Raw genomic sequence first — 72,089 nt, forward strand, 5'->3', positions numbered from 1 at the left:
CATATTTTCATAACCTATTTGCGTAATCTATTTTACCTCGGATTTACATAACCTATTTACGGCTTATTTACAATTTTCCGTAACCTATGCGCACCGTTGCCTTTAATTTTCCATAACCTATTAACATCGTTACCTCTTGTTTTTGCTAACCTATTAACACCGTTACTTCTAATTTTACATAACCTATTAACATCGTTACCTCTAATTTTCCATAAACTATTAACATCTTTACCTCTAATTTTTATAACCTATTAACATCGTTACCTCTTGTTTTCAATAACCTATTAACAGCGTTACCTCTAATTTTCCATAAACTATTAACAACTTTACCTCTTATTTTCCATAACCTATTATCATCGTTATCTATAATTTTCCATTACCTGTTAACATGTTTACCTCTAGTTTTCCACTATAGTTTCCTTATGGAAGCTGACCCATAACCTATTAACATCTTTACCTCCTACGATTTTTTATCGATTAACCCGATGCAGGGTTTTATTTTCATTCTCTTATTTTTGCCAATACTAAGCCTAATATCTATCCGTCCGCGCTCTACTCAGCGATTAAGCCAAACTTCGCCCGCATGAGTCCAGGGTGGTTGGGAAAAACCTGAATGGTTTAATATAGTTTAGTTGGGTTCCTTGGTCAACACCGCAGGTTTTCACTGGAATCAAGGACAGTCTTACACGACCAAACATTAATAGTTGCATCGTTTCTCGCTTCTTGCGCAACTGTTTCAGTCCTGTAACACTTGATACCTAAGTTTCTTAAATCCAGCAGGTTTCTAACTGCACCCCTATGTTTTCAGTACGCACAACTCAGGACTGCTTAATCGCCATCAAACGGGTTAGCACATGTAACTCACTGGACGTATCTCACAACATATGTTCGCATTACCGTAACTTTTAAACTATATTTTTATTAGGGTATTTATTCGTATATATATATATATATATAGTTTTGAGGATGGAATCGTATATATATATATATATATATATAGTTTTGAGGATGGAATTTTTCTTTATAAAATATTTGATAAAAGAAACGCTTTCCCCTTTAAAATAGTACGTATGCCCCATAAGGATAGCACCTGTCCCGTTTTTGTGTTTTATGGAACCATTATGTCAGAGTTTTTGAGAATAGCTCGCGTTACTCTAAAATTAACAGATTTTATACCAGCAGTTTCTAGCTTAGTAATAAGGATGATAAAACAAGGTGGAGATAAAAATAAAATATTTAAACAGTTAAATAAAGCATTTGTTCGTTATCCTGATGCTTTTGAATCGTTTAAGATAAACCAGATTATATTGATAAAGGAAATCCAAAACTATATTAGCAATGTATAAATGTATTTATAATTACATATAATAAATTTATATAGTTAAAAAAAAAAAAAAAAAATGTATATATGTAAAAATACAATATTTTTAACCTTTATATATCTAATTTTAAATAAATAAGAATGTAAATATACAAACTACTAACTATAGTGGGGGTGATAAGTAGTTAAATGGATTAATTAAAATCTTATAAATACAAGACTGATAAATTAAAAAATTAAAAAATGTATCCATTTCAAATGGATAGTACCAGTCAAGGATCCGTCACTTGACACTCAGCTCAACAGGTGAGGGGCCGGGGACCGGCCCAGCACCTGTTGGACTGAGGTACACCCTCCCAGGCCTTGCCACCGGGCTTTCCGGTGGGGCAAGTTTATTGCTTGTTGCCTGAGGCGCCCCGACCGGGGAATGCCGACGGGGTTACTCAGGCAATTTTTAAAATTGCAGGAGTGCCCCTCCTTTAGGGGAGCCTGCTGGGTTACCACTTTCCGGCCTTGTGCCACATTTTGCTGAGTGGACAGCAAATAAATATAATCCATTTCAAATGGATAGTACCAGTCAAGGATCCGTCACTTGACACTCAGCCCAACAGGTGAGGGGCCGGAGACCGGCCCAGAACCTGTTGGACTGAGGTACACCGCCTGGGTAATACCTAGGAGGTCCACCCTCCCAGGCCTTGCCACCGGGCTTTCCGGTGGGGCAAGTTTATTGCTTGTTGCCTGAGGCGCCCCGACCGGGGAATGCCGACAGGGTTACTCAGGCAATTTTTAAAATTGCAGGAGTGCCCCTCCTTTAGGGGAGCCTGCTAGGTTACCACTTTCCGGCCTTGTGCCACATTTTGCTGAGTGGACAGCAAATAAATATAATCCATTTCAAATGGATAGTACCAGTCAAGGATCCGTCACTTGACACTCAGCCCAATAGGTGAGGGGCCGGAGACCGGCCCAGCACCTGTTGGACTGAGGTACACCGCCTGGGTAATACCTAGGAGGTCCACCCTCCCAGGCCTTGCCACTGGGCTTTCCGGTGGGGCAAGTTTATTGCTTGCTGCCTGAGGCGCCCCGACCGGGGAATGCCGACGGGGTTACTCAGGCAATTTTTAAAATTGCAGGAGTGCCCCTCCTTTAGGGGAGCCTGCTTGGTTACCACTTTCCGGCCTTGTGCCACATTTTGCTGAGTGGACAGCAAATAAATATAATCCATTTTAAATGTGGAAATTGATGAATCGCACAGGTAAGAAATTCATTTTTATACTATGAAAAGATTAGTAATTACAATTAAGAATAGGAAATTGGGAAAAAAATTTTTGTAACTTGTCTTCTTCCTAAGATTAAGGGTGGTGGTGTTTGATCAACACTGCTGGGGAGCCATGATGTAATACACTGTTTTGTTTTTAAATCCCCGAAACAGTGTTTCATGGTAAACAACTGATGATCCCTTAAAAAATATAAAAATTGGTATTATAGTAAATTTGAGAGTTGATGCAGTGATTGCAGGTGATTAAATGACTTACTGACTAGATGTTTTTTTTTTTAATGAATGATAACAAATAATTTTTTGTGTGGTTTCAAATGTTAAAAACTTCAAAGACTATATATTGAGTATTTGAATATGTATGGCTAGGTTTCCTTCCTCTTATTTGGATACTTTTCTGGTACCAAAGGTACTAAAGTTTTTTTTCTGATAAAATACAAAAATAATTATCAAATAACTTTTTAAATATGGTCACTAAAACTAGATTGCAAGCTAGGTCTGGGCAGTCCTCAGAACTAGTGAGTTCCCCTAGGGCTTACCACCCAAGGAGGTCGGAGATGTCTCGACAGGGTCAAGCCGTTGTCATTAGTAATATAGAAGTAGGAACTCCTTCTTTCGAAGTGGCAAATGGGACTTGTTCGGCCGAAAATAATTTTAAGGTTGCTCCTTGTGGAGCACCCTTATGTAAAACTTGTAATATTCTCATAACATCTAAAGAATATAAGTCAAATGTGACTAATAAAATTTACTATGTTGTAAATCATTCTAAAGAAGATTTGTCATGTAGGTCCCAAAATTTGGTCTACCTGTTGTCCTGTAAAAACTGTAATTTACAATACGTAGGAGAAACTGTAATGCCTCTAAATAAACGCATGAATTTGCATAGGACTAGCACTAAGGGATGTATTCATGTTGTTAAACATTTTAAAGAAACCTGTAGTCAGTCGTCTTTTTCCGTGCAAATAATTGAAAAATTTAAATGTAATGGATATAATAGTCTAGGTAATGTAGATAACGATATCCTAAGGATGCGTCAGGATAAGGAAGACGATATAATTAAAAAAATGCGAGTAATTTACCCATATGGGTTGAATAGTAAAGTTAAAAAAAATAACCTACAAGATTCTGAAATTATAGGTAGATTATATCCAGCATTGCCTCGCTACGGTATTAGAGATAGAACTCATGTTAATAGAAATAATAGAAAATCAGTTATTTCATGTGAGGATTTTTTTAGTAAAATTAAAGATATAATTATTAATAAAATTTATGAGTCGTTCAATTATATAAGAAAATTGCTTAATCAAACAAAAAAGAAAGCTTTGAAGGAAATAGCATCTAAAATATTATTACAACCTGATATGATATATAAGAAGGACTATTTCATTCAATGGTATGAATATATTCTAGATATAATTGACACTAAATTATATAAGCCACCAGGGAACGATATAAAAAAGAAACCTAAAAATGTTTGTGTAGTTTTGTATGAAAATAAAGGTTTTGATGATGTAAATTTACCTAAAATATTTAATAAACAAAAAAATATTCAATTACTACCAAATGAGTTCCAGAAAAAAGATCAAAAACCAATAGTTACATATAAACCAGGGCCAACAATACGCAATAAGATTTTTAATTATAAGAAAACGGTAGAACATATAAATATAAAAGATAATAATATAAATATTCCAGAATGTGAATGTAATTCCTCTCCGTTCTGTAATAATGAGATAAAACATGTAATTACAGGAGATTTAAATATAGTAAATAATTCGAAATTAAGAAAACTACTTAGTAAGGGTCCAAATTATAGAGAACCTAAATGCCTAAATTACACTAAATGCGTTAAAGAAGTTACTAAAGCACTAGAAGGTTTTATTATGTCTATGGTAAAGAAATATAAATTAGCACAGTCTACGTTTGATGCATGGAAAAATAGTATAATTGAATGCGTAAATAAAAAGGTTAAACATATAAAACAATTTAAACGCCCTAGAAAAACCAATCCTCTTTTAAAAAATTCAGAAATACGGGAGGAACTTAAAATACTTCAAGAAAAGTTCGTAATAGTTCCGATTGATAAAGCGGCAAACAATTAGCCTTTATATGTAAAAAATATTATATACAACGGTTATTGATAGAAGTAGGACTTATAGGAAACGATTCGGATACTTATAAAGTAAGTAATAGTAATTTAGATAGTATTATTTTGAATAATAGTATTATTAATGAAAAAGTAGGATTAAAGTTAGAAGATAAACACAAAAATCTTCCATGTATGTATTGGATACCTAAAATGCATAAAAATCCAGTTGGGGCTAGATTTATTGTAGGTTCAAAGACGTGCATCACTAAACCTCTAAGTAAAGCTATATCTAAAATATTTAAATTAATTATAAATCAAATAAATAATTTTCACCTGAAAAGTAAATTCTATAGTAATATAAATCTATTTTGGGTAGTAAATAATTCCAAACCAGTGAAAGAAAAATTAGATAAAATAAATTCCAGAATAAAAGCAAAATCTATAGCTACTTATGATTTTAGTACGCTATATACTAAAATTCCGCACGAAAAACTTATAAAAGAGTTAAATGATACTGTAGATTTGGCATTTCAAGGTGGAAAAGGTAAATATATAGACTTCTCAAACTCTAATACTTTCTGGTGTAAAAATAAAAATAGCAAAACTAGTATTTCTAAAGGTATTTTAAAAATGCTTGGAAGTCATCTTATTAAAGAATGCTATTTTCAAATAGGAAATAAAATATTACTCCAAACGATAGGTATCCCAATGGGATTGGATCCGGCACCATTTTGGGCAAATTTGTATTTACATAGACTCGAGTATATATATATGTCATCATTATTAAAAACAGATATATCTAAAACATATAACTTTCATGGGTGTAGGAGATTTATAGATGACCTTATATGCATAAACGATAATGATGAATTCGAAAAAAATAAACATCTTATATATCCAAACGAACTAAAATTAAATTGTGAACATAGAGGACAACAGGCTACATTTCTGGATTTAGATATAAAAATTGAAGATGGAATTTTTCTTTATAAAATATTTGATAAAAGAAACGCTTTCCCCTTTAAAATAGTACGTATGCCCCATAAGGATAGCACCTGCCCCGTTTTTGTGTTTTATGGAACCATTATGTCAGAGTTTTTGAGAATAGCTCGCGTTACTCTAAAATTAACAGATTTTATACCACCAGTTTCTAGCTTAGTAATAAGGATGATAAAACAAGGTGGAGATAAAAATAAAATATTTAAACAGTTAAATAAAGAATTTGTTCGTTATCCTGATGCTTTTGAATCGTTTAAGATAAACCAGATTATATTGATAAAGGAAATCCAAAACTATATTAGCAATGTATAAATGTATTTATAATTACATATAATAAATTTATATAGTTAAAAAAAAAAAAAAAAAAAAAAAAAAATGTATATATGTAAAAATAAAATATTTTTAACCTTTATATATCTAATTTTAAATAAATAAGAATGTAAATATACAAACTACTAATTATAGTGGGGGTGATAAGTAGTTAAATGGATTAATTAAAATCTTATAAATACAAGACTGATAAATTAAAAAATTAAAAAATGTATCCATTTTAAATGGATAGTACCAGTCAAGGATCCGTCACTTGACACTCAGCCCAACAGGTGAGGGGCCGGAGACCGGCCCAGCACCTGTTGGACTGAGGTACACCGCCTGGGTAATACCTAGGAGGTCCACCCTCCCAGGCCTTGCCACCGGGCTTTCCGGTGGGGCAAGTTTATTGCTTGTTGCCTGAGGCGCCCCGACCGGGGAATGCCGACGGGGTTACTCAGGCAATTTTTAAAATTGCAGGAGTGCCCCTCCTTTAGGGGAGTCTGCTTGGTTACCACTTTCCGGCCTTGTGCCACATTTTGCTGAGTGGACAGCAAATAAATATAATCCATTTTAAATGTGGAAATTGATGAATCGCACAGGTAAGAAATTCATTTTTATACTATGAAAAGGTTAGTAATTACAATTAAGAATAGGAAATTGGGAAAAAAAATTTTGTAACTTGTCTTCTTCCTAAGATTAAGGGTGGTGGTGTTTGATCAACACTGCTGGGGAGCCATGATGTAATACACTGTTTTGTTTTTAAATCCCCGAAACAGTGTTTCATGGTAAACAACTGATGATCCCTTAAAAAATATAAAAATTGGTATTATAGTAAATTTGAGAGTTGATGCAGTGATTGCAGGTGATTAAATGACTTACTGACTAGATGTTTTTTTTTTAATGAATGATAAAAAATAATTTTTTGTGTGGTTTCAAATGTTAAAAACTTCAAAGACTATATATATATATATGTATATATATATATATATATATATATATATATATATATATATATATATATACATCATAATCACATATGATACGTTGACATACAGCGTTTCATTTGATAAACAAAATAAACAACGTTATTCTAGGTCAGTAGAAAAAGGGATTACCCTTGCTATATGGTCTCTCCGCATACCTCAGTATTGTTTCTAGTAATGTCCTGTAACACTTGATACCTAAGTTTCTCAAATCCAGGGAGTTTCTAACCGCACCTCTATATTTTCAGTACGCACAACTCCGGACTGCTTAATCGTCATCAACCGGATTAGCACATGTAACTCACGGGACGTATCTCTGTGAATAATTCTTCATTATTATAGATTAGTTACTTATTGATTGGATAATTCTGCCTCTGTCTCACCTAATACGTTTTATATAAATTCATCAGGTTCTCTAATGGTTATTTCGAATATATTTGTCCCCTTCTTTTCGTAACTTTTTTAATTATAATTTAGTTACATAATTTTTAGATATGCTCATCACTACAGTACCGCAGACGTTTAAACAATTATTCAAATTAAACTTCTCTAACGATACTTCTTCTCTGAATATTCCCGTCTCGACATAGCGAGAGACGCTACGTATTTCGTTATACGGGACTTCTTCACAATACTGCCATTACATTAGAGAAGACACGTCGTGTTTCGTTAAACAGAATTTCCCCAACGCTTTCTTTTCTGAACATCTTTGTCTCTACCTAGCGGAAGAAGTTACGCATTTAATCACACGGCATTTCTTCAGCGATACATATTCCATGAATGTATTTCTATATGTGACTCGCAATGAAGAGTTAATAGTCTCAGCAGTCTCATATGGACGCCGTGCCCATTTTATAGATCACTGCCATCTTGATTTTCTTCTAGCCTTTCTAAGCTCTTAGATAATTAGGTTATATGCCTCAACGGTGTCGTAATATTTGCAACTTAACTCACAATTCAGAGGAATATGCCCGAGTATAAAGATACTCGGGCATATTCCTCTGCATTCTTAGTACTAGTAAACAGGCTGGCCACCCTCATTGAATTCGTTGGTTTCTCTTTGATATTGGCGGATCAATATCCAACAGGCTTCACCCACTCACTAAGGTCAACGACTAGTGGGTTGGCGTGATTATCGCCGCACATGCCTTATGTACTGGTTAAACGGCCGCTAAGCCTTATCGCGCTAATTGATTCTATTTCGTTATACTTTGTTCAATATCCCACAGGTTATGAAACACGTACTACGGGCATTAGTGGAGTGACTTTCTAGTTATCACCTCATCTCTACCAAGTACCAGTTGAAATGCTGATTAGCCTTATCGAACGCATCGCTTCGGCTTTGCTATTCTCCGACCAATATCCTACAGGGTTCAGTCACTCACCAGGTAACTGATGGCGTGAATATGTGATTATCACTCTACAATTTTACATAAGAGGATGGACATTTTTTTCTCACTCTCAGGGTTCCGGTCATCTATACGCCCCACCGAGTGCTCTAGCGTGAAGCGTCTATCTCCGGCATAAAATAGGGGATTTCTTCCCTTATCTTAATGTTTTACTCTTTGATTCCAATTCTTAATAGTCGCTTCTATTGTTTACCTTGTCTTACGAATGACAATCTGAACTTCCGACATTTCTTCAACGTCTAACACTTATTAACAATCTCCAACCTTACGGCGAGCAGAGTGACTTTGGTACGGTGGTGGCAGCAGGAATGTTTAAAAATGTAACTTCACCCAAGGAACTCAGTGTCCCACATGTTTTTAGCCTCCACCTATGTGTTTTACCGCCGTTAGATTTTTCTTGTTCATAATCTCTCACTGGAGCTCTGCCACATCCATCTCCCTGGGATACATCGGATATCAGAATGAAAGATAGCAATCCGGAACTCGATCCATCCCATGCCCATACCGACAGCTGCACGATAATACAGAACTCTTGTCCGAAGTAGCCGACCTCGGCCAAGGCGAATGGACACATAAACCTAAGGCCCGCCATCACCACAAATCGGTTCGGTCGGATGCTATGTCATTAACATGTATACACTCACAGTTGGAACCATCGAAGCTCAATTAAATTCTGTAAATAAAAATAATTAATCTTCGTGGTTCGGTTACACTTAGTCTATAAGTAATTCTTCTTTCAGATAGCAGATTTCGCTACAATTCAGATTATGAAATCCGGGCAACACCGAAAGAAAAAGATCTGGTTTCTAACTGCCTTGTTTGATTGACAGAGGTGAGTGGAGACAAATCCTGCGCTCGTCGGCGGCTGTTGGCAGCAGATTCCTATTCTTCCTTCTTTCGGTTTCAGCTGCCGTATTCGTATTTTTTTCTGTTTTTCTTCTTTTTTTACACTGTTATGCAAACAGGTTCTACGGACACTGCCGCGATTAGAATAATCTTTTTTATTTCAGATTCTATTAAAAACAATCTCAGCGCGCAAACAATTTTTTCTTTCGAAATTTTGATTAAAGTTTTTCACTCTTTAATTTTTTTTTTAATTTTGAAAACAAGAAATAAAAACTTGAAATTCACAATTTCTCTTCAAACGACATTAGCAACCCAAAATGTTTCTGTGAGTAGCAATATGAATTTTTGATTTTTCTAAAAATATCAATTGAACTCTTAAGTTAATTTGCAGAGCATCCAGTTTAAATCCAAGTAGTCTTCTAATTCATCACCAGGGGCAGGGCGGCTCAGGTAGGATTGTCAAAATTCGACATTAAAAATGGTGATTAAATAGTTTTTCTATCTTTAGAAGCATATAACAATATGAATAATGTAATTTTTACCCTAATTTTCTTTCAATAAAATAGCAAATACCAAATTTTAATATAATAAAAGGTGTTATCGAAAAATATACAATATTTTTTTACGGTTTTCTAAAAGAAAGATTTCACAATATTCAGGGAACTTAAATTTAATCTAAAAATAATAAATGTATATTTTCAAAAATCACTTACCTATATAAAATACTAATCAACCGATGCTTCCATTCTTAATTCATGAGAATTTGCCCATATTTATATTTTATATCCCTTGTATTTTTTACATAAAATAAGTATGTAAAAAACTACTTAAAAGAGCACCGTTGCGTAAGTATTGTTACGGTGTTACGAAGCACCGAAGCGGTGTTCCTTCCTGTTTTGGAATACGGATGGATAGAAGGACGTAAAACAACACATACATGTTATTTGTCTAGCCTTGTGCGTGAAGAAATATGTCATCATAGGTGAAAAATAATCAACTTAACTCATCAGTGTTTGCCTTAAAGAAAAACGCATAGATTTTTGTCTTTTCTCAAAGAAATACATTAGTTTTTACTTTATTATGTTTTATTATTTCTTTATGGAGTGACTATTTTTAATTTCTAAAAATATAAAAAAATTGAACGAAATAGAAAAATAATTATGATAATTCTACAAAATTTTCTGGACAATATAACATGATTATAAGTGTTCACTTAAAAACAAACCAAAATAATTCAACGTTGCGTTTAACAAAAAAGGGTTTAAACTTTGGACTTTAAATATAAATTTGCAAGTAACTGTTTTTTTTTGTTTTAAATTAGCTTGTTTTATTTATTGATCTTTTATCTTCAATTTGTGATATATACATTTTAGGCGAGAAAATTAATTATTTTCATTTAAATAGACACTTTAAAATGAGGGGGGTAAATGTGAAAAAAGCTTGTTCAGAATATTAGATTCAGTTTATTGGAAAGAGCATAAAATTTCACATCTTTCATATCTTAAAAATGGAACCATTAGAAAAATTTTCACATATTTTTAAAGATTAATAATTGTAAAAAAAGTTTACCCGTAAAATACAATTGATTTAAATACGTAAAAAACATGGCCGCATGAACGCGCGCAGGCACTTTATACAAACTGTTTTTTTTAATAAAAAAATATTTCTATTATTTTTACACAACTTTAATAGTCTATTTTGGAAGTATATTCCATAAAGAAAATGAAGAACTTGCTTTAAAAAAAAGAAATTACGATTTTTTTTTATATTTTGTTCGCAGTTTTGTGGTAGGGGTGCAACGCCCTCAATTCTGACACACCTAATCTATAATAAACATTTAAATCATTTAGTTCTATTTGTTTCTATCTTCCTAATCCAGATGGGGCAATTGGTCAACCCTCTAATTATAATTCACAAGAAACAATAAAATACACCGACAAATTTTGCCTTTTTTTCTTTCAAAATCTGAATAATTAATTAATCAAATTTACGGAGCGTTGACATTAAATACACATTCAAACATAATTTAACTATTTTCCAAGTTATTCTCGAACACAATTTTAAAATCAAATAATTCATTGAAATGGTTTACTTTTTATTCTTACACATACTTTTAAAATCAAGAATAATCATTACAAACAATTATAGTTTAGTATCGAATACAATTTTCAATCGAGACAATCATTTGCCAAAGTATCCTTATCAATAACAGAATATGAATTTAACATCTTGCTTTTAAATGTTTAAGGAATAATTATGAACCACCCTCTTAAAAATCAGAAATGTTCATTAACACTGCTTACGGTTTATTATCAAACACAATTTAAAATCAACATTTTCATATAAAATGCTTCCAACTTATTATTAAACTTCAGGCCAATTTTAAAACAAACTATTCACCTTAAACTCTGGAAGATTATTGCACACACTTAAAACTGCAGAATGCTTAAACACAATGTGTTACTCCCTCATCATGTGCTCTTATATGCACCCCCATCTTATATGCACCCCCAGTCAATATCCTATTATCTATGCACGGGCAGATAACACAAGGTCCTCATCTCTTCTACTCCGAGTCTTAGTATGTGTTGACTCATGATGCAGCATGTCATCTCATTATCTTCTCCTATTCTACATCGAGGTCAGGTCTTCTCCCCACGGTGAAGATGTCTCGCAACCCTTTTCAGAGCCTAATCATGTGGTTGAGCCTCCTACAGATCTAGCGGATTGACCGTGGTTAATTCTACTATTGTGTTAACGTCTACCAACACCTTCTGAAGTCAGGAGAGGCCATCACTGCTAACCTCGTAATTCTTATTGCCTGTTTAGTTATTTTCTTTCCAACCCGCTGCCTTTGTCTGCATGACTCTCTCATGGTGTCGAATTCTGATCTCTCAATGGGGAATTCCTCCACCGTGACGATCGTAATTGCTCCCATGACGATCAGTAATTTTCCCTCGGTATTGTCTTCATATAATGTTACTTTAGATAATCAACCGCTGCGTATTCACTCAATAAACCCGCCTTTCATTAGCCCGTGCTAACTTTGATCAGATTCTCTCTGAAAACTGACGACGTACTCTGGTTTCGTCGGAGCACTCATCTCTAATCTATTAAATAATCATTTATCAATAATTACCCGCCCCGAAATCGACTGCTTTAACTTCTCATGTCTCTCTGTTTCCATTGAGTAATCTTTAATACCGAAAGGCCTTGTCGACTTATTTGTGCCAACAACCCAGAAAACGAGAGAAAGAAATCTTTTAAATTTCAACGGTTTGCTTTAGTATACAATAATAATTAATACAAAAATATTACTAAACACTTCATGCCTTTCGCTCATTTAAAATTCTACATGTTCTACAACGAGTCCGTTCGAAATGCAATTCACACAATTCGGTCATTCACCAAAAAAAGTTTAATAAATTCCTTTCTCCCTTATCGCGTACCACTATACTTACGACCAATTCTCTAGTCGCCGACTTCTTGTTTGGAGGGCTATTTCTCTCTATTGCCCTTCGTCTTCAACCTTATGGTTTTCTTCTAATTTAAACAATGCAGCAGATAAAACAATTTACGGCAAATAAACCCTCTCGCTGTTTTTTATTTTTTATTTTAACAAAATATTTTTTTCGTATTCACACAAGATGATCAGGAAAAAAGTGACCCAAGTCTAAAATAAAAAGAACAACTCACCGACCTTACGTTATCACGATATTTAATCACGGAATCTTGCGACACTGTCCACCCATAGTGTCTGTACTTGATACGTCTCTGCAAAATCAACATTTCTGTGTAGAAGTCATCTAGAGGCGAGCAATAAATTTAGATAAATTTCAAACACAAAACGTTGGTGTGTCGTCGGTTTCCCTTGTGTTTTCTTTAGGATATTTCCAGGGCTATTTTTTTCTTTATTCGTTTAGTATCGATGTTTTTCTGGGTCGTATTTTTTGTGGACACTAAAATAACCTTCCGTGTGAAGGTCCGTCCTCCTTCAACCAGGTGAAACACGAAGAAGGCCGCAGTGCCTAGATTACAAGAGCAGTCCTAGGTGGTTCATCTCTTCTATTTGCTTTTTCTGCTGAAAAAGACCGTTCAACCTGTTTGTTTATCTTTCTTCTAAGTTCACCTGCATGCCGGTGGTTGTAGTTTTTGTATGAAATGTATTATTCACAAAAGGATAAAAATAAATGAAAATAATATGTATCTACATTTGTTTACAGATGATCAAAAAGTGAAAGAATTATAATGCCGATGTGTCTTTTTCTGGTAGTTACAATAGTCAACTGGATCATAGTCATATTTTTAATAACCGATTTCATTCTTCCAGTCGTTCAAATGACGCGTGCATATCGAACGGCAGGGTGTGAAACCGGTAGGCAGTTGTCAGGAGTTAAAATTCGCTGCCATACTCTACAAATATTACACTGCAAAACACCCTACAGAGTCTCTGCAAACTCTGATTTTTCCTGCTTTGCACTGATTTTAGTATCGAAGGTTTGATTACTTCGGCGCATCCTGAGTGTCCTAGGTAACCAATCCTCGCCGAATCCGCCATACCTTCGTACGTCTTGATGGATAATCAGCTATTTCAATACCGCGCCAAATCAGGTAACTCTCCACAGAACAATGGTTTTCACCGACAATTGTTTCACGCACCGGCGAGCACGTCGTTGACCCACCCAGGTCAAAGGGCTAGTCTAAATGTCGTGTACACATCTGCAAATAATCACTTTCAGGCTAATATAGTTTAATAAATTCGACATAAATTTTTTCCATTAGAGGAGCGATATAAATTCCATCGGTAACCACGCACATCGTTTTCCTAACCGGCAGAGTCACTCGCGACTTTCCTGGAACCGCCCTGAAAAAAAACAAAACATATTTCTCTTTCGCGGGTCCGTTTCTGGATCAACTTTCAACCATAGCTCTAATTTAGGTTTCCCTAACGAACTCTCTAGAATTATCTCCTCTTACTGGTGATGTTTGAGTCACAAGGGTGCGTTTTATGCAAAGGGAATGCTTTATAAAATACTTTTTAATAGATGAATTACGTTTGACTCGGTTAATGAGATTATTCACTACGGCCATTTAATATCTATCGGGACATTAACTTTAATAATTGAGAAAATATGATTCTTTGCTGGCAATTATATTCTAGAGTAAGAAAATAAATCTATCGGTGTCAACTTTAATTGCTATATCCAAGAAGGGAACATTATTTGTATTTATTTCATGTGCGTATTTGGGTACATAATTATTTTTTGTGCGGTTTTTATTTTTGTTAGTTCCTCTTACTATTCTGTTCACGACTATGACAAATGTGATTTTACACTCGAACAGAACGTTAGAATATTGACCCACGTTTAAAAAGTGATTGCAAGAAAAAGGGGAAAAAATCATCCTTGGTCTTCAACGAAACATGGGTATTCATATATATATGTGTATGTGTGGGTGTGTTGGGGGTTTTGTATTCGTGTATAATTTTATATATATATATATGTTATGTTTCTCTGTATATATATATATATATATATATATATATATATATATATATATATATATATATATATATATATATGCATATTATGCTTGAGTATATAATATGTACATGTGTACGCACCTTTGTTGTACGGACGTATGTATAAACATTTACTAATATATATTTTTCCTAATTTTCTTGTCTTTATTGTACGTACATATATTTAGCCATATATGTGTGCTTTAGTTTTTCTTAGCATTGTGTGTTTCTGCTATGTATAGTAATTCAGTCCTTTTTCCATGCAAAGCATGGCTGAATGTCTGACCAAGTTTCTTTTCTGATAAATCTACTTGGCACAGCTGTTGTATTTAAATTTAAATTTGTTTTTAATTTATGTTCAGTTTATTCTAAATTTGTTGACACGCCTAGCGTTGATTAATAACCCCCAAGCAACCATACGATAGCCTGAATCTGAAGAAAATGTATTGATCTATTTCCCTCGTGTTATTTTATTTCCCCCTTTCTATTCTCCTTATTGTCACTTGTTCAGATTTTCTCTTCTTCGTTTCTCATTAAAATAAAAAAAAAAAGTTTCGTAGGTAAGTATGAGGATCAAACCCGAACCCTTGAGGCAAAGTTGGAAATTAAAGTGTGAAAAAAAAATGTGCGATGTTAATCATTGCCTCACCACGAGATGCTAAACGAAACACGTTTGAATTTATTTAATTACTTGGATTTAGCAGGTGCTTGTTTTTAATGTTTCTCTATTTTAAAAGAAATTTCAGTTATGTTTTTATTATTTACCCAGACTTTAAACGATAGCCTAATTTTAATGGCTCTTTTTTAATTGTATTGCTATATACTATTTTATATTATTTCTTATTTCAAATCCATTCTACATTTCTTTAAAATTGTTTTGGAGATTAATTTTGGACCTGGAATAAATTAATCTAAAAATGTGTTTTTTTTTTTTTAAATTAATATCTAATCTGATATCTGCATTTTCGCATGTCAATGTGCCGAACGTTTGATCTTATGCGTCAGTTTCGCGTATTCATGTTTTTGTTATTTTTATTTATTTATTTTTTACATATGCTTCACCACTTATCAAGGCTGATAGGCCACTGAAGGATAAGGGTTAAAGAGTGTAGAGTAGTCAAAAGGACAATATACTAATCAATAGTAATGGAAGTTCGGTAAATTTTTTACCTTAAGTGAAACGGCTGATCAGAAACCTGTTCACGTTGGACTTGAAGACAACCATATTATAGACAGCTGGAAAGCAGGAAAACGGAAGACAATTCCACAGGCATATATAGATATGTTAGAAAGTGTAAGTTTATATTTGAAATACCGTACTTTAAGTAATTGCGCCAATTCCGCGGTAATCGCGCCAACTATCTAAAAGTGTTCGTTTGGCAACAACGCATATAAAGGTGGCTTTTTCTTAATTGGCGCAATAACTCCCCGATTTAGCACCATTACCCCAAAGTACGGTATATATATTTACGAAAGAGAGCATATAAGCTGTTCTTCATATTGCGTCCCTTGCTTGTATAGACCCAACGTTTGCATTACGGAAATAGAACACGAGGAACGAATTAGGCATAAGAAAGATGAACTTCAAAAAAGTTAACAAGAATAGCATAATTTCCGAGCTGAGGTTTCGATTCTGGGATATATAATATAGACAGATGTACGCGATGTGCACTACTAGTACTGCTGCTTATATACCGCTATTTCAATACTGCCTATTGTGAGTGTTATCTCACACTTTTTGTAGTACTTGAGGAGTCCATAATGTAAGTAGGTGTCGGACTCACAACATATGTGTTCCAAATACCGTAACTTTTAAACTATATTTTTGTTAGGGTATTTATTCGTATATATATATATATATACGAATAAATACCCTAACAAAAATATAGTTTAAAAGTTACGGTATATATATATATATATATATATATATATATATATATATAGTCTTTGAAGTTTTTTAACATTTAAAACTACACAAAAAATTACTTTTTATCATTCGTAAAAAAAAACACTTCGCCAGTAAGTCATTTAATCATGTATATATATATATATATATAAATATATATAAATATATATATATATATATATATATATATATATATATATATATATATATATATAGTAAGTTATAAAATGTATATGGCGATTAAGCTACACTGAATATTCCGCGTTTCATCCACTCTAGGATTCCTCAGGCTTATGCAAATAAGCCTAAAGCATCCTAGAGTGGATGAAACGCGGAATATTCAGTGTAGCTTAATCGCCATATGCATTTTATAACTTAGTAACTAGCTCTACCTACGTATTGAGCACTTTTTAAGTAAATACTTAAAGTTTATGCATAAATCTATACTTTCGTATAATAATTTTATGTGAGTAAATTAAGTTGGTATATATATATATATATATATATATATATATATATATGTGTATGTGTGTGTGTATCGTATACAGCATAATCACGTTGACATACAGGTTTTCATTTCAAAATAAACAACGTTAGGCTAGGTCAGTACACAAATGGATTACCCTTGCTGTATGGTCTCTCCGTATACCTTAATATTGTTTCTAGTAATGTTGGACTTCTCCATACCACTGCTGATTCACAAAAAGAATGGTAAAGGATTGCGAAAACACTTTAAATGCTATTGTGACATAATCTACATGCTAGGGAAGAAAACTTGCATATTTATCCATATCTTTAAGGCATTATCGTTCATATTCCGGTTTTCTCATCTCCATATAAAAAAAATTGGCTGCAGAAATTCCCCTTTAGGAATTATTTCGTAGCTTTCAAAACACGGGTGCCACCTAAAATTATAGTATTCCCGCATAAGTTGCATATCCTTTCCCCATCGATACGTGTAAATATCTTCCGATTTGGTCGCTACTGTAAATTTCTATTTCAGGTCTATCCGTTGTTACTTTCTCATGCAAGTAATATTTACAGGGAGTCGCACAAAAAATTATTCTAAATAACCCGCCATCATTCCGATACATTATACACAAGGGTTAAAATCTACATAGCTAATGACGACCGCTCTTATTTTGTCCGAACATTACCGATCGTTATGCTTTCTCCACGCCTATAAAGATAATGATTGACTCCTTGCTCTTGCGGCGTAAACATTACGCAGCGATCTGATTGACCAACTTTATGCATTCCTTAATTCCAGAACGGCGATTCACGTAAAATTTTATTCAAATATAACCTAATCTTATGTCTACACTTTGTTGGGTACACGCAACGCGTACGTCTTGCTATGGTAGTCCCGGGGAGACCAGTCGCCAGAAACACCACATAAAAGTATTACTATAATAAAACAGTGGCTTCCTTTAAAAAATACCGAAAAGACACGAATAAGTCGAGCATTGTTCAAATGTTAAATCGCTTAATCGACATGTTGCTGTTGTTTTTTGTTTAAAAATATGTTTAATTAGTTATTTTCTGATAGGAGGATCCGTTTATTTTATAATATTTGCTGAGAAAAAACTTACCGTGTAAATTTCCTATATATAACAAATTCCTATACATCCACCAAACTATTAACTGTATCAATAAAAAATATTAATCTTGTTCTTATAAAAATAGTCTTATGCCTGCATTCGACAAACCAACTGTTGGTGCGAATTCTCTTAGAGTAAAAAAAAAATATCCAATTTTTCCTAAATAAATACGGTATTTCACCTGAGAATGCACCGATAAATAAACAAAAACAGGTGCTCAGGACATCATGTTTGGTGTGCATATCGGAGTGTTTATATATATTTCAGTTGAAATACGATGGGAATGCATTTATAACCGAGGCTGAGACATTTATATTCTTGGGATATTATTAAAATCCGGAGCGGAGAAACATGATGGGACGGTTTTTGTAAACACAGAGGGGGAGAATCATTACTTAACGATAGTGGTAGGGGACATATACTGCTTTGAGGGATATATACAAAATTCAATCACAGTTGATAGACAAAAACAATTTACCTTTCAGTTATAATAAAGACAACACAAGTCTACGGAGTTAATGATAATTCTTAATTCATACTAGGTGGTTGATTGATGACGGAAAATTACAAGCCTTTACAATTACATGGACTTGTTTCCCCTCGCACCAAAGGGAATCCGGTCTTCTTTACTGCTCTCTCTGACCCTCTCCTCTGTTTGGAACTTACCTGATATAAACCCATCAACATATATTGAAATTCATTTCATTTATGACGTCAGTAGCGTGGCAAAACAATGCGAGTAATTCACGTGTTCAAACCACACGCATGTATGATCACGCCGAGCAATAAGGAAAATTCTAAATGAATTGTTTAATTTAACACCTAATTATTTCAAAATCTAGCCTCTTTTGTCACGCATTATTTTCAACGTTGTATTGTCCATTGTTTTAACTGACATTTTTAATATTCAGTTATAGATGAAAGAAATGAACAATCGCTACATTCCTAAATTGAATATCTCTGTTATCTTGTAACTCTTGCTGACAGCGTTCGATTCCATCCTTTTCCAAATATCATATTTGAACTTATCTATTTCATTACTGGGTACTGTCACGTTTTACATAACATATAGAAACAATGGCTTTATAATTAATTACGTTCTTATTTTAGCACGGTAACCAAAGTTGATACGTACCAAAATATACATACTCTATAGATAAAGAAAAACCAAAGTACTAAAAATGATGAATAAAAATTCGTGTTTATGTAGTTATGTTTCCGCGCTCTTTTTTAAAATAGTATTTTTACTTAAACTTGTAGTTTTATGATATCTTGTTGGGTGAGCTTACATTATACGTACAAAACAGCCTCTTTAACCCATTCAATTCCAGTGAAAATAAAAGCTTATTAAAAAATGTGGGTTTTTTTACAACTGTACCTATCATACTATTTTTCTCCAATATATACCGCACTTTAATCTAACCATCTATGACAATTAAAAAAATTAGATAGCCAGGTGCTTATGTTACTGCGCCACTTTTGAAATAGTATTTTAACTTACCTTCACGTTCATCATTCCTTTTTTATTAAAATGTTAATGGAAAGTACGGCCTCCCTACTCATTTTATTTAATCACGGTAACATAAGTGCGTAAGTAACACAAAATATTAATTTTACATCTGAAAATAAATCAACAAAGTACCAAACAGTATTCATCTTTTACTGAAAACAAAACCAAGTATAAAAATACCTCTCTTTAAAAAAAAGGAAGAACTTTTGCTTATTAAAAAAATGAGCATTTTTTATACGACAGTACCCATCGTACTACAAATAACGCTGATATCTAGAAGTTTAAAGTCTCTTTCGGAATAAACACCCATAACATATCCATGTTAAAAACGGCTCTGGAGGTTGGAGAATTTATTCCGAAAGCACATCTTTACATGGTAAAGTTGGGGATGTTTATACTACGATTATAACGATCCTGAAAATCGGGAAAATGCAACATAAATCATAAAAGTAAATAAACATTAGAAAATGCAACATTTCTGGCAAATATACATACATATATATATATATATATATATATATATATATATATATATATATATATATATATATATATATATTATGACAGCCCCTTTAAGAAATTCGTTTCTTATCGTTGAGCACTTTCCGTTGAATTAAAAAAAAGTCGGTCAATTTAGCTCTTATGCGTAGATCATCGTATAACGATTTGATCACTGTCTGTCTGACGTAATGAACATTTAAATTAAAATGTTTAAAATTCAACGCTACTTCACACGGTTAATTGTAGCCGAATGGATACGGCCTCCGCTAATCGAGCCAGAGATGTCCCGTGTCGCGGGGTTCGAATCGTTCGACTGGTAGTAATCGTGACACCCTGCACTGAAGAATCCCGAAAGGATGAAACACTAGTGTCTGTAGGTATTTAATTATTTTAGTAAAAAAAATAATTATGACAGCCCCTTTAAGAAATTCGTTTCTTATCGTTGAGCACTTTCCGTTGAATTAAAAAAAGTCGGTCAATTTAGCTCTTATGCGTAGATCATCGTATAACGATTTGATCACTGTCTGTCTGACGTAATGAACATTTAAATTAAAATGTTTAAAATTCAACGCTATTTCACACGGTTAATAGTAGCCGAATGGATACGGCCTCCGCTAATCGAGCCAGAGATGTCTCGTGTCGCGGGGTTCGAATCGTTCGATTGGTAGTAATCGTGACACCCTGCACTGAAGAATCCCGAAAGGATGAAACACTAGTGTCTGTAGGTATTTAATTATTATAGTAAAAAAATAATTATCTATCTATATATATATATATATATGTATATGCTTAATAAATTTTCAGTAGTTTGTTTATCTTTTATATTGTTATGTTTATATATTTATTTTCGGTTTGTTTCTTTGGAAAATCGTCAGCGTCTACTTCTTTCCTTTTCTTAATCCGAACCATAATTGACGGAAAATCCTGAGGATTAATGTCATATGCTCCTAAAGAACCAACCTTTTTCTTTTAACTAATATGGAACCAAGGTAACATAACTTTTGTTGCAATTATTTCTTTTTTTTTTGCTTAATTTTTTATGCTTTCTGAATAGCTGGGTGTGAGATTAAAAAACAGAATAAAACAATTGATAGTTTAATTATTTTATTTTCATGAACACATATATTTAGCAATTCATAATTATTATTTAATATTTTATACACTTAACTGTCTTACACAACTACTCGGTAAATGCCGACACACGGGTCCGGCTTGTAATAAATAATAAGATAATAAATATAAGAAGATTAGGACGTTAGTCACTCAAAAGAATAAAGTATCACTTGATACCACGCTTCTAAACTCAATGGCTTCATTCTAATATGATGAATTGCTAATGATAATTATATTCTTTATCTAACTCTGACAAATGGTTTATGTTTTTTTTTAAACTAGATCGTTATAAAAGAACAATCAGCATGTATTTCTACTTGTATATTACTTCTAACACTACTTTATAAAATAAAATTCATGGTATCTTGTATTTTGTTTATGAGAAGGAAATACGAAATCTCTTAAAAACAATGTGCACTTGTTCGTATCAATTACACTCATCTAAAAAGTAAACCAGACACTGAATTCACCTAATCTATTTTCTAAACCACCGACATTATTGTCCGCCTCGAAGATTTATATTATTCAACGAATTGGGTTTGCAATTTTAATTCTAATGATTTTGAAGAAGCTCTTATAAACACACGTAAAAATTGTAAATTATTCAACCGCATGCTTACTTTCTCCTGTACTTGTTTTAATAGTAAGCAGAAAAATAAACGAAACAATATGAAAACATTTGTCCATTTAAAGATGGCGTAATGTCTAAAACTGAGATAAAAAATAGTAAATTTTGTGTTTATTTATATTTTCGACGCTAAAATATATATTTTCATGATATTGTATTAAATCCCAACTAAAAATACAACTGATATATAAAACTTAGAAATGATTTATTTCAGACAAATAACATAGAAACTGTGTCAGTTCAGGCGAAAAAAAAACAATAGCAATTAAAAAAAAATTAATATACCTATTACATGTTGCCATTAATTTTCGCTTGCTAAGAACGGGTCCAAAAGTAATAAATTGATTACAAACAATAAAATTATTTGGAAATAACAGTAATAATTAACATGACTATCGAGGAATTGTTGACTCACCCATTTGGATATCAAATATGAAAATAAATTCACCTCTATTTAAATACCTTTTCCTCATTTTAAATTAAAAAGTAAGTAAATTGAAACATAGTCATTTTTCTCTTAATGAAAGTCGTCATCATGTCATGCGTTTGCGGACAATAAGAATATTCAATTTTTTTGTTATATAAGACGATGTTTTTCATTCAGTCATGACGAATAAAAGGCCTATTTTTCCCGAACTGAAAGAATAAGACAATTGCATTGGGGCAATGTTATGTGCTAAATACCAATATTTAACCAAATGCAACTAGAAAAATATCTGACTTTTTCTAATTGTAGATGTGTTCTGAATATTCGAGTCCTTTAACAAACATTCAACACAATCGATCTTCAGTCGATAAAAAAAAAAACATCGTTTTGGAAACCTCTGTATTGATAATCTTTTTATTAGCTTTTTAAAAAAATTCCAAGCATAAATCATTGCCGGTTATTCCAAGAAAACAAAAATGACGTAACCAGACTGTTTAAAAAGCTGAATTGAGATGTTATCAAGTAACATAATAGAGCACACAGATAGTGCAGAACGGATGCTTGAGTACAGTAAGCTTTGCTGTAAGCCTTCAACATAATTGTGGAGAAGGAAGATGATTATTTTGCTTCATATTTGTATTGTTCAGTTTCAATAGTAATTTATTATAATTATGGATTAGACGTGAAAATTTTCCCCGGAGAAGTATCTTATAATCGCACAATTAAATCATTCTAAAATTCGCACGTGTATATTTTGAATAACAAGTACATTCTGGTGGAAATAATATGTGACAGAAAATACTGTCAACTTATATATGATTGTTTACAATAAAAGAGTTTTTCTCGTTGATGAGTGCACTTTTGATTATCATATTAGTCATTTGACTCATCCCATTTCAGAAGGTTCATATGTAACACTAATCTGCTTATGATATACATTTATGACATGCATATACGTTTTTAAATAATCGATATCATCTATGTGTGCCAGTATAGTGCTTATTATTCTTCTTTTAAATAGAGCATGAAAAAAATCGTATGATTCGGGTTTATACTGTTGTTAACTGTTTAGAAACATGCTGTCAAAAACGTATCCTGCTCAACTGAAGGTTGACGGAATATATATGCATCATACGGAAGCAAAATAACCTTAACTCTTCTGTGAACAGCTGAAATGTTTTCTATGAAATCAGATAACCCGATCCCTTCTAGATTTAAATTATTTAACAAATACATTTAATACTTTCGAATTGAAATAATTTAAAGTAATCTCTTACTAATTACACGCAAAATAGTTCTCAATTTTGCAACATGGTTATTTCTTTCTTTTTCGAAGGCTACGTTTTATTTTTAAGAGTAAACAACGCAATAACGCGATGATAAAAAGAATTGGCAATTAACAAAAACCATGCATAGCATTAGATCGAGATAAAGGAAGCTTTGTGAAATGTTCAAGTGTTTATGCCACAATCCTAGGGAATTTGCGACATAAAGTAAACGGAGGCTGTAGATACTTAATATGCATGAAAATGTCCGTTCGTTTATTGATTCTAAGCGAAGTAATACTTATGTGCTTAAAAATACATTTTCATAAAATCATATTAAATCACAAGGAAAAGAGTAAACAGCCATGAGATCACAAATGAATAATGTATTCGAGACAACTCCGCCGGATTGAATCAAAAGAAATTACAAAAATCAATACGGATATTCATCGTTCGTATGGGCGTTTCATCCGGTATAACCGGCTTTAGAGTTAAAATGATTTGAAGCAACGTATTTTCGTGCCTAAAATATTAAAGACTTCCAACAATGTGTAAAAAATAATAATCATGTTCAGTATTCCAATGTACCATAGATCAGTTTTTAACATCTAATTACAGATCAATTAGTCGCCAATGTGCCAAAAGCAAATTGGTTTAATTCGTAATAAAACTGAAAAATAGTAAACAACTCTGATAATAAGAAAATACAACACACAAATGATTGGCAATCTGTGCCCTTTCGTTCTTGCGAAATCTAAAGCTGATATACAGAATGACTCTAGAGCAATGTCTTTTGAATATAAGGATTAAATGGTTTAGTTTGGAATAGGTGCATAATTTATCATCTGTGCCAGTGCGTAGACCATGCTGATAGTCTTATAAGGTTTTGGAATATATTATCTGACATGTTACCAAATGCAATATTTTAAAAATGAGTACATACCTGTTTTTTGAGAGAACTGGTCGAGAGCAAATCGTGAGGCTCACTTATATGAATGGATTCCCGGAAAGTATTTCTGCGGATCTACAGCAGTTACCAAATTTAAAGAATTGCGGATTAGCGAACAAATTTCAGACGCCACGGATTCCGAAAGACCACACGGATTCCGAAAGTGACAGCAATTGCGAAACGAGAACTGACAAAGAACATAGAGAGGTTGATAGACGACCGAGGATAAGGAAACCGTTTACGGGTGAATGCTATTTTGTGTAAGGGACCTAGTATGGAAAGATACAGTAAGCACGATGTATGATAACTTGTTATTGATGTGGCGAAGCAAGGCACCAGGCAAATTACTCCCCACATAGAAAGAAAAATGGAGCAACCGATGAGTCGGCGGTTACAACCTTACGGCGGAAATAGAGCGTTAGTAAATGATATCCGACTGAGAACCACACTAATTCTATCAGGTCTTTCGAGTGAGTGGAGACACACAAGAAGATGGACAGAAGCTTGTATGCAGAGATATTAGTGCAGTAAAATTAGAACTACGTGAATGACTGCTGAGGGCCGAGGTAATTGCGCTGCAAAAAATGGTCGACAGTGCCGATATTATAGTGGAGCTGATATTATCTATCAACTTGGAGAATTTATTGTCGATGAAAATGGTAACGTTGAGATAAAAGGAGAAGATTGTGCTACAAGCGTACACCTAAACTGAGAGAGAAAAAAAATAACAATTTAAATATGAGGTGGTAAATAGGGCTTTTGGTCCAACATTTTATGTGCTTATGGGGAAAATAGAGAAGATTTACGGCAGAAACCTGCTAGGGTCTTTCCGTAGTGCGGGCCGAGAAGGAAAAACGAAAAGATTCAAGATGGTGTCCGTGTTTTTTTTAATGTCCACGGTCTCGAACTGTTCTCAAAAAATCGCGTCTCACACGCGATTTTGAAGTATTCTGGCACCATAAAAGGAGGTTGCTGGGGGAGTGAGCGGAAAAGTTTAACCTGTGTAGAGCGATCTTTGTTGTGCGACTCGTCGGACATATTGATACAATCTGTGTATATTGAACTTTGTTGTGAGACTCCTCGGAATGAATCACGTAATACATGTTTAACATTTTGCGGTAATTCAGAACCCGAATGCACACGTAAGCAACATTCGGGCAACCGTCCCCCAACCAACCAGGCCAGACGTCGCAGTTCAGCAATAAACTGGTCGACTCTCGACGAATTTGTCGAGTGACCAACTAGTCATATGAATTAAATGCATCAGTAGCATACGCGGTTATAAGGCTTGTTTTATATGTCCTGCATCGGCTTTCTGCTCCATACTAAGTTGCCTGTATATGGCCAGAGCTCCACCTCAACTCTCAATGGTAGGCCGCGCTTAACATTTTCCATGATGCAAATCTCACACATAAGCTCCACATTTTCAATCCACTCGATAATGGACATATCGGTGGCAGCAACACTAATTTCCGGAATTAAGTGGACATCAAACATCTTGGTTTCCACGACCGAAAGTTGATATAAAAGGCCGACATAGTTTCTACAGTATTTGAATCGCGTCAAATTTGTTGTTCCGTCTTTTCTGATTTAATTGCAATAGTTTCATTTCGACACGCGTGCTCCCAACACAATGTCTTCCCACTCGCCTGCGTTTCTTTTTCTTCCTCTTTTATACCCGTTCAATAAACTCCGTCGCCTCTAATTTTCATATCTCACATGTTATGTAGCATAACCATTATACATATAAATGCGACGTCGGCATTTTAACTTTTCTCAGAGGAAAAAAACAACAGCATGAAACTTGTGCTATTCGGGTAAGTTTCGGTTTTCCCCAAGCGAGATTTTCCATTAGGAGAAAGATTCGAGCAAAAAAAAAAATACATGTCAGGTAATTGAAACATAGTTTTTGAGCATGGACCAGTAGAAGAAGTCTAATCGACAATGAAGCGGCATTCCGTTCTGAGAAATTTCAGAAAAGTCAAATAAATGGAATTGTAGGCATCATTATTAAGCAGCAGAACGAAACTATCTTTTTTATATAAAAATGTTATAGAACTAAAAACGCATTGTAAAAAGGGAAGGGATATCACCTGTCGAAGCAGGATTTTGGTTAATCATGGCCCAAAAAGCTGGACATCCTGAGAGGATAGTACATCATTTGGCGCTCTTTAAGTTCCAGTGGCGACAATCTACAGTAAAATAATTAACAGAACTATCTGACGTTCCAATTTTAACAAAAATTGAAGAGGAGCTATTTCTTCCACAGCTTAGGCCCGGTACATAACATAATAAAAAAAAGTACGATTACTGTACACAGTTCTTGACATTATGTTGATGGGGTAGACTAAGAGATGAGTAAGATGAGGAAACCATAGCGATGACTTGGTCAGTCGGAAAGAATGAAAAAAATAAAGGCAGTTGTTCTATTTATACGACTACTAGTTTGTCATGGTAGTATCGTAATGTGCATATGTAATACTCTCGTTAGAAAAAAACAGGTACGAGTTTCGACAGACTGTGAAGTTAAGATATATTCGTTGAAGAAACAAGTCTTGTGAGCAGAGAGTCGCACATTGAACTCAAGAGTTTAGAGAGCAGAGTGGCAAACTTTAATGTTCAACTTTGGACAGCAGATCAAGGAATAGTCATGTTGGATTTATTGACATCACACCGACAAGTAGGAAAAGTAACACGTGAGTGTTTTTTTGTTTACAATGTAACAAAAAAAATAAACAAAAACACATATTAGAGGGAGTTAAGCAAGCAAGTCTATATCGTAAGATTTAAAGTTATGTAATATCGAGAAATATCATCAAAATCATTGTATTTCTCGTGCTAATAGATTTATGTAAGTAATAATTTGTGACGAAAGTTATGCTCGCATTCCTAAAGAATAACGTTTGCGCCCAACTCTGTTTTTTACAATTCATCATTGATTTCCTAAATCACAATCCGAGTTCATTCCTTGACACATACAACATAACGATATATGGCAATGTGATAGAGTCCAATTCTGACAAGGAACTCTGGCTCTATTTACCCGAACTTCAGCAGGTAAGATAATTGGGCAATAGATAATCAGTTAAGTTTAACACATTGAAAACCAAGCACTTATTTTTTATCATGAACTCTTCCACCTTGACTTAGCCCCAACTGATATGAATGTCTCCATACATAATTGTAATCAGTTCCACTATAATTCCAGAATAATGTACATTGATTTATGCAAATGATAAAATACGGAATCGAAACCAGTTATACTTAAATCATGTGGAGGAAAATAAGTTCAGATCATAAATATATCCCTCAACGGCAGATATTGAACACTGAAGGTTCTTCAGTTGAAATATGATTAGAATGCTTTATGCCTGTCAAGAAGATGCACACATACCCACTCGCCCCCATATATATATATATACACACACACACATATATATATATACACACACACACACATATATATATATATACATATATCATACATATAAACGAAATAAACTATTACCATTTATATGTATAACAATATTTTCAACATATGCTGCGGTTATATCTGAATTCATCGCAGGGAAGTACTTTGTTAATAAATTTTCCAGACGGAACAGATTTTATAATATTTGCTCTTCCATATGAAAGGAATAAAATTTGAAAACAAAAATGTGTTTCTTTTCATGCGGACAATATATTCAGAATTTGATGCCCTTACGTTTCCCTTTTATCTGAATCAATTAAACTCAGAAGTTTAATTCCAGTACACTTTTAATAAATAAATATTTTAAGAAATAACTTAGCTTGTAAGCTATAAAATATTTTTCTTTACAAGCATATTGACACACCTGGAAAGGTGCCACTCGAAATTTATCAGGTTTTGACAGAGAGAGAGTTTTTTAACCTAGAAACGGACGCTCTTTTCCCTGTGTCTGCAACCGCTTCCCAGAGAAGAGACGTTGCGGACTAAGATCGTTTTATCATAGTATAGTCACCTCTTGCATAACTTTAACAAAAAGAACTTGTGCGGCTACCACCCTTGTCAACAGGCTCCCGCCCTTTCTATCTGTGACTAAATCCCAACACAAATTTCATGAAAAAATGTCTTTGCCTTGAAATGTTTCCCTGCGTACCCCATTAAAGCTGGCTAGCTTCCAAGCCGACTATAATGTATAAATATTTAAGTTCAATACAAAAAAGGTCTTGTAAAACGTTTTGTTAAAATAATGAAATTCTACCTTATTTCTACCACTAAAGATACACAACGCTGTTGTCATTGCGACCACCGGAAACTAGTTTATTCTTATCGTTGAATTGCCTATGCAACTCAATAATCGATGAATATAAATGAAATAAAAATAATAGTTTAAAACATTTCAATTGCTTATCCATAATGATGTATTCTTTAAATTACCCATTGTTAATTTAAAATTACACTAATGCAAGCAGTAATGACCACATTACGAAATTCGAAAGCTAAATACAACTGAACGAATCATGGAGCATGTCCAGTGACACATCAGAAGACAGAATTGCAGACGTCTCTTATTATGAAACGGGTTTGTCTTTCACATCTAGAACTGAGTGAAATACAACAAAATACAAATGATAAAAGGGGCCAAGAAAAACCACACGCTGGAATCCCACGCATAAAATCTCTAGATGTATAAAACCTGCAAGACTCGGACACGAAAAATGCAAACCGAGAAACAACATAATTAAACAAGAATGAACAAGCTGAAGTAGAAAACATGAAGCAAATTATGAAGAAATGCTGCCCTCCTTAAAGAGCTAAGAATGAAAAAAAATAGAATATTAAACAGAGAAGGCGAACAAGCTTTAAATACACTTCGACAGACACGTTTACAGACGAAAAACAATTTAATTTGTCACGGTAGTATGTATTATGTTTTAAAAGGGGGAAAAACGGGGGAAAAATGAACTCATAAAGCCAGGATAAGAAGTGAGTCTGTGTTATATTTTCATTTAAATTGTTTTGTTCTTACTGTTTTAAATATGTTTGTTTAAATTGTTATGTTCTTACAAATGAAAAAATACATATGCAAATTCAGTTTCTTGCCACGTGATGTTGCACGTTGCCCCTTTTCTTTAAAAGACTGAGTCCTTTCTCTCTTACTTTAGTAGCTGTGAATTTTGTCCATTAAAGCCTTGGAAAGAAGTGTTGTTGTGCGTCTTCATTTACTTACAATGCTACGATTTATTGAACACAGTTTCATTTCCCTCATAGAGAAGATCATTCGTTTGGACAAATTTTACGTATCCCCGGAAGACCTTCAGACTAGCAAGCTTTGGAGATTGTGATATTGTAACTTTAATTACTATTTATAAAATATTGCTTTTTTTAAATCCTGATAAGTTCGAAGTTCTTTGTTTAAACATCGGCCCCACCGTTGCTGACGTTATCGAGGGTCGTTCAGGATTTGAACACGGTCTCGAATTACTGACAGGTGTTTACGACAAGTCTCTACGCGTTATACATGCTATGCATCTGATTTTCATGGGTCTGCAACAAGAAAACGAGTATTTCGACCAATATCTTCAGGCCTTGAAATGATTGCCGCTAACTGTTACTTTAAAGACGTTACTGCTAATACTTACGCGAATGACTCTGTCCGTGATGACATTTTTACGTGGTCTCCGCTCCTCAGTAATACGTGCTAGACTACTTAAAACTGATACGCTAATTCTCCAAGAGGCTATGTGCTAGGGCTTTAGAACAAGCTCACTTTCGTGCTGAATCATACGCTTCCCCGATTGAGGCAGCCGCTGCTACTAGTACTACTTCTATTAAAACTAACAATGTGTATACTGATCCTGCTTAGGAGGTCACTATTAGTAAAATTTCTGACTCTAATGATTTTCCTATGGAGTGTGACGCTGTACAGTTTTCTGCTGCCCTTTCTCCTCATGGCAAGTGTTACAACTGTGGACGGAGACGTCTCTTTAAGGATGATCGCCACCATTGTCTTGCACGCGATAAGGTATGTCGAAACTCTGGTAAACTCGGTCATTTCTCCAAAGATTGTCGTTCTACTATGCCGACATCTTCACGTTCTACTCCTGCTATTATGGTAACCCATGCTTGCCGGGCCTAATAGAAACAAAACACTAGGGACCTCATGTGGACATAACGGCATAATGATAATGGGTATGCCGAATGTCTGAAAGACTTGAAAGAAGGGTCACAGAAAAACAAGAAAAGGACAGAAAAAGAACATGCGCATGAAAACACTCACGACAAACCTAAACACATTCGCAAATGGAGAGCACCCGGCCACGGAAGAATACAGGAGTCCTAGTATTAAACATTCACAGCACGACATAAAACACTGTTTCTGAACATGAAAGTAGATAGTTATAGAGCAGATTTACCAGAATTATTAACCCAAGGTAGAACCATGCTGGGGCAAAAACACTTGGAAAAAGGAACATAGATAATAGAATGACAGAAAATGTACAAAATACTAAGCAAGATGACGAATATAATAGAAAATGTAATGAAAAAAATAGAGATTTGAAGTGTAAGCCGATGGACAATATACCACGGGGATGATGATAAAATAGGAAAGTTCCAATATGTTCCCTATTACAACTATTGTTAATCATAGCAATGCTGCCCCTAATCAATATCCTAATACAATTCCATGCCAGATACAAATCACTAATATAAAGGAAATAATGAACCACCTCATATACATGGATGAATTTAACTGTTGGAAAAACAAAGATAGAACTGGAGATGCAAATAAACACAGTCAGAAACTTCAGCCACATTATCCGAATGGTATTCGGTATGAAAAAAATGTGCACTGCTGACTATGAGGAAACAATCGAAGGTATAGAACTACCCAACTAAAATTACTGAGATAAGTACACTAGCTGAACATGATAGCTACAAATATCTGGGAGTTCTAGAAGCAGGCACAATCCGAGCAATATAAATAAGAGAGAAACTTGGAATGACATATCTTAGATGAACAAGAAAACTTCTGGAAACTAATCTATGCCGTAGAAAATAGTAAAAGGAATACACACATAGGGCGTAACTAGTAAAGGCTCTTGCCCGTATAGGTTGGCCAGAAAAGAACTGACGTACCGTAACATGAAGATCAGAAAACCTATGATAATACACAGTGCACTAAATCTAAATCATGATAGTAAGCTTCTCTGTGTTAAACGAAAAGACGAAGGTAGAGGCTTATTTGTAAAGAATACTGCGTTAATAACACGAAAAATAATTAAAATGCATTATACAGAATATCGAAAGAATAATACTTTCAGAGAGAGATGCCGAAAGAAACAAACAAGCCAGAAAACTATAGAACAAGAAATATATGGGAAAAAAAGCAGCTACACGGATGATTTATAAGTATTACAGATATTGCGACTAAAAAAATCACCTGATAATAGCCACAAAAGAGAAAGTAGTGGAGGGAAAGAGAATGGAAATACGATTTGACTTCATTAGACTATGATAGTCGGGGAGATATCGGTCTCATTTCAAACTAGATCTGAAGTAATCTAATATCCTCGCCAGCGCGGTTTCTCTATTTCAAGACTTTCAAGATGTTTTTTTCTATCTATACGGGATGCATATTCATTTTCTATCTATTTTATTGATAATCTATATTTATGTATTCATTTTATTCCTGTTTTTATTCGATCTTTTATTTATCGTCTTTACTTATTGCTTATTTATTTTAATATAATATGCATATTCATGATAAAACTAATAATCAGTGAACCAATATCTATGTGATTAAATGATGGAAACTATATTTTTCATGTTTACGCGTTTGATGTCTTGTTTCTATATATATATAAAGCTACTTTCGTTGGTTGCCATTCTTTCATTTTTGTTGTTTACGTATTCGTCCGAATAAGGATATTTACTATTTTTATATGCTTCATCATAGGGAACGGTTCTCCAGATCGTTTACATTGAAATATTTATATACTCGCAAGCATATGTTTATATTGGGGAAAGGTCTGATTAGAGTACTTAGTTATTGTTTAAAATCAAACTGTGTTTGTTTTCTTTATATAACGCTTCTTTACGATAATGAAGTATACATTCGAACTTTATTTATAAAGATGTTAGCCACATAGATTATTTACGCTTGCCGTTTTGAGTGCTTGTAATTATGCAAAGCACACTCCTTTTTCCAGTTATTGGTATATTGTGTTTTAGAACGTTTAGTTAAGTTTTACGCGGTAGTAAAGTTATTTATGTTAGCCTATTATTCAACGTTTTTCGCTAAGCACAGATATTTACTAAAGGTGTGCCGGTTTTTAGGTTTGGTTGGTTTGGTTGGTTTGGTTGTCTTTGTTTTACGGCACATCAGCCCTTTTCAGGTTATTTAATGCCGAATCCAAATATTTGGAAGATTTTTTTTTTTAGTAGAATATATTTGTTGTTTTCTATCTCTATTTAACATATATTTGGGACCCTAAGAGGTACTACCACTCCGGGTCAGAGTGGACCTGGGAGCAATGGCAATTAAAGGGTGGCTCTACACTCCCCAACGCCCGCAAACTGGGGCCTCACCACTGGATATAGTTTAAGGTCATATCCAGGACCAGCCGGTTTTTAGTAAGGGTTATTATTAGTTAATCGTGTATCGGGGCCATTTTGTATCCTTGCGACTCTCCCTTCGGTTTAGTTACTAATCAATAAAGATATTGGCTATGAAATGATTTCCGTACAAGTATAACTACCATGAAGGAAATAGCATTGTTTTTACATATTAATTAAAGCCTAGCCCTAAAATGGTTGGAGTCCATAGCCGATACTATTTAAGGATGTAATTACACTGAACAGCCATGTTTTCTTTGTGAATGCTGTCTAGATTTCTACAAGTGATTTATGGTATTTTTGCACTGCAGAATCAAGAAATAGCATCCATTTCTCTATATCAGGTCAGGTGTGTGTGCTAAATTGAAACTAATCAGACCGTGTAATAACATTGATTACATATATGTGACATTATAATTGATTTTTCTCAATACACATTATCCTGCCTCATCCTAAGCAAAGTTTTTAAGAAAGAAAATGTTTGTTCAAAAATATACATTGAATACTTAATAAATCAAATAAATACTTGATGTTTTAACCATCCGTCGGCTGTGAACATTTTAAAATATTCTTATTTTTTTTCTAGGGGCTTATTCAATTTATTTTTAAGCTGGGAAAGCCATAATTAGATGGACGATTATATTTCCTTATGCTAACACAAAGGGAGACGGAAACAACCATACGCATTGTGTTGCCAATAAAAAAAAAACTTTCTAAATTGTAGTGCGTATATTATTATTAACGTAGCGTCTTTAAAGAAAAAAATATTTTAGCAATGATGTCGCACTATTCGGCTATCTATTACGAACATTATGTTATCTATTAAAATAAAATACTGCTTTATTCAGTTAAATTACATATAAATATATACGCATATATATATATATATATATATATATATATGTGTGTGTGTGTGTGTGTTTGTACATGTGTGCCTCTTTTTCTATCTCTCTCCCTCTCCCTCTCTCTCTCTCTCTCTATATATATATATATATATATATATATATATAGATTATATACAGGGACGCCATATCGATCATTAAATATATATATATATATATATATATATATATATATATATATATATATATATATATATATATATTTGTGTGGGTATGTGTGTGGGGGTGGGGGTGGGCGTGGGTGCGTGTTTCAACAAAGAACAAATAAATAGTTATTGTTATAGGAATATATACGTATGTGTGTTCGCATATATCTATCTTTAAATATATATATATATATATATATATATATGCATGTACACACAGACACACACACACACATATATATATAGATATAGATAGATAGATAGATAAATAAATAGAAAGAAAGAGAGAGAAATATACACATAGATATCGTTCAACTGACTGTTATTGTTTTACTTAACTGAAGAAATCTCGTTGCTGAAATCTTAGTGTTTTTTTATTTTTTTGTTAGTATTAGAAGTGTTCGTAAACTTTGATTTATAATTTTCAAAATGTTTCGTTATCTCATGCGGCTTCTATATGAATACCAATTTAAGCTCGCGTAAGCAAGTACGTTCCTCCACTGTACTTAATGGCAGCTGCCCTACGGTGTATTTCTTTTACCTTCCTCGACATTATGTTTTCTTTTTCAGAGTACTTTTCTCATACACCCATATTTGAAAAACACACACAAAATAAAAACTAGGAAGAATGGAGATAATCTTGCAATTTACGTAACAAAACTTTAACAAGTAGCACTTTAAGATCCCGTGGCATGATTCCAAGTATAAAATTATGCGGTTCACTTTTCTACAAAATGTTCGAGTATGAAAAGTACATTTTGTCTCCCATCGAATGATATGTATTACGCACTTTTTAACAATACGGGAAAACCTGCATGTATTAAGGCATTAAAATCGTACGGCGTTAGTAAGTAAAATTATAGAGATATCAGAAAAAAACCCTCATGAGCATTGATCAATGTTTCTCAGTTTTTATTCTTCAGCCAAATAATAGGTAATAAATAATTACCGATATATTAAGCATAAAAGTTTTGTATGCTTATATGCATTCATATATATATATATATATATATATATATATATATATATATATATATATATATATATATAAGCGGCAAAAAGGAAGTCCGCACTTTTAATTTTTTTTAAACTGCAAATTTAAGCTAAATTTAATGCAATTGTTTAAAAAACTATACCTCATTTGATTGACATTTTATTTTATATAATTGTACTATTTCATATTTGACTTTTAATTGAAATGTTCCAGTATTCACGTCAATTTTATAAAAAATAACTTTAAATTGAGAAGGCAAAATAAAGTCCGCACAATAGAAAAGTGTTATTTAAATGTAACTTTAGGCATTAATGCAACATAAATACATCTGGAACACAATGAATCGTTAATATTTAGTAGCATAGCCCTTCTCCAATTTGACAGCCTGTAATATTTGTTACGTATATTCTCTCTGCATACCTTTTTTACAGAATACATTACAGATAACAAAATCATAATAATGCTTATTATCTCACATTATTTTAATAATAAAAATATAATAATAATAACAATAACAATAATAACAATAATAATGATAATAATAATAACAATAATGATAATTATGATGATGATAATAATAATAATAATTATAATTATAATAATATTAATAATAATAATAATAATAATAATAATAATAATAATAATAATAATAATCGTTTTTTTAACCGACCACCAGCTGGGCAACCCAATTTTTCCCCATCATGATACAACATTACAACTATCCATTTTAGCGAAACAAATTTACACATTTTTCAAAATATCTGTACATTATCCTGTGTCCACTATCTTTTTATTTTGTAAGTTGTAACACCCCTCCGACAAAGAAGGTCACACCCTATCTTTACGACTATTCTATGATCATTGTCCGCTGTTTAATCGTGTCACTTTTTTCCGTAACAAGTGGCGCCCCATTATCCTCGCCACCAAACACGACGACTCGTCCGCTTTCTGAACCTCTCTCGTACCTAGGTGTTTCTAATATTTTGGGTTCTGTCTGTATTTTACTGATATTATTGTACGACATTCCTATGTGTTTCAGGCTACGTTCCGGGGTCAGTACAGAAAATTCCAACTTACAATATTTACTGGTCAGATTCTAATTATACAAGATACCTGCAACAATTCCGATTCACTAAACTTTTTAATGCTTGGATTTTCATAACTATATAGAGACTCCGAGAAAGCATCAATCCAACAAATTTAACCCGTTTTCCTTGTGTGGGCAGTAACAGAGTACACAAATAATTTCTAGCTAATATCAGTACCTGTGTGGGTTTTTTCAATTCTGCCAGAACGGCCAAAATTCCAAACAGGGCTGTCCTACATTCACACTTCTCTGAAATTTAACACAATATTATTTTTATACTATCATTCTACTTTAAGACTAACCCCCTGCTTGAGTTGTTATATATCGACGGTCTATTTTAACCTTTCTTTTCTATTTGACCGCTCTGGTCCCCATCTGACATCAATTGAAATGAAAAGCTGTCATTTTAGGGAGGATCCTTATTTTGACAAGTTTCTGGGCTTGACCTTTATCCTGATCTTAAATGGGAGACTTACATAAAATCCGTTGCCAAGGTCGCTGGAAAAATGGCGGGATCGTTCTGCCGCTCCAGTAAATACTTCACTCCTGATGCAAATCTTTACCTATATAAAAGCCAGATACGCCCATGGATGGAGCACTTTTTTCCACATCTGGGCAGGAGCCTTCAAGAAGCAGCTTAGTTTCCTTGGCAAAGTTCAAAATAGATTCGTGGCTTGGTGCAGGTTTTCTTTTTCTTTTCCCTGCAACCTCTTTCCAACGGATGAAACGTTGCGAGCCTCACTCTGCTTTATCGTTATTTTCATAGCAAGCGCTCGTCTGATCTCTAATCTATGGTCCCCTCTCGCCAAACTTCCAATGGAAATATTCGTCTAGCCAAAACCACTTTCAATAATTTCCCCCACTCTTTCTCTCTAACTAAACCTAAACGTAGATTCCATGAACAAAGATCCTTTCTTAAAACTGCACGCCTGTGGAGATCACCTCCGTTAGCCTGCTTTCCTGCTTACTAGAATTTGATTTTCTTCAAATCCAACGTAAACAAGTTCTTGATGAACCCTCCTCCTTATAATCCAATTTACAAAATTTCCACTTCATAAGATTACTACGCCATAATCCCATTTACTACTGGACATCCATTAACCCTTATCCTCGCGTGGCCTCCGGATTTTGATAAGTAGTTGCTCTTAATTTTTTTTTAATATTAATTTATTGCGGACTATTATCCTTATCTTTTTCTTGGCCGTTTAACGACGTTTCGGCTGATTATTCCTCTGGTCTTCGTCTGGTTGTAACCGCGACGAATAAGCAAAAGATTAGGTTAATAGGCCGCAATAAAAAAAAAACTAATAAATAATACTCATCTTAATGGATTCCAATTTGAAAGAAATAATATAGTTACTCCTATTAAAGAAAAACTCCTTGTGCTTTATTACTGATCTACTCGAATTGGAAAAAATCATGACAGAAATACTTTGTCGAACACTCCTAAAAATATATATTTAACTTCGTAGGCAAGTTTATCTTCCTACTACCCATATCTAAAAATTCTAATTCAATATGCTTCGTATACGTTTAAGAAAATCTAATTTAACCTTCAATAGTGTTTTTATTAGCTAATAACATCAGCGTTTCAATCTCTCATCACGTATTTAAATTTTATATGACAAGCCCATATAAAATTTCATAACATAATGAATAAAAATAAACAAGTTCAGTGTGTTTCCTTCTTTGAAGAAAACCAAACAAAAAACGACTTCTATTACAAAATATGAACAGATGTTTTACGTCATCACATTACATCACATATAACGCAACATTCAATAATGTTATTTTTTCCAAAACACTAAAAAAAGGGGGGGGACTACAAAATAAACAAGAATGCGTTCAATTTTACAACAAAATTAAAAAAGTGTTTGGAATGTATGCTGAAGCAAAATATTAGTCAGTTTTTCCTTTTTACAATAGAAATAATTGGAGTGATACAAAAAATTTTGTTAAAGAAACATTAAATGTTTTGGCAACAATTCTCATGAAAACGATACATTTGCGCTGTATAACATTTATCATTTTTATCTTTTTGTTGTTATAGTGTGTTTCGTTTATTCTTTGTTTTCGCAGTGTATCTGTGTGTTAATACATTTTGTCTTGCCTTTACAGCTAGATCACAAATCGAGGCATATCATCGTTTCTTAATTCTTATGTAAAGACTTTTCCGTGTGCGAAGTGAGTTATTTTTTTTTCAACTATTTAATATTAATTTGTTAGTTGTTTTGTTCTCTTTTATTCCTGACGTCGTTTGTGTGTAAATGGTAGACCACGTCTTTTACGTTCCATTGTGAAGAGCCTATGACCTTCACGTACCAAATCGCCGTGTTACATTATCATATAACCAATCAATAATACATGTATTGTCATCGGTATAAAGCCACTATTGTATAGTATTTATATAGACGCTTTTATATTTATTTATTGTTTAGTAGTATAAAATATTCTAATTTATGTGTGTATACCGTGTATATTCGTTTGTATATACATGTCACAGCCATATATGTAGCGTCCGTCTACACGTGCGTTAGTTTATAACGATCAAGCATTGTAATAATCTAATACAGTATTAGTTCAGTGTGTATGTACATTTAATTACAGGATATGGCACAGCAAAGATTACACATAAATATCGTTACCACACAAAGGGCACATACCACTTATTTGGGATGCAAATTCGTCCGATCGGAAACCCATCTGGTCCATCCTTGATCTTGCGCAGCGTAAAATTTAAAGAATACTTCTTAAGCAAATGACAATTCCTTGGGTTTTATTTTAGGCAACATTTTATTCCAGAGTCTTTTCTTTTGGAGATTGCAACGCTAATTCTGACTATTGTTAGTTCTGACCTTGACATTGAAACCATCTACAATCTGAGGACCGCCCATGTCTATCATCTGACACCAACTTGCTGTTTGTATCTGTATATCTCCTAAGTATCTATGTAAATCATCTCTCTCTGATAGGTTCATAAGAGTAGTGGTTGATGGACAGAAATCAGAAGTTCTCAATATTAATGCTAGAATCTTTCACGGGTCAATCCTGGGTCAACTCTCTTCCTGAGCTACATTAAGGATCTTCCAAATCACATCCTTACATCATTCTTAGATATTTATGCCGAGGATCTCCCATTTATGGTAGCACATCGTAGACAGTAAACGACGAAGTTCTCTCTGATTCTCTCTCCTCTGATCTTGAACATGTGGTACAATGGGGAAATATGTGGCTGCTTTCTGTTAATGCATGTAAAACCAAGCTTCTATTCCTACAGCATCTACGCTCTGATGAGTATCTGGTATCAATTGAAGTAATGGCTCTCGTTTTGAGGCTTCACATTTTGATAGCTTCTGGGCTTTACCATTACTCCTGACATGCAATATAGCACGTATATACAATCCAGTGCTATGGTAGCTGGAGAAATGGTGGGACGATTCTACTGCTCCAGCAGATATATCATTCCTGATGCAATACTCTACCTATATAAAACAGGTACTGCCAATGATTGAGTACTGTTGCCACATTTGAGAAGGAGCTGCTAGAATCACCGTCTTCTGAATTAACGGAGTTCAAAATATACTCCGTAGCTTAGTGGGAGTGCCTTTTTCTCTTCCCTGCAATCTCTTTCCCACAGAAGAGACATTACGAGCCTGTCTCTGCTTTATAGGCATTGTCATGGCAAGTACTCATCTGAGCTTCAATCTATGTCGACCTCGCCAAACGAAAAACACTATTAATAATTTCCCACACTCTTTGTCTGTGCCGAGATCAAAATGTAGATTCCACGAACAAAGCTTCAGTCTAAGAACTGCAAGCTCGTGGAACTTTATTCCGATCGCCTTCTTCTCAGCTGACTACAATCTGATTGTGTTCAAGTCCAACGTAAACAATTGTTTTATGAACTGTCCCCTAAGTAATCCAACTTACAAAAATTCAACTACTTATGTTTATCACGCTATAATAACCTTGACTAATGTATACCCATTAACTATATCCCCAAGTGGCATCCGGCCATTGATAAATGATGATTCCTGTGTAAAAAAAATGGTGTTGACGTTTTTCAACCACACAGAGACTCAGTAGCTACTTTCAGTCACGTTTTTATAGCCCAGTTTATTGTTTGTATCATTATATGAAAAACCCAATCTTCTTATGTCCACCGGATTTGTTCCTTGTCATTGTTTCTGAGTGAACCAACGTATTTTACAATAAAATCCATTATTTTACGAATATAGTTTTCGCATACCCTTTTCCAACCTAATAGTTTACGAAATAATAATAATGTTCATCATCTAACAATTTACTTTTAAATAATGAAAATAATAAAATATTTTCTAATTCGATTATAAGCAAGACTACGCGTTGTTGCTCCGGCATATTCCAAAAAACTGGTGATAAATAAGCAATTGAATAAAATACGCGTATTATTTTATATTTCTCCGCATCATAAAGAATATTAACTTTCCATCTCTATTACGTTATTTTTCCATCCTCCGATAATTACCTTATTTTATCAATGTGATTATTTTTAATAATATTACACGCCTAAGCAGCGACATTTTGATGAATAGAGGGAAACGTCCGTTCGAAATATAATACTTAGTTTTGTCCTTGGCTTCCACTTTTTAATAAGTATATAATGCTTTTTAGCCATTCACATTCAAGTCCAGTAAAAATGCGCCGTGAGCGATTAATGTTATAACTCAATATAAAACATCTTTCAACGTAATGTTTAAAAAGAGAATCTTTTACGCACATCTTTAATTGATTTCTGTTACACATCCAATCATCATATAAACTAGAATCATTGCATGATTAATATATTGATTTCTTAAACTACTTGGCCGCTCCTGTCATTAATGTATTTGATGATATTGCCTTAGTAATATGATATTGCCTTAACAAATTATATGTGTTTAACTGCATGTCAATTAGATTCATATTTAAATCAATAATTATAACTTTCATGCTTATTTTAATTAAGCACAGACTCATTAAAAAAAGCATAGCAACAATCAGTGTATTCGGAGAAAGGAGTGTGTATCTGCTCCTCAATTAAATCTTCCGTCACAGTTTTAAATCGCGTCTGAGCAAGAAATGCGCGAATAAGTTAAGTGTAAACGCCTTCTGGTTTTATATATAAGGGGCGTTTTTGTGTGAACAAATTGTCAGATATAAAAGCACCCGGAGAAGAACACATCGAAAAGAATAACAAGGCATCGCAAATCTTTGACAATAGGCCGAGGGGAAATGAGGTGGCAAGATGCAGAGGAAGAGGGAAGCGGCTATACAATAAGCCTTCAGACGTACCTCTCCACCGTACTGTATATCGATACTCTATTGCTGACTGGGATAGCTTCCGTACATTCATATCTGATCTACCCCTGTATTCCATGTTTAAAAAGGATGTGTCCTCTATATTATCAGACCTGACCGAATGGTTAATTGTAGTCATAGACCGATTCATACCATCCAAAAAATTCCAACAAAAACCTAACAGCCAGCCATGGTTCTCCCCAGAATTTTCTGATGCCATCGCGCACAGAAATCACTTTTTCCGTAGCTACAAACGTAATAGATGTACTGAGACTAAATCTCATTGCACGACTGCCAGCAACCACTGTAAAAGAGTAATAAAAAAATGCAAGAGAGCTATATGGTCAGTCCCACCAGTTTTGGCGAATAGCAAACATGATCCTTAACATAGAAGCGTGCGTTCTATCCCAACCATCATCAATAGACCTGGGGTCATCTTGTCAGCTTCATGCAAGGCCAAACAATTTGCTAAGAACTTTGCAGCTAATTCTACCCTATGTGACGAAGGCCATAAACTGCCCGTATTTCCTTCTATAACAGACAACACTCTATGAAAAATACAAATATCTGTGCGGCAAACTAATAAAATCTTGATTCCAGTAAAGTCACTGGCCTTACGGCATTCCAGTTATAGTTCTGAAAAAGCTCTAACCAGAACTTGCCTCCATACTTACAAAACTGTTTTAGCGTTGCCTTAAGGAGAAGTGGTTTCCCACACCCTGGAAAACCTCACAAGTATGCCCTGTATTAAAGAATTTAGGCGAAAGGTAATCTCCCTCTCAGTACAGAACAATAAGTCCCCCGTGTGTCATTAGTTAGTTGTTGGAATCCATATTAATTAAAGGAGTAGTCAACCACCTCAGCATAAACAACCTTCTCAGGGACATGCAATATGGTTTCCGCTCTGCAAGATCTACAGCAGATGTGCTAACGGTTATATCACATAGGATTAGTGAATCTATTGACAAAGGCTTCCTTTCCAAATCAATCAACATATCGAAAGCCCTTTGAGAAGGTATGGCATAAGGTCCTACTTCACGAGATTTCCAGCTACGTTATCACTGGAAATGTTTTCTCAATTATTAAATCATTTATCTCCGATAGGTTCATAAGAGTAGTGGTTGATGGGCAGAAATCAGAGGCCCGCAGTTTTAATCCAGGAGTTCCTTAGGGGCCATCCTGGGCCCAAATATCTTCCTGATCTACATCAATGATCTCCCAAAACACATACGTAAATCATTCGTTGGCATCTATGCTGATGACACGGCCATCTATGGCAACACACCAAAGGCTGTAAATGAAAAGGTTCTCTCTAATACTCTCTCTTCTGATCTTGAGTTCGTGGTACAGTGGGGGACGAGGTGGCTGGTTACTTTTAATGCATCCACAACCAAGCTTCTATCTTTTTATCATCAACGCTCTGATGCCCATGTGGCATCAATTGAAATCGATTGCTCTCGTCTTGGGGAGGCGCCATGTTTTGACAAGCTTCTGGAGTTTACCTTTACCTCTGATCTTAAATGGAACATGAACATCAGGTTTGTTGCCAAGGACGCTGGGCAAATGGTGGAATCTTTCTACCGCTCCAGAAGATATCTCATTACTGATGCAATTCTCTATCTACATAAAAGCCAAGTTCGTCCAAGGATGGAGTACTGCTGCCACACCGGTGCAGGAGATGCTAAAACAGCCTATACTGCCTTGACAGAGTACTAAATAGACTTCGTAGCTTAGTGGGGGATGCCCTTTTCGGTTCCATACAGCCTGTCTTCCACAGAAGAGACTTGCGAGCCTGTCTTTGTTTTATCGTTATTGCCATGGCAGGTGCTCGTCTGAACTCCAATCTCTGATACTCTCTCGACAATCTTTCACGAAAAACACCCGGCTGAAACTACTGTCAATAATTTTCCCCACTCTTTATCTGCGCTTAAATCCAAACGCAGATTCCATGAGTAGAGCTTCTTTCTCAGAAGGGCACGACTGTGGACTCTCTTCCGCTTTTCTGATTCCCACCTGATTACTCCTTCGATTTCTTCAATTCCAACATAAACAAATTCCTGACAAACTGCCCTCTTAAGTAAGACACTCTATAAAATCTCCAATACAAATGATTACTACAATACTATCTCATTGATTACTGTTGTTCGAACATGTTTTCCCACACATATACACACCCACACGTACGCACGCACACAGGCAGGCATATACACAGCCTCTTACACACACTCACATTCATGTGCATACACACACACGCTAACGTGCTCACACACACGAGCTGTGACGTCACTTCCTTTAAAGTGAAAACCAGACATGCGAACCCAGAACACTAACTCCAGTATAAAAGTCAACAGAACCTGTTAACTTCCCTTTTTCGTCTGGACCAGCGTGTTCTAACCTCACTTTTCCTGCTACTGTAATGTGGGGCAAGCGCAAGCACACTTTATACTCTTTCTTTCTCCATGAACTGGATTGACTTTTCTCACTCTATCTCCCCTTCGCTTTGGCCCATCGACACAGACATGTGCGCGACTCTCTACTGAGCTTAACCCTCTGTTTCTACAGGCCGGCTTGCTACTTCGCGTTTATCTATTGCATGCCCTTTCCTTCCACGCGCGTAGTCGTCGACGGCTGAATGAACACGTGTACACTAGACTTTCATGTCTCAACAGAAAATAAACGATATGTTTATTTTATTTCCGGCATTTGAGTTATTGGTTTCCTTCATTCAATTCGTTTCATTATTTTTTCTTGTAGCGAGTTAGGGTATTTTATATCCTGGTCCGCAACATGAAATGGTGACCCCTTTATTTTAAAAATGAAATGGATGAGAGTGAACGACACACGCGGTGTTTACTAAACCCTTCCACACAAATTCACGGCACACACGAAAAACAATTTTTCTCTAACAAACAAACAAACTTGTCAACCACGAAGAGGAACAATTTCAAACCGCGCACACGAAAATGAAATATAAAAATTTCAAAACAAAATGGAACTTCAACAGACGGACTTCGACGAAACCATGGCATTTAACATTCGGCAATCTGACCGAAACCGAGACGAGGAATTAACAGAATTAAAGTCGGCGGTTGAGAAGCTTTCGAAGCATCTAGCCGACGCACTTCAAACGCGTCAACATTCTCACAGAAGCCACGACGACACGCGGCGAAATTACAGGCGAAGAAGTTCAAGCAGGAACCGATCCACGTCACGACATAGACAAGATGCGTGTTTCTATCATGGGAGATTCGGCGTCGACGCGAGAAGATGCACTAAACCCTGCGCGTTCAAAAAACCGGCACAGGGAAACGAACCTTCCAGCCAGTAACGACGACTGTAGCTGGAGCACACAAAAAAGGTCGTCTATTTTAAACCCGATATAAAATTCACGGATATAACTCTTTAATAGACACCGGGGCGGAAATCAGCGTCATACCGACACCGCATGACCATCCAACAGGGACCCAATTTTTCAACTTACAAGCCGCCAATTGTACCAAAATACCCACTTTGGGTGAAAAACTCTTAAATTTGAACCTTGGAATGCGGAGGAATGTTTTATGGAATTTCACCATAGCCAGCGTCACTACTCCAATTTTGGAGGCGGATTTTTTTTAGCCCATTTCAACCTGTCTGTCGACATGACTCATCACACATTGATAGACAACGAAGCGAAGATATCAGTGAGAGGAACTACTTCGAAATTTGTAACCACCGGAATCAACACTGCCTTACCTGAAGATTTACACGTCCGCCGGTTACTCCAAAAATTTTCTCAACTTTCCCAGCCGCTTAAAAACACGGACCCTATCAAACACAACGCTAAGCATTATATTGAGACAACTGGACCGCTCATCTATTCAACCCCCAGACGCTTGAAACCGGATAAATACAAATTGGCAAAATCCGAGTTTCAAAACCTACTCCACATGGGAATAATACGGCCCTCGAAAAGTGCTTGGTCATCACCACTCCACATGGTACAGAAAGCTGACAACACCACATGGCGCCCGTGCGGAGATTTTAGACGCTTAAATGCGAAAAATTTCTAGATAGATATCCTTTTCTCCATATCCATGATTCGCCAATGGACTCCAAGGCGCCACAATTTTCTCCAAACTGGACCTCGGTAAGGCATATTTTCAAATTCTAGTCGCAGAAGACATTCATAAAACCGCACTAACCACACCATTTGCCGTTTACGAGTACCTAAGGATACCTTTCGGATTGAGAAACACCTGTCAAACTTTCCAGCATTTGATTGACGAAGTTTTCAAAGGTCAGCCGTTCATATTCGCTTATGAGGACGACGTTTTAATCGGTTCGGTTGCTTGAAAAGAAAAAAAATGTCAACACCCGGTTGCACTTTACGATCAGGAATGAGTAACACAAACTTCTCTTATATTCATGCAAATAAGACAATACAAGACGCATTTAAAGATATGTAGAGGAACAGGAAGCTTAGTTTGAAGAAGGCATGTTACAGTGACGATGACGTGCAACAAGTTGCTTATGTTTATTAGAAAAAAAATGTGAGCAAAAGAAAAGGCGTAATGCTTTATTGATACTAAATTTGAATCCATATTCACTCTCTCAAATAGGCATTACGGTTTTAAGTTCATATTCTACGTCCTGCATTTATGATTTATTCTAGGCGAACACATTTTTCATGATCTACACAAACACTAATATACACCAAGCCATTCGTTGATATCTATGCAGATGACAAAATAACCTTATAAAATGAAATAATAATGGAGATACCTTTTATGTCCTCGTTTAATATTAACATAGTGATATTAGATCATTCTATCGCAACTCTTTGATTTTCTGATTTGTAAGTACTGTTTTGTTTCTTTGCAAATTTAATAATGATCTGAAAAAAGAAGTAGACGTGATACATCAATTACCATATCAACACAACGAAATCAAATATAATAATAATACTTTGGAAGATATACATAACTTAATCCACACGAATATAACATTTCACAAAGTAGCAGAAGTTGGTTTGATAATCACGCACACGTAGATTAGCAGAAAAAACAGTCCAAACAAGCAGGACTTTACATATAAAAATAGCAAAATAATTCGAGTTGAAAACGAAACAGCAAGGAACAATATGGATTTTTTTAAGATTCACAATCCCACATTAACATTATTCTAAGGTTTTATTTCATTCCAGCTTTAACAAAATTCTGTCTCTTCCAAACGACAACATTTTTTGTTAAATTTATTGGAATTCCTTCTTTTACAGACATAAAATTTTACTGAACACTAACGATCGAAAATAAAATTTCTGGAATACACGCTAGATTATCCTTTCGCTCACAAATTACCTCACTTTGTCGATCTTTTTATGTTTGCATGCGCGTTCGAAACTCTGGTTCTAATCCGTAATATTATTACAGCATAAGCAACAGATCATGCTGTTTAACTAAAGTTAAACGTTAAAAATATGTTCACAAAGAAAAAATTACTTTCACGAGGTATATACATATACAGGGGGCCGAAGATATTTTTCGGGCATTTTAGTATTCGAATTTCCGAATACCATAGAGTGGTGAAATTCCTTCAATAAAATAGCGTAAAGATATAAAGACAATACCCGCAATAACAATGGAAGAAAATCGATTAGGTAAGGAAAACTATTTAATTTTTTATTACGGACATTGTTGAAAAACTGTTACTAGTCTGTAATATAACCTTTCTTCTTAATAACTTTTATCAATCTCTATTCATAATGATCAAACATATGCACAATAACATCTCTACGTGTTTCTGTTAGTCGTTTTTTTGTCATCTAGTATCTGTTCCAATAGTTGAGCATCGTTCGTTATTTCAGGTCCATCATAGACAAGTAGCGCAAGCATTTACCAAACATTTTCTAGTAAATTTTTGCAGGCCATTCTAAAATAGTCATATTCACGTTAGCTATCCATTCTTTCATTAGATTTGATACATGCATGCTGCAATTGTCTTGCTGTGGAACGAAATCATCCCCCATCTCTCTTCTTATCCTTAGCAACTGTTTGTAGCTTTCGCTGTTCTGTCGTCCTTTCAGCCTCCTCACCCATATATTTTCATCTGATAAGATCATACCCCAAACCATAACTCCTCCTCCTACCTGTCGTGTGTTCAGTACAACAGGCTCACCCCTTCTCGACCAAGTACACAATTCATCGGACCCAGCAAACTTGAAACGCTTCTTATCAGTAAATATCATCTTCTTAAAGTCAACATGCTTTGTTAAACACCCTTTAGCACACTCCATGCTTTGTTAACCACCCTTTAGCACACTCCATCCTTGCTTCTTTGTGTTTCTTTGTTAGACTAATTTTTTTCTTAGTATTTACATACTTCAAAGCAATCCTATGCAGCGTTCTTTGTACTGTTCGGACGTTTACATCCAATTCGGTCCTTTACCTTTCTTGCTGTAACTTTTTCTCCAGATGTAAAAAGCCGTGTCACAGTCCTATCCATTCTCTTTTCAGTCCTGTTACCAATTAATATTTTCCGTCCTCTCTTCTTTTTTCCGGTCGGAGTTTGTCTTCAGCATGTATACAACCGTTGATTTTGACAGCTTTAAATACATGGCGATCCTTTTTATGCTGAGAAAATCTTCCTGTTTCTTCCGTACGAAACAAACGAGTTCTCCTCAATGCATTTTACCTCATGCAAATTGATTATTTTGCCAGTAGATAAGAACAGGTAATTGATTCTTATGATGACACTTAAGTGTACAAGGAGACAATTTGCATGCAATAACATATGCATGAACATAGCTTTTAATAAAATAGCATTTTTTATCAAGTCCGAAAAATAGTGTCGCGCAAGTGTTTGTAAAAATCACGGAAAAACTAAAATTATGAAAGGTAACCAAAATAAAACAATGATTACGCCAGTAGTTGATTTTTATTCTTCATCTACGTCCTGACAATATAAAAGTTGTTGACTCTAGTAACCACCTAAACGTACTTGTCGGAAAGTGTCCGAAAAATATTGTAGGGCCCCTTTATAAAGCTTAAGTAGTGAAAAATCAATATAAATTTCCGATACCACTCTTTATTTATCCTGTCACCCTAGTATATATATATATATATATATATATATATATATATATATATATATATATATATATATATACACGTGTCTGTGTTTTTTTTCATTATAGAAACTGTTCATATATTAAATAATTTTATAAAGGTCCTGTACCGTTTTCTTCGATTTTCTCTTGTGTAGATATGTGTATATGCATATATACATAATTTGCTTGTACACACATACATGCACAAACACACATATATATTTATATAATTTGAGTATATATGTGTGTTACGGATTTTCTTCAATATATTAAGCTTTCTGTATGAAGAAAACAACCTCAATTTGATTTCTTACTTTCGTATCATCTTTTGTATTTTTCATGTCGCATAATTTTATTGCTTAGTATCCGGATGTAATTTTAAGTTAAACCATATCCGTATTTCAATGGTGCAATATTTTTATTAAGGATTCCCTGTTATCATATAATATAATCTGGATTTATCTGGATTTCATCTAAATATACTTTTGCATATGTAGTATTTTATTCTCAAAATCTTTGTTCTCTCATGGAAATATGATTCTCTCAATAATTGATGTGTCAATTGATGCGCTCTTAAGAAAAATCATACTTTTTCCTACGTATAATTGATTTTATTTCTTTCTTCTGGATGAAATAAGACATTTTTTGAAGTTACCCGGAATAAATAATTTTCTAAATTACGCATTTTATGGTGGTTGTCGAATAATATATTTTGTAAATTATTAATTCAGAGAAATTACTTAATATTCTTTTATTGTCATGTCAGGTTTTTGTGCTTAATACGTTTTTGTAAATATTTTTATAAAACGTTAATTCAAAATATATTTTTAACAAGATTGATTACATTTTTATTGCAATTTCTGCCACTACATTATATTTTTAAGAGAATATGAATTGCCAACATAAAGTGTTGATTAATCTTTAAAAGCACTGGACAATTACAATCAAGTATACACAAATTGCATGTTTGTTTATTATTGTTTAAGCATAGAACGTTCAGCGGCATATATGCCCTTTGTCAGATTCAAACCATATGCAACCATTCCGACTGCATTCTAGCCATTGACCTCTGAATTTACATGCTTTTATTAAAACCCTTTGCCCTGGCCACATTGAACCCAGACTTATAGGAAACGATTCTAGACGTAATAACACGTAGTGCATCTTAACCCATATTTTTTTTACAAGGAAGTCATCACTTATCAAGGCCCGGAAGCCACTCGCAGATAAGGGTTATTGTGTGTACAGTACGTTAGTTTTGGAGATCTGATAAAGTGTTTTACTTACGGAGGTGGTTCATCAGGAATTTGTTCATATTGGACTTGAATACATCCAAGTTGTAGTCAGCTGGGAAACAGACCACCGGAACAGAGTCCCACAGGTGTGCACTTCTAAGAAAGAAGCTTTGTTCATGGAATCTACGTTTTGATTTTGGCACAGATAAGGAGTGGGGAAAATTGTTGACAGTTGTTTCAGCTAGACGGGTGTTTTTCATGAAAGATGTGCGAGGGGGGCCAGAGATTGGAGTTCAGACGAGCACCTGCCATGGTAGTAGCGATAAAACAACAATGCATCCCGGGTTTCTCAAAGCAGTCAACATGCTGTTGCGTAGTTTCTATACTTATTTTTGCATAGAAAAAATCTTCACTTCAAGAACAAATGCTATACACACTGTATGTCTCACGTTGTTAATTAAGGTTTCGCACTCTGGACCTCTCATGTGCTGCCTGAATGGATGACCTTCAACGGTGTCAGCCTAAAAAAATTAATGGTCATTGACAATTTTTGTCTTTGTAAGGAAGTGATTACGTCCGCTGAAGTCAGGGTTTTTTCATGCATAGTAAGTACCAATTTCGAGAAGAATTTTAAAAAAGTTTTATAATTGCTATTCTTTCCGAAATAATTACTCAGTATTCTCGGACTGCATTACTGCTTGTCATTACAATAATAATTTACAAACTAAACATGGAATTTTCCCCATTCAGAATTTACTAAAATGCTGCACACATGAGTATGTGTTCAAAGGCGAAAAATAAAATGCTTCTACTCAAAAATCTAACATGATGGAACACAACCGATGTGATGTTTGGATTCAGCGCATAAGATTCGTGAAAAATGAGCTGAAAATCGCAAACAACGCATTTGTTGTGTACAAATGTAATCCCTTTACAGTTATATATCACCGAGAACTGAAGATAAACTTGTCCGTAATATGCAATGTTTAAAATCAATTCTAATATAGAAATCTATTCCTATATGGATGGTCGCTTTGCGGCGTGCAATAGCTCAAAAGATTGCATTTTTGGTACAGAATATTATTAGAGGCATTTAAGCGATTAAAATTATTGCTAAGAGCTTCAAAAAGAGGGATCAAACTTGAAAGCAATGGCAGCTTGACGAGCGTAGCACAAGGGCGTCATTCTGCGCATGCGTACATTGAGAAAAAGATACCTCTATTTATTTAGATGTTTCACAACGTCCGTAAAGCAGTTGTCCCTTTTTGGTGTAATGGCTATCGTGACCGGCCACTAGCACAGGTGTTACGGTTTTGATCTCCATAGTTTCCTTTTTAAACACACATTCCGATATCCTTTATCTTTAGAGGTAATGTAATAAATACAGAAGCACACTTTTATTAAAAAATACAGAATAATGTTTTTAATTTACGTAACGAAAATATCATATTCAATATACATATGGTGTATCGGATTATTTGTTACATTCCAAAAAAAATCACGTAAATAGATCAAGTAATGGCGTTTGTATTGGGTTTTCTCATAAACTTATTAACCGACCATAATGAATCTTAATTATGTGTATATTTTATATATGTTTATGTTTTGGATTCACTCCTAAATTAATTGACAGATCATTATGAATTTTAAATCTGTTTATATGATTAGTTATTTCTATGTATTAGATCCACTCCTAAACTAATTACTCGATCATTATGAGATTTAATTATGTGTAAATGTTTATATATGTCCATGTATATGTTTCACTAAACTAATTAACAGATCATTATGAATTTTCATTATGCGTATATATTTATATGTAATGGATTTCCTCCTAAACTAATTGACTGATCATTATGAATTTTAGTCTGTATATGTTTATATATTTGTATGTATTGGATTAGCTCCTAAACTTATTAACCGATTGTTATGAATGATTAGGATACGTAAATGATTATATATCTGTATGTATTGGAATCATTCCTATACTACTTGAATAATCATTATAATTTTAATGTATTATATATGTTTGCTTATTTGTATATATATATAAAGCATATTCCAAAAATCACATACAATGACCACTAAGTTTGTAATGCATTTATGTGTATAAGAAATTCTATCAAAGTAACACAGTACCTGTGTAGTATAATAATCATATTAAAAACAGCCTAAACATTACCTGTGACATAGATAAAAAGTTATTAAACGGTAGATCACGTTTAATATTCAAGTAGTAAAACTTACATATGAGAAATAACGTGTATCTTCACTATAGCTCCCCCATTAAATAAAACAAATTCTTACCCTGTTGTATAGAAAATTTATCACAACAGAACATTTCATAAACATATCCAGTTTTCATTTTTTTAATTAGAGAAAAAGTACAAGTACCGTCTCCTTCCCAAGAAATAAGGTATTTGTACAGTATAGTACCAATACGAAAAACAAGATATATACATAAAAGTAATCGAAACCGAAAATTACGTAATATATTCGAGTAGCATGACATCTATATAAGAAATAAGGTGATTAATATAGCACTCTAATATAAAAACAAACAAACGCTGACCTATCACATAGGGAAACGTTCGAACAACAGAAAACTATGTAAAATCATCGAGTATTTTCATCTATATATTAGAAATAAGCTACAGGTACATTATTATACCCAATAAATAAGGTACGTGTACAGTATAGTACCCATGTGAAAAACAAAGAAAATCCTACCTGTGACGTGCATACAAGTTAAAAAACCAAAAATCACGTTATATATTTAATTAGCATTACTTAATTTTTTTTTACATAGGCATCACCACATTATCAAGGCCAAGACGCCACTCAAGGATAAGGGTTAAAGAGTGTACAGTAGAAATTGGACATTAGAGTAATCATTAGTAATGAAAATTTGGTGAAGTTGATAACTTATATGGAACAGCTCATCAAGAACTTATTTACGTTACACTTGAAGACAACCATATTGTAGTCAGCCGGAAAGCAGGAAAACGGAAGACAATTCCACAGGCGTGCAGTTCTAAGAAAGAAGCTTTGTTCATGGAATCTACGTTTAGGTTTAGGCACAGATAAGGAGTGGGGGGAATTATTGATAGTGTTTACAGCTAGACGAGTGTTTCTTGTGAAAGTTTGGCGAGGGGGGACCATAGGTTGAAGCTCATTCGAACACTTTCCATGAAAATAACGATACATCAGAGACAAACTCGCAACATCTCTTCTGTGAGATAGAGGTTGCAAGGAAGAGAAAAGGGAATCTCCTACGAGGCTACAAAGTCTATTTTGAACTCTATCAAGGCAGGCCAAGTCCTGCCCAGATGTGGCAACAGTATTCCATCCTTGGACGTACCTGACTCTTATATAGATAGAGAATAGCATCAGCGGTGAGATATCTACCGGATCGATAGAAATATCCCACCATTTTTCCAGCGGCCTTGACAACAGATTTGATGTACGTGTTCCATTTAAGATCAGGAGTAATGGTCAAGCCAAGAAGTTTGTCAAAACTTGAGGCCTCCTGAAGACGAGAGCCATTCATTTCAATGGATGCCAGATGTGGATCAGAATGTTAATGATGTAAAGAGAGAAGCTTGGTTTTAGATTCATTAAAAGTAACCAGCCACTCCTTACCCCATTGCACTACGTGCTCAAGATCAGAGGAAAGAGAATTGGAGAGAACTTGGTCGTTTACTGTCTTAGATGTGCTACCATAAATGGTAGTGTCCTCATCATAGATGTCTACAAATGATGTAAGGATGTGATTTGGAAGATCATTAATGTAGATCAGGAAAACAGTTGGGCCCAGGATGGATCCCTGAGGGACACCGGCATTAATACTGTGAGCTTCTGAGTTTTGCCCCTCAACTACTACTCTTATGAACCTATCAGAAAGAAATGATTTAATAATTGAGAAGACATTTCCAGCAATACCATAGCTAGAGATCATATGAAGTACACCTTTATGCCATACCCTATCAAAGGCTTTAGATATGTCAAGTGCAATTGCCCTAGAAAGGTTGCCTCCGTCGAGAGATTTGCTAATCCCATGAGATATAACTGTAAGCACATGTGCTGTAGATCTAGCAGAAAGGAAACCATATTGAGTGTCACTAAGAAGGTTATTTTTGTTGAGATGGTTGATTACTTCTGCATTTAACACAGATTCCAGCAACTTACTCATGACACACAGGAGACTTATTGGCCTGTACTGAGAGGGGGATGAGCGATCACCTGAATTCTTAAATACAGGGCATACTGATGAGATTTTCCAGGGAGATGGGAAACTATTCTCCTTAAGACAACGTTTAAACAGTTTTGTAAGTATGGGCGCTAGTTCAGGTTGAAGTTTTTTGAGTACTATAATTGGAATACCGTCAGGGTCAGTTGCTTTACTGGAATCAAGGTTTTTTATTATCTTGGCAACATCACGTACATATATACGTATATCACATAGCGTGTTTTCTGATACAGGAGGAAATATTGGGGGTTGGCAGCCTTGATCGCAAAGGGTAGAATTCGCTGCAAAGTTCTTGACAAAGAGTTTGGCTTTGTCTGATGCTGACGAGATTACCTCAGGTCCATTGATGATAGTTGGGATAGAGCACACGTTTCTGTTCAGGATTCTGTTTGCTATTTGCCAAACCTGGTGGGAACAAAGCCGCTGCTCAGCTACCTTGGACTAAACAGATTGAGCATACAACTCTCTTGCATTCTTTATTACTTTCTTACAATGGTTGCTGGCATTCCTGAAAGCTGCTTTAGTTTTCATACATCTATTACGTTGGAAGCAGTGGAAAAAGTGATTTCTGTGCGCAATGGCAGCAGCACATTCTGGAGAGAACCATGGCTGGCTGTTAGGCTTTTGCTGATACTTTTTCGAGGGTATTAAACGCTCAATACCTACAATTAACCATTCCGTCAGGTCTAATACTATAGAGGACACATCCTTTTTAAACATGGAATGCAGAGGTAGATCAGATATAAATGTACGGAAGCTATCCCAGTCAGCCTTAGTGTATCGATATACTGTACGATTGAGAGGTACGTCTCGGGACTTATTACATTTCATTTTTATCTTAATTGATACAACAGAGTGGTCGGAAGAGCCAATGAAAAATAAGGTGTTTCTTTACAATAGCACCAAGATGAAAAACAAACCCATTATTACTCTAGACGCACGGAAAAATTAGCACAACAGAAAAATACTTGAAAGTATCGAGTTCTTTAATTTTAATTAGAAAAATAATCGGTACTTCTACAGTATACTACCCAGGAAGTAAGGTACTTGTATAGTGAAGTTCCCATATGAAAAACAAAGATATTATTATCTAGGACGTATATGTTATCAGAATCGAAAATCACGTAATATATTAAAGTAGTATATCATTTATATAAAAAATCAGGTGCTTCTCCACTATAGCACTCTGATGTAAAAAAAAACATATTCTTACCTGTGACATACCGAAAATTTAGCGCAACAGAAAATTATGTTAAGAATTTTAAATAGGTGCGTTACATTACCCGCCCTAGGTAAGGAACTTTTTTCCACACACGTACTGTATATTTCCTGTCCTTGGAAAGGTACAATTATTCCATACATATGTTGTGTAATATCCGTCCTTGGGAAGGTAAACTATTCTTTTGCTCAAGATGGCAAATGATACATACACATCACAACTTCCTCTATTCTAAGAATAACAGGTGTGTTACAAAATGTTCTCATTGTCTTATACGACCTCGAGCAACGCTGGGTTGTCTTGCTAGTACTTAATAAAATGTGATACACATATCTTTGAACGAAACATGCTTTATGAAGTCCAGTAATGTGTGACAGTGAAATATTTCTCTTGAAATGATCGATGTTTTTTTAAGAGAAATATAGGTGCAGCAATAATGTTAACACTTTTAATTATATATATATATACATATATACATACAAATATATATATATATATATATATATATATATATATATATATAATTTCCAATATAAGTTCTTACAGATCTATGTATTGAAATTCAAATAGACATATCTCGGCTCAAACAAGGTTTATTGAGCGAAACAAGCATTATAAACCGATAAATTTTGCTTACGCCAAACTACTGTATTTATGCCAGCATCTAAGGATATGGCGTTCTGATGACAATGAAGTCGCTCAAGGCGTTTTAATATCGCTCAGTGTTAATAATTTTATATCCATGATAATATGGATCAGTATGACGCTAGGTTAGCCAGACGTTTCTGGCGTCGAGCGAATAGCACATACGCAGTTTAAAAGCTTGTCGCGAACAGCAGGACGCTTTCATATTAATATCGTTCCCCCTAAGGAAATCACAAGGATATTCTGTTCATAATCATCCAACTCCTGTTCAACAATATTGTATTTTTCTACCTTCTTTCAAAAAGTAAATATTGTCTCCACAAATGTGTTTTAAACGACAGAAAAAAAAAAACAATCTCACTACGAAAAAGTTGATTTTTAAAAAAAAGTGAGAAGAAAAATACCACTCTATATATTGCTAAATAGAATGGACCTAATTCATTTCTTACGTCGGTTTGTGACAAATGGTTTCAATTTAATATAAGGCATTATCATCGCCTCTGAACTCTTTTCCTTATTCAAAAGCCCTTATTTTCGGACTGTTTCCTAAAGGTAAATATTTGTTGATTTCTAAGAACACAGAAAAAAGAGAACATTAAACTAGATGATTTTGCAACCTAATCGATTTTGGAATTATCTCTTGTGCAAATATCGTAAATTTTCCTCTTAGCGAGTAGCCCTATTCGGTTTACAGAATATATTTGATAAAACTTTCTTTTTTTTTTTTTTTTTTGCTCTGACACAAAGTTTCCCTGTCAACAGTTTGCAAAATTTTCGTAAACGAACGAGAAAAAGTAAAAGTATAGGAATTCTACGAAGGAGTAGAACCGCATTCATTCCATTACGGGAATTAATTACAATTAATTACAACAATACGAATACGCAACTGGATTTTTGCTTTCATATCGTCTTATTATTATAGATTGTTTTCGAAGCAAAAAACTTCGTATTTGTTCTCGAGGAGTTAAAAATAATTTCTCGAGTGTCTTTTGTTTCTGTGGAAAATTGAACAATTTTTTTTCTCTCCAAATCACATCTATGTGATTTTTATTTCTTCCTGGACATAAATTTTGAAGATCTTCTCCGTAATTTCGCGGGTTTTCTCTTTATCATTTCTTAGATATATATTTGTCATGTGATTTCTTTATCTTTTTTTTTCAAAATGGAATAACAGTCAAAGCAACAAGTTGAAAGGATACGTTTTCAACAGACGCAGACTTTGGAATTACAAAAACAAGGAGAAGACGAAAGAAGATAAAGAAAAGGATAAGAAGAAAGAGAAAAGGAAGAAAAATAATGGGAAGAGAAGGAGAAAATAGTAAGAAGAGAAAGAGAAGTAAAAAGAAGAAGTAAAGCGAAAATAGAAGAATGAATATTGAAAGGTAAGAGGAAAGAAGTCAATTCAGCAAAAGTATGGGAAATGAAGTCACAGGCAAAAAAAACTTGGAACTATTAAGTAAAAAAAAGCAATTTGTAATACAAATGAGTCAGATCAGAACGCTTTTCCAAAACCACGATTTTATCAGCATTAGAATCATTTTAGCTGACGACGAGTTGACTTTTAATGCCTATTTCCTAAGATTTGCTGGCGTATTCAGAATGTATTGCAAATGATGGAGCGAGCAGATGAAGGTTCGTCATTTATTACCAAAAATTGGAAGCAGCGTAACAGAAGCTCGTAGATTACATTATCCCTAAAAAGACGAGCGAAACACGTTAAATCTTTGATGGAATTATACTGTCCAAAAGTTAGCATATTCCAGAACAGATGGAGATGCATCAACCTGACCCGCAGTTAAGACCAATATTACACCACATTTGCTTCAGTCGTAAATAGACATTGTGACTTCAAACTATTCTCAGTGACTGCCCACAACGTTAAATCCTGATATTTATTCAAGGCTTAGTGTCGACCAAAGACGCTGAACTAAAACGCTGGAAATTAAAAGATCGGAAAAGAAACCAAATATTACCCTTCAACAATTGGTTGAGGAATGACAAAAATCATCTTGTAGAATAAATACACCAGAAATCTAGAACAGGCAGGTGCAGCACACATGGGAAAGGTATGAAGTAATAAAAAATCTTACTTCTATAACAGTAAAGCGAAAGCAAAATATGAACGTCGGGGAAAATTACAAACAAACCTGAGTTACTCCGTTACTCCTGCAAGGTTTTGTATTAAAATATACTAATAACCTTTTTGGGATAGACTGAACTCTGGGACTCGACAATTAGCGGTTTTATATAAAAAAGTTTACAACCTTACATTCAACGCTAAAAAACTAAAGAAAAACCTGCAAGAGTCGCCCCCAATGTTTTTTTATGGACAAACTAGGCCGCGGTACAACAACGGAGATGAACTTTAAGCTACAAGACAATGCCATCCCAGTCTTCAAGAAGAAATGCAGCGTACCATTTGCCTATATACAAAAGACTTAGTAGTATGAGACAGACTAGTCAAAACAGGGATTTTGACCCAAATACGCTACAGCCAGTGGGCTGCCCCCAACATGTATATAAAGAAAAATGTCGAACGATATCAGAGTCTGCACAGACTTCTCGACCGATTTGAATCCTGCACTTAAGGATGATCATTACACGCTTGCTGTTCTTTTCTTTTTCCAGTATCCAGGTGAAGTAGAAAGCTCAAAACTGGTGCATTATAAGACACAATGGACTGTTTTAGTTTAATAGGTAAATTTTCTCGATCAAAGTATCTCTCAACAGATAATCAACACAATATTAAGCGGCCTTTATTGTTCTATTAGATATCTAGGCGATATTCTAATGAAAAGCGAATATATAGATCACAATAAAAATACATTTTTCAGGTAGTCAAATAATAAACGAGTACGGCTTCACACTTAAAGATAATACATGTGAATATTATACGACAAACATTAAATACCTCGGACAGATAATAGATAGAAATGGTTGACTGCACGACCCATAAAGGTCTATAGCAATAAAATATATACCTGAGACACATTACATACAACACTGGTATTCTTTTACGCTTAACTAATTACTATCAACCTTTCATTTCAAATATGTACATATTTGGGCGCACCTTTAAATCTACTACTTAGGAAATACAAGTTTATGAATTGGCATGGAAATGCAAGATGCCGTCCAGAAAGCTAAAAATAGGTTTTTACATAGGAACAATTCCTCATTCATTACAACCCATATTTAGACATTATCGTGGTAAGTGACGCAAATGCATATGAAATCGGCGTGTGCATAAAATCCCTAGTGTTCTACTAAACATATAGCTAACGTGTCAAGAACCCTACTATTTGCGGAAAAAAATTATTCCCAGACTGAAAAGAAAATACTTAAGTATCACTTTCCGGTAACAATGTTAAAATATTTCTCCATGGACATTTCAAACTTGAAGCAGACCTCAAACCGCTGATCTGTATCTTTGGCTTAACGAAACTTTTGCCTACACATACGGCAAACAGGTTACAAAGATGGAGAGCAATGCTACTAAATTACGAATTTGATATGGAGTTTTTTTTTCGTTAAAGAAATTAGGACATGCAAACAGTCTATGCCGGTTAATACCAAAGAAACGGTGAACCACTTGAAGACTCGGTGCGCGCACCACGATGATATGAGAGACAATAGTTATAGACTGTGCAACACTGTGAAAGGACTTCGCATGACTCTACGTTATATAAGGAATGAAGCTGAAAGCGATGATTTTATTAGATAAACCATGGAACAACTGAAGACTGATTAACAAGTAGCAGAGGTTTTCTCAACATGAGACCAGGTTTATTATCAAAGGAGAGAGTAGTTGTTCAAGCGATCCTCCAAAAAAAATCTTGTAAATATTTCACACAGAACACTCTGGCACCACAGAATGAAATGTTTTATGCGTTCATACGTGCTCATAAGTGTACTGGAAAAACATGGACAAGGATATTGAAGAATAGATGAAATCATGCAGAGGGTATGCACTAATGGTAAAATGGACACCAATTCTATTTAGCATATGGGTCAAAACTGACTATTCAGTGTCATGAAATTGTCGACTGTTTAGTGTCAGAGAACTGCATTTAGTTGACATCCGGGTAGATTAAAGTGCTTAAGAAGACTTCCAAGTTCATTCCATAACACAGAACTACCAGTCAAGGATAAACGGAGAGACCGCAAGTTTTTTTGGATACCTTGAAGAGGGGTTTGAAGAAGGAAAAAGATACTCATACAAAAAAACGTTGCAACAATTCCTTCAAGTATACTGAATGACGTATAACTAGAATACAACATCCCAGAAGTAACTTGCTGAAAGTAATATGTAACGGCCAACATTGAATCAAATACGCAACCACATTTCCCACGAGTAAGATGAGGCGCTGTAATTTCTGTATGACGTATTTGACTAATATATATATATATATATATATATGTATATATATATATATATATATATATATATATACCAGTGATGAAAAAACCGGACTAGAGTGATCAATGTGTAGCCAGAGCAGTATATAGGAAATGTATTACTGTGAGTACAGAATGAGTTTACATATTGTTTCAGCTAGAGGAAGATCCTCAAAGAGAGGAAATATCCAACTAGCATCGTCAGAATTCATAGATGGACTAAGTTATAAAGTCAAATAAGAAGGGAAAATCGTAGATGAAGGGGATTTAGAAAAGAAGGGGGAGTGGAAGGGAGAGAACGTTGGAATTTAAAGTAGTAGGAGTGTATACAATAAGAGAGGGGTTTATAATTTTATATTAATTATGTGTTAATTCTTATATACGTTTTTTATAACGGTTTAAAATTAAAAGACGCTATTCTTATTTATAACGGCATTAATAACAGCTAATGTAAAGGATCACCATGGCAACAGGTTGGAGAGTTAATGTTCGTCGGCATCGTGTGGTGGGAGGAGGAAGGAACGGGTTGAAAATGCGGTTTAAAGTGATTTAGCCGGGCGGGGAGAGATTGAAAGGTATTTATTGTTTATAAAAAAGGAAAGAAAAAGAAAAGAAAAAATAGAAGGATAAATTAATGAATTATACGTTACAGATTTATTTTGATAGTATAATGCTAGGTAAGAATATCAGTAAGTAAATAAAATAAATTAAAAACTAAAATATTAATAAATAATTGTTTATGATAAGTAAATAAAACACACACACATAAATACATTTATATATATATATATATATATATATATATATATATATATATATGTATGTATATATATATATATTCGCCCAGTATACAAAAATATTCTCATAAATAATTTTTTTTTATTATTTTCCATTTTCCTATGTAGATGTACAACGGACGATAACATGTACCGACTTATTATTAGTTTTCTCTCGTTTATCTTTCGTTTTGTTCCCATTCATTTTTTTTTAATATAATAAACTGAGTCTCAAACAATATGAAATAAGACGTGTACATGTCCCTTCATTATTAGAATAAATATTTGGATTAATCGTTCTATTCTGATTACTGTTTTTATTGTTTTTTGTATTATTACAAAATTTTAGAAAGTGTTCAGTTGACGGATCAAAACATGCTAATACGTGTATAAAATATAAAAAAATACTCTTGGAACATCTTTCGACAGATGTCTTCCAGGGTACAAAGAAGTATACATCAAAATGTTTGAGAATACACTAGTTGAAACGCTGTTCGAAAAGCACTCATGACTAGCACAAAATTAGTACAAATTAGGCTTTGTGGCTTAGTGGGGATACCTTTTTCTCTTCCCTGAAACCTCTTTCCCACAGGAGCGGCGTTGCGAACCTGACTGTTTTATCGTTACTTCCATAGCAAGTGCTCGTCTGAACTCCAATCTCTGCCCCCTCGCCAATCTTTCACGATAAACACCCGTCTAGCTGAATCCACTCAAAAATTGCCCCCACCCTTTATCTGTGCCAAAATCAAAACGTAGATTCTATGAAACAAAGCTTCTTTCTTAGAAGTGCAGACCTGTAGAACCTTGCTCCGTTTGCCTGTTTCCCACCTGACTACAACTTGGATGTCTTCAAGTCCAACATAAACAAATTCCTGATGAACTTCTCCATTACGTATGACAGTTCATCAAATGTCCAACACAAACGATAGCTACGATACTATCCCATTGATTATTGTAGACGCAATAATATTTATCCCGTGTGGCTTAGTATGTAGTAACTACCTTGTAAAAACAATACTACTAATTTACTAAATTAAAATATAAATTATTTATCTTATAACGTAAGTTAAGTTTAATAGAATATAAATGATCTATACATTCTTGATCAGGAAGAAATCTACGTTCATATTTTTCAAATTTTTTATGAATCAACTTACACCCATTATATTAAAGCACATACACAGATACGTTATTACAAACGCAAATATAAGTAATCATATACATCGAAAATAGTATCATCCATTTGCATATATCTACAGCACCTCACTCTACACTAGCCTATTAACCTATCAGCAATGCCAAGACTAGTATTTATTCGATCTTTTAATCAATTCAAGATGTGTTTCTTTCTTGGAATCTATGGATCATTTTTGTTGTCTGCAACCAAACTGATTGAGTGATTTATGAAAATATAAGTGATAAATGTCACGAAAATGAACACTTTACTAGACATATACTTGGAATCAATTATTTCGTAGTTATGCATTATATGACCTGCCAACCCGCGTTTGTCAAATCTACGACAAAACAAAAAACATGTTTTTGTATAAGATCAGTGTTTTATTTATAGGGCACGTCATAGCTTCCTAAAGTAGTTGTGTATTTACTCAAGCATACTGAATTGAATGCATTGTTAAAGAAAGCGAGTGTTGAGATAATGACGGAAAAAGATCATACATTTTTACGTATGAGACATCCGTGCAAACCCTGTGGAAATTCAAAAGTTTTCTGTGCCCCAAAATTACACATTTCGCCAACCAAAAATCGGACGTAATATTGCTTTTGACTGAAAGCATTTTTTGTATTTAGTTGCAGTTGGAAAGCAACTAATTTCGCCGTATTTGCTAGCAAGTACCAGCAGGTTCGTTTTCAGCTATATTTTGATGTACACAGCTAATTCGATTGTTTTATTTGCAAGAAAGACTCAACGCTGGATACGGCGAATAACGTATGTGACCGCATTTCCGAAAAATATCACACAATATTTCTAAGAGATACTGGGTTGTGGTATTCGAATATATTAATCCTTAGCCAAAGTTGAGGGGATTTTTCACTTCTTTTCAAAATTTGCCCTCTACACACAAGCTAGGAAATATAATATTCATGGCAAAATTAATTAACCTCATTGTTTCCAATAACTGAATGCATAGGAGTGTCCTCTCAATAACTAGCACTTTAGTCATATTTGATACTTTTTTTTTCAAATATATATAAATCATTTGCTGACAAACATTGATTGAACATTTTTAAAACGTTTCCAATAAAAAATATATTTAGTATATAATTATATTTTATTTTAAATAAATGAGTTTCGCAAGCAATATCTTAAGGGCACCCCGTGCCAGAATTATATGCAAATCTATATTTTTGTTCTAACTCCGATAGTTTTCAATGAAAATTTGTGAAGTTTAGCACGTTATATGGCACACTAGCGCCGATATAAAATGTTAAGCTAATCCACACAGTAATAAAAAATTGGCAGCAATTTTGGTAATTTGCACTTGTTTCAGTGTGCCAATTTTATATGGAAACCAATGCTAAAATATGGTGAAGTGCTAAGAGATCATCGAAACATTTATTATTATAGGAATTTGTAAATTGAGAACAACAATAATAAAGAACAAACAATTCAATATGGTTTCATAGTACAATCAATATCTTATATAATTACCGTCTTTATTGACAAGAGCAAAAAGTCTCTGGTCCATTGAAGATGTTAAGCTTCCGATTTCATCTGATCAATTGACTTTGGCAGCAGTCAGAATAATATTCCAGAGGTCATCCTTTGAGTTGTACTTCCTTCCTTCAGAGTAAATATTTGATTTTAAGATGCTCCACAGATTCTCGACCGGATTTAAATCTGGAGAAGAGGATGGAACCGCATTATTTTCCCATGTCTGGCAAAAACTCTTTCCAAATATTCAATGGCTATCATTGCAGAATGAGACATTGACTTATCATGCATGAATACCATCTTTTTTCCGGAATGCAAAATTCTTCTTATTGTGCCAGGGTTCCAAGTGTTCCTTAATGAAGTCAATGTAGAATTTGGCGGTAACTTTCACTCCATCTGCGACTCTGAGTGATCCTACCAGCCCATTGCGAATGATTGCAACCCAGAACATAACACCACAACCTGCTTGTTGACGCCTGATCCTTTGGGGGCGTAGGCACTTATTATGGTACCATCATCCCCTCCACCCATCGGGTGCATCATCGACATTCATCGGTGAACAAAACAGTTTGAAAATTCACCCTCATGTGATCTCTTGCCCACTCCATTCTCTTTTTCTTGTGGATATCATTCAAATAGGGCGCGCCTCTGGCTTTCCAAATTTTGCAATCGTCCGTACGATATAGGAGCGAGTTGATTTGGGCACATCAGGAAGCCAACCTTTTCAAAAAAACTTGTTTGTTAGTTTCAAGTGGGTTTCGGCGAATTTCTCTCTTGATATTGCTCATTGTTCGACGTGACAGATATGATTTCTTACGAATTCTCCCTTTGTTAGAACGTCCGTTGCAAAGTGTAGGGTTAGTTCAATATTTTCTGATTATACGATGATCACGATGTAATTCTCTGTCAATTTCTAAGGTGGAAATCTTTATATGGAGTCTTGAACAATTATAAATTTCTCAGCTTGACTTATACCACCTTTACATCCAATCTTACATATAAAGTTGGAACGCTGAAAAGACTGCAACCCACCAAAATTGCTGCTGTTTGCCTGCTATTGCGCAGATCAGCTTAAAATCTTATATCTGCGCATGTGTTTGTTTTCCCGTATGACGTGCGAAGTTTCACGAATTTCCATTGAAATCTATCGGAGTTAGAACAAAAATATCTATTTGCATATCATTCTGGAACGCGGAGCATTTCTTAAGTTAGTATACGGATAATTACGTATATTTAGTTGCTTACTTTTATACATTTTATGGAATGCCAACCTTCGTCCGTATATCTCAGATAGGATTTTGTATACGATCGATTTTCATATCGATTTGCAACAATCACTTCTCACCTGTTAAACACAGTCTTCTGTACATCACAGTTAATGCGATGTATAGACATATCTTTACGTATTTTAACATTTAGGAAACATATATTTGGTTGAATTGTCTGTTTCATTTCTGACTAGGCGTATATTCTTTATATCAATCGATTTTGTTTTACTATATTCGTGAAAGTTGTAACGTATTGTGTTTAAAGTTGTCATTCCATATAAGAACTATATAAATCTCATATTAAGCTTGAAGCAATATTCTTTATTTCATTTCGTACTACACGTTTATATTTACTCAAAGTTTTCTAATTTAATAATGTAAGTGGGTAAAATGTGTTTGAAAAAATACAGAAATGTGTTAAAATTATTACATTTTAAGGATGCAAACTGGGGAAGTCGTTCCCTTTTGGTGGCGAATTATACACATCCGATTTTGTAGGCATTTATTGTAAAATCACATGTGATGTCTACCATGAATGACGCAAATGAATACTTATGTAAAAAAAGATAATGTTATATGCGTAAGTTATTTTGTTCTTTGTTGATTCCCAAACGATTAAGCCGGTTTGATGAATTCCGAACCAATATACTTCATGTAGTCGAGGGTTTTTATAGGTAGGTTTATATAAGAATTTCTCTGATGTGTATCTAAAATCCTTAATCGATAATCGAAAATCCGATTAAAGAAAGAACAGATTAGTTTTTTTTAATAAACCCAACACCCTTCTGAAGCGAACTGTCATTAGATTATCTTATAAGTTTCATCAGCGCACAGACAGAAATGCCTGGCATATAACATAGAAAATTAGTTTCGGTGCTAAGCCAAGAGAGTATTCGAAATTAAACGCATTTGGCCCGGTATTATGGACTATTGCCTTTCCACATAAACGCAAGCTGTTATATAAAAATATAGGTGGTATTTATTTTGGTACCGCCCTTATTTTAAATAGTTTTTATTTTCAGGTCAAATTCGAGGTTCGAGATATCCTTCATTTATTAAATTGTTATGTGGAAACACCAAATAGCCAAAATACACCCTTTTTTCCTCATGTTAAAAATATTTTTTAAAAATAATGACGGTATTATTTCAGCACGGTACTAAAATACATGAATACCAAATATTTTTCAAAAATCTATTGTATGGTATTGAATAAGATAGGAACTCGTTCGTAATGAATGTTTTTGGGATCATGGGAACTGTTGGGATCAGACAAATTTATAATGCAAAGGGGAGTTACTCTTTGCTTATTTTGGTAAAAGTTGCCTCGCTTTATCCGTAGCCCTAAGCTTTAATTTCTCGCTATTTCTCGCGAGATGAACGACCGGAAGTGGCCAGTGAAGGGAAAAGACACTGATTTTGAAAATGTCGAGATGAACATCATTCCCGTTGATCTATTTTCATATTTGGACTTCTAACTTTCATCTATTATGTTTGAATTGTAGTTACGTGTGTGTGTCTCGCAATAAATGTAACAGTGAAATATTTCCTTATTTGTTCTTTCCTTATGAGCTGCTTGCTACCAACGTGTAGACCGGACTCGCTGCGGTAAGATATTTTATGTTATATTGATCTAACGCATCCCAGAATATAACAGGAACCATGCTAATTTACTTTTGAATATAATAATTTATAAAAGTTATAATATTAACAATAGGTTCTCTAGAGTGCAACGTAGATGACAATATATTATACACTAAATAACTGCGGGAAAAGATGTAAAGTTTCATCCTAGAGCACCGAATCACTAAGAAACCGATAATTTCATCGATTAAGATAATAGCAAAGCATGGTAAAGAACATGTTTAGACTTATTCCGTCCCGGACAACTTCGTGTCGCCCTGCAAGTTATTTAAAGAATTGAACTACACATTTCTGTTGGTAAAATAATCGGTTAAGATCTTGTGAAAAATGTCTAAGGTTATCATTTAAATTAATGCTCTACTCCATCAACATGAAATTGATATAGAAAGTCCCTTCACGATATATTTCTCTCGATGTAAAACATTGCAATATTCGCCTATAAATTGTTCTTCTAATTATTGATTACAATAGTACTGAGCTGATATTTTAGATAGATACGATGCCCTTATCGAATATTTCTGAGTGCGTTACAAGTCTTCATCATAAAGTTTTCTGTCAATCTTTAAAGAACTACATATTTAACTTTAAGCTGAAATCAATAAATATAAACCTGTCTTCTTAGAGATTTTGTAAGTGCATTATAAGTCGATACAAATATTAATCTGATAATATTCATGTCTCCAACTTTATTTATAAAAATTGAAAATATTCTGCGGCGAAATGTGATTTTTATCCTATTAGACCGAAAAAAGAATTTTTGTATGAATTAATAAGATACCTCCATTTTTGTTACAAATTCGCTTGGGATTATTATTCACAATATATTCAATGACTTTTTCATGTAGTTTATAAGATGTTTTATACAACAATGGTGTGCATGTAATATAATTTTACGTTTGAACACTTTACTTATATAAAGCGTCAATAAATATGCAACATATTTTAAATGGTTTCATATAAAGATAATGTCTTAATCACTGATAACGTTTTAAAATAAAGAAATAGTATCTTAGTATCTGTATATCACTTAATTTTAATATATGTTACGGTTCAGATATAACATTATTTTGCAGTTGGCCATTTTTAATTATCTTAATTATATAAATTACATGTTCAGTTCATTTATGTCAATATATTTACCATGGTATATAAGAGGTTAGACTCATCTATGTGTTTTAATAGTAAAAATCTTTAAATTTATAGCATGAAACGCTTTATTTTGAAAAAAAATTATATGTAAATGATTAGATGGAATTTAAGTATATCCATCAGTACTAACATTTTACATTCTGGATTGCTATTTAAAATAACATAGTTATTATTAAGCTTTTATGTATTTTTGTCTGCTTAAATGACGTGCGAGATAAGATCACAGAAAATATATAGAATTATGTTATCTTCTTTACGAGAGCAATGTTATCATTCTTCCCTGTAGCTACCTATCTTTCTATTGGTCATTTTCATTTTCTGTTTCCACCTCTTTCCATGTTTGTATATATATATATATATATATATATATATATATATATATATATATATATATATATATATATAGGAAAGTACATAATACGTATATAAGTGAGAGCAGTATCTACAAAACTCATCCGTCAATGTTTAGTCTTAAGATTTTATAATGTTATATTGTTGATGTGTACTTAAGGAACAAAATGAATTCAGCCAGTAAAACCACTGTTAAATGGTCAAATTGTAAAAAACATCAACCTTCAAATATTTAGTCATTTTCAAATAGTCACTAACGCCGACTTTAATACATATTTATACGTTTCAGTCTGTTAAATTTAAACGCTTTTTCTATTAATCAGACATATAACGACTAAATAAGGGGATTAAATGCCTTTTTGCTTTTAATTATTACTAAAAGATTCCCAGACATACGTTTTTACTTTGAGATCAGTAGTATATATATATATATATATATATATATATATATATATATATATATATATATATATATATATATATATATAATACATGTTTTGGCTACACAAATAAGGAAAATACGAATTGGTTCAACGACAATGACTACGAACTTATAGATACAACAGATGATAGAAACCGAGCGTTTAAATCCAAACTAATTAACCCGACTAAATCTAACCGGAAAAAAAGCTGAAAAAGTGAACGCAGAAGTACAGAAGAATCTTAGAAGAATTGGAAATTCCTGGTTGCTGAAAAAGTCAGAAGACATGTGAAAACAAACAGTGGACAAAATTCATCAGGTTCTCCAAGTCACTAAAGAAAGTGTAGTGATCCAGAGCCCAGATGGTCAACACTATTAGTAGAAGTGGGAACCGCTACAATTATCCTTACAAAAGTTCAAACATGTGAAGTGTATTTCAGCATCTGAATGGATCTGAATGTCACAAGAACTATGTGAAAAGTAAGGGAAACAGTTAACAAATCTCCAGAATTTGACGGTGTACCATCTGAATTATACATGTTCGGCGGAGAGCAACTGAAAAGAAAACTTCACCAACTAATATAAAAATGCTGACAACAAAGAATTCTGACATAAAAATTCACAGATGTCATGATCATCCTAATCTCTCAAAATAAAAGTTAGCACAAAGACTGCAGCAAATACTGAGTTATATATTTGCTGACCATTGCCGTGAAAATAATGTGGGAATAATAAAACTATTGCACGAAGGAACGAGAGGGAGAATTGTAGTAAAGTGAAAACGTGGAATAAACCACGCACAAAAACGTGCGTACTGGCCCCAACACTATTCAACCTATTTCTGACAACCGTCATAATGCTGTATCATCTAAATATCGAAGAGAGCGCATTAAATCCGCACGCGTTCCTACGGGAAACTGTTTAATCTTGCAAAACTGAAGGACAAATCTCAGTAAGGGGCTGATCACAGACCTGTGTAGCTAAAAGTCACCCTCAGATAAAGAGAATAGTTGATATCTTCTGTCAAACAGCCAGGATGATCGGCCTATAAATAAACACAGGGAAGACAGAAGTGACGTATCAACTCTCATCAGATAACAACGAACCCCAAGAATCTATATTATCAATCAACGGCGAGGTGCTAAATTAAATTTTTTGAGTATATATATATATATATATATATAAAGCAAATCTTTAACAGTTTACGTAAGTTTTTGAATGTAGCAAATAAGCACGCAGGATTACTTGATCAGTTTACACGATTTTCGAAATCTGAAAAATAAAACTTCAGCATTACTTGATCTATTTACGCGATTATTGGAATGTGACTCAACGTTCTTTGATATATTTATATGATTTGTGAACCAGTAGTGTGTCTATGTAAGTTTTGAAATATGACATTTGATTGTTAGTGTCGTACATCTTAATGATTTTTGTACATTTTTTATGAATAGCAGAAGACAATAGACTTCGTAGTTTCATAGAAGATGCCCTTTTCTCTTCTGGGCAGCCTCCTTCTCACAGAAGAGATGTAGCGAGTTTGTCTCTGCTTTATAGTTATTTTTATGGCAAGTGCCGGACTGACCTTCGATCTCTGTCCCCCTCGCCAAACTTTCACAAGAAACATCGTGTAGCTGAAAACACTATAAATAATTACCCCCAGACTTTATCTGTGCCTAAATCTAAACGTCGATTTCATGAACAAAGCTTCTTTCGTAGAGGTGCCCGCCTATGGAACTGTCTTCCGTTTTCCTGTTTCCAGCTGACTACAATCTGAGTGTCTTCAAGTCCAACCTAAACAATTTCTTGATGAGCCGTTCCACTTAAGTTAACACGTTTACCGAATTTCAATTACTAACGATTACTATATTGTCCAATTAACTATTGTACACTCTTAACCTTTATCCTCGAGTGGTATCTAGGCCTGGATATGTGGTGGTATCTATGTTAAAAACTATGCTATATAATACGGTTACTTGGTGTTTTAAACAAGATCACGGTGTACTATGTGTTTTGCAGAGACTTACCTTTCGTATTCCAATTAGCCTTCTTCTCCAGCTTTTACTGAAGTAAAGCATTTGTTTAGGTCCAATTGACTGGCCCAATTTTTTGGGAGTCGAGTTAATAGGACACACGTTTTTTTGCACGTTACATATCTTTGGGCAAAACTTATGGAACCAATACCGGTAATTCACTGGTCCCCTTGTTCTGATTCCGCGGTGTTTTGCCGATGGTTGGAGCTACATACTGAAAGCGGCTCTGGCGTACTTTCGGTTCAGGGATAATGCCACACTTAATGGCACCCCAGTGTCTGTTGCGAGGGACCCTGATATTCTCCCAGAGTCTATTATAGGGTGTTGCTCCACCCGGCGGGATCCCGGTGCTGTTGGGGAGGTTCTCCGAACGATGTTACCCCAATCCAGAAAGCCGCTACCTTGCCCTCTTTGTTCGTTGCAAGACCGTGTCCAGCGTATGTAAGGGGGTGTCACACTCAGTGGTGCCTCAATACCGTTATTAGCTTGAGGAGAGGAGAGGGTTCAGAACTTACTCTAGCTCAGGATCTGATGTCCCTATCGTGGATATTGACGTTGGATCAGGCAAAAACAGGAAGATAAGTACTGATCTTGGGCAATGTTCCTGATGCTTTAGCAGTGAAGTGCCTCGCCTTGGGCGGAAACTCTGTTTCCATAAGCCAGTTATGAGAGGTGATCCGTTTCTGGGGATACGCTCACTTACTGATGAAATGATGTTGTCAGCCCTAATACTCGCTGGAAAGCCAGCTCCCTGTTTCCAAGATCAAGACCATCCATGTCATTGGAGCTCCGAACACGTGAAGCTACCGACACGAATGAGACCATTGCTGCTGAAGAATCTGTAGAAAAGCACTGAAAACTCCTTGATGGGAAATAAGGCACCATCAAGCTAGAAGTTACAGTAGCGATATCGACAGTGGGTCGAATCGTCAGTACAAGCCGGGTAATCGCTAGATCTTTTCAGTCTAAAAGGCGGTGCAACATCAAGACAAGCACCTGCAACACCGACATCATCTCCCGCTGAATAGCCAGAACTGTCCCCCGCGCCGTCAGGAACATCGATCCAACTTTCGAGCTGTACTTGTGGATGTTGCACATATTAGTTCCGATTCTGACATGTGTTTACCCACTGGTTTGACATGGGATCCATCCCGGTTTAGGTGACTAAATGCGTAGTCACACTTCAAAAGAAGAAGGATTGGTGTTTTAGATTGATTATTACAGGCAAATAAATCTGTAAATCATAGATTTTTAAACT

The sequence above is a fragment of the Euprymna scolopes genome, chromosome 15 (genome assembly GCF_053919585.1).
Source record: "Euprymna scolopes isolate OS-2025 chromosome 15, ASM5391958v1, whole genome shotgun sequence".
NCBI lineage: Eukaryota > Metazoa > Mollusca > Cephalopoda > Sepiida > Sepiolidae > Euprymna > Euprymna scolopes.